Source organism: Oncorhynchus gorbuscha, linkage group LG06 (assembly GCF_021184085.1).
Source record: "Oncorhynchus gorbuscha isolate QuinsamMale2020 ecotype Even-year linkage group LG06, OgorEven_v1.0, whole genome shotgun sequence".
Lineage (NCBI taxonomy): Eukaryota > Metazoa > Chordata > Actinopteri > Salmoniformes > Salmonidae > Oncorhynchus > Oncorhynchus gorbuscha.
In genome coordinates this window covers 34,805,403-34,877,491 of record NC_060178.1, presented here as the reverse complement: position 1 = coordinate 34,877,491, position 72,089 = coordinate 34,805,403, and the positions used below count along the sequence as shown (strand labels likewise).

Below are 72,089 nucleotides of genomic sequence, written 5' to 3'. Positions count from 1 at the left end.
AACGCTTTGGTCCACAATGCTTTATACAGTGCCTTCCAAAACTATTTATCCCCCTTGGAATATTTCTTATTTTGTTGCATTACAACCTGTAATTTAAGTGGATTTTTCTTTGGATTTCATGTAATGGACATACGGAAAATAGTCCAAATTGGTGAAGTGAAATTTAAAAAAGGACTTGTTTCACAAAACTCTAATAATAAAAAACAGAAAACTGATGCTTGCATTTGTATTCACCCCCTTTGCTATGAAGCCCCTAAATAAGATCTGGTGCAGCCAATTACCTTCAGAAGTCACATAATTGGTTAAATAAAGTTCACTTGGGTGCAATCAAAGTGTCACATGATCTCAGTATATATACACCTGTTCTGAAAGGCCCCAGAGTCTGCAAAACCCCTAAGCAAGGGGAAACACCAAGCAAGCTGCAGCATGAAGACCAAGGAGATCTCCAACAGGTCAGGGACAAAAGTGTGGAGAACTACACCCCAGGGTTGGGTTCTAAAAAAAATGTCTGAAACTTTAAACATCCCATGGAGCACCATTAAATCCATTATTAAAAAATGGAAAGAATATGGCACCACAACAAACCTGCCAAGAGAGGGCCGTCCACCAAAACTCACAGACCAGGCAAGGAGGCCATTAATCAGAGAAGCAACAAAGAGACCAAAGATAACTCTGAAGGAGCTGCAAGAGTATCTGTACATAGGATGACTTTTAAACTGTACACTCCACAGAGCTAGGCTTTACGGAAGAGTGGCCAGAAAAAAAAGCCATTGCTTTCATCAAAAGGCATGTGAGAGACTCCCCAAGAAGGTACTCTGGTCAGATGAGACTAAAATTGAGCTTTTTGGCCATCAAGGAAAACACTATGTCTGGGGCAAACCCAACACCTCTCATCACCCGAGAACACCATCCACACAGTGAAACATGGTGGTGGCAGCATCATGTTGTGGGGATGTTTTTCATCGGCATGCACTGGGAAACTAGTCAGCATTGAAGGAATGATGGCTGGCGCGAAATACAGGGAAATTCTTGAGGGAAACCTGTTTCAGTCTTCCAGAGATTTGAGAATGGAACGGAGGTTCACCTTCCAGCAGGACAATGACCCTAAGCATACTGCTAAAGCAACACCCGAGTGGTTTAAGGGGAAACATTTAAATGTCTTGGAATGGCCTAGTCAAAGCCCAGACCTCAATCCAATTGAGAATATGTAGTATGACTTAAATATTGCTGTCCACCATCGGAACCCATCCAACTTGAAGGAGCTGGAGAAGTTTTGCCTTGAAGAATGGTAAAAAATCCCAGTGGCCAGATGTGCCAAGCTTTTGAGACATACCCCAAGAGACTTGCAGCTGTAATTGCTGCAAAAGGTGGCTCTACAAAGTCATGACTTTGGGGGGGGGGTGAATAGTAATGCACGCTCAAGTTCTGTTTTTTGTCTTATTTGTTTGTTTCGCAAAAAAAAACATATTTTTCATCTTCAAAGTGGTAGGCATGTTGTGTACATCAAATGAATCAAACCCCCAAAAAATCGATTTTAATTCCAGGTTGTAAGGCAACAAAATAGGAAAAATGCCAGGGGGGAATACTTTTGCAAGCCACTGTACTAGAAACAAGCTGTAAAAAAAACGGGAAAGACATGATGCATATGTGAATATCTTTCTTTTGTTTCTTTGTCATTTAGAGGCTGAGATACAATATTTTATAGCCGAGGAGACAACAAATTGACTTTGCTTGGGAAGTAGTCTAATTCTGTCACTATCAGTTGATTAAGACATGTAGTTAGCTTGCTTGCTAAGTAAGCAAGAGGTTAAGCTATTCACTTGTTGTACAATAGAATATGTTTAAACCCAGACAGCATATTATTAGTAGATTTGGATAGAAAACACTGAGGTTTCTAAAACTGTTTGAATCATGTCTGTGAGTATAACATAACTTATGTAGCAGGCAAAACCCAGAGGACTAACCGTTCAGAATTGTTTTTTTTAGTTCTCGTTGGCAAACAATATTTCTTAGGAACTGGTTTTCAGTTTGATCGATTATTAATGTTTAAAAATACCTAAAGTTGTATTACAAAAGTAGTTTGAAATATTTTGGCAAAGTTTATATGTAACTTTTGAAATATTTTGTAGTGACGTTGCGCATTTTGTAAGCTGTTTTTTTCTGGATCAAACGCACTTTATAAATTGACATTTGGATATATATGGACGGAATTAATCGAACAAAAGGACCAATTGTGATGTCTATGGGACATATTGGAGTGCTAACAAAAGAAGCTCGTCAAAGGTAATGCATGTTTTTCTTTGTTTACTGTTGTGCTATCATCAGACAATAGCTTCTTATGGTTTTGCCGGAAAGCCTTTTAAAAATCTGACAAGTAGGTTGGATTCACAATGAGTGTAGCTTTACTTGAGTATCTTACATGTGTGATTGAATGAAAGTTTTATGTAATTGTTTTGAATTTGCCGCGCTGCATTTTCCCTGTTTTTCACCCAAGTGGGACGCAACAGTCCCCTATACCATAAGAAGTTAAGATGAACACGTAGGCCTATCTCTGTCCATTTTTTGCCTGTAATTTCAGTAATTTGTGTGGTATCAAAAAATATATAATGATTTAGAATTGCATGACATTTTTATAAAAGGCTATTTTTTCCCGGACCTGCAAATATGATGTTAGATTAGGCTTTTACTATAAAGGAGATCTTTCCACCCCTACTCGTGTCCACGGTGGTCTGCGAACCCACATCCTTCTGGCCCTCAGCCCTGTGTGCTGTCAAGATTCCTGCATTGCCGTATAATGCTTACAGGACGAAGAACAGCTTCTAAAACTGCAAATCTAAGGCTCTGCTCTGTTCAGGAACTGAGGGTAAATGTTAGACATGTTCTCTGTTATCTACTTAGTTTCATTATTATTTTGGGTATAGGGGAAGGTTCCATAAAAAAATCTGGCTTTCAGGGAGGGTTTAGGTGTCACCGTCATCGAAAGAAGTAGAACACGGTGCAGCGTGTTGAGCGTACATTTCTCTTTTTATTTAAAATGTCGCCAACAAATCAGCAAACAAAAAACAACCGTGAAGCTTACAGGGCTATAGTGCCACTAAAAAAGATAATACCCACACTGAAAGGAGGAAAAAAGGGATACCTAAGTGTAACAGTATAACTTTAGACCGTCCCCTCGCCCATACCCGGGCGCGAACCAGGGACCCTCTGCACACATCAAAAACAGTCACAATCGAGGCATCGATACCCATCGCTCCACAAAAGCCGCGGCCCTTGTAGAGCAAGGGGAACTACTACTTCAAGGTCTCAGAGCAAGTGACGTCACCGATTGAAACGCTATTTAGCGCGCACCGCTAACTAAGCTAGCTGTTTCACATCCGTTACATAAGTATGATTCCCAATTAGAGACAACAATAGACAGCTGTCCCTGATTGAGAACCATGCCCGCCCAAAACATAGAAATAAAGAACAATACAAAAAATAGAATGCCCACCCTACATCACACCCTGACCTAACCAAATAGAGAAATAAAACGTCTTTTTAAGGTCAGGGCGTGGCATTAGGTCAAATATATTTTGCTGAAGGTAGGGCCATCCATTTGAATTTCAAACAGGTCTGACTTTCTCCATGTAACCTTTAATATAAATAACGTTCACTCCCTCAGGAAACGCACCTCCGAAACTGAAATCAAATTTTTCTGATGAGAAACAGTTGCCGTGTTCAGTGGCTCTTTAAACTATGAAATAATATAATAATAATATATGCCATTTAGCAGACGCTTTTATCCAAAGGGACTTACAGTCATGTGTGCATACATTCTACGTATGGGTGGTGCCGGGGATCGAACCCACTACCCTGGCGTTACAAGCGCCATGCTCTACCAACTGAGCTACAGAAGGACAAAAATCATTCTGAAAAGTACTAGTGTCAAAATATAAGATTGCTGTGAGTACAACATGCTCTTTGCCCAGCTGAGCATTATAATTATGATACGGTACTTTCTTAATTTACACTGTAAAAAACACATTACCACTGTGACAGCAGCCAAGCCTGCCCTACACAACAGCAATTAATTGAATAATATCTCAAACACTGTTCATTTGTTTTGCTGAGGAAGAATTTAAATAGTAATGAATTGGGTCCGCTCTAAGTGGAGAATCCACTGCATTTTTTATTCACTACAGTATTTTGTGGGTATTTTTTTTAAAGGAATTAGGTACGTTCCTAAATACTTTCCTAACTCTAAATAATCCACAAGGTTTTTCAATTTATCAAACGGAGACGGTTATGCATACCTTGATGCCTTTCTTTCATTGAACACTAATATTCAGAACCCGTTCCCGCTATATTCTACCATATTTTCCCTCTTACACTCATGGGAAATTGCCTATAGGGATAGGGTTAAATTTAAATGATTTTTACAGAAGAAATATGGAAAGCATATGCATAACCATGGTAGCAATTCAAAGGGAACAGTTTGGAGATTATGGGAAAATTATTGTGCACACATGTGCACACGTTTTGGGAAATTCACAGCCACAATGCATTGGAAGAGGAGGGCTGTGTGTTTTGATAACTAGATTTCTTCAAGTAAACAAAACCACTTGGCAAAGATTCTGCAGTGCTGTTCTCCTTAAAATTTTACAAATGTTACATCACAAAGATACATCTTCGAAAAAAGATCTGCAGCCTGCCGTGCCTTTTGCTAGGTACATGTTTTAGTAGAATAGCTAGCTAACTAAGCTAATGTCAAATATGACTGTTTGAACTGTAACGTTAGCTAGAGGACTACTTGTTTGCTGTTGCGCAACAACTTCATATTTGACATTAACTTAGTTAGCTAGCTATCTATTTGTTGTAAGCAGGGCTTGTGTTCAAACTGTTGTAGGGTCTGATGACAATACCAGGCATTTAATTCAGTGGAAACACGGCAGGCGAAATGTCGCACAAAATAGGTTGAGTAGTCATGTGGACATAGTTAGCGCTCTTGCCACTGCATTATGCGCTGCTACTAGCTATAGCTCACATCAGTAACACATTCCTATTTTCCACAGCGGTGCTGGTTCAACACTCTTTTCTTTTAGTTCTCCTGATTTGTCACGGTGGTTCATCTGTATTGAGCTGATTCTGATTGTAACGTTCATGTTATGCAGTACCCGATCTACCTGAACGTTTACAGCCTGAATGGGTCTAGCAGTCAAATGACAAAATTGCCTTCCAGTGGCCTCATTTCAGTCTTCTGTGATGTATATAAAGTGTAATATTGGGATGTAAACAAAAAATGTAATAAATGTCTCTATGTCTGACATGGTACAGGTGTCTTCTTTTTTAAGTCCATAACCATGTGTGTGAAGTGTATACTTGTTTTTCAAAGTAGATTGTGTGACCCTGATTCAGCCCACTGCAGTAAAAGGATAACCTGTTATGGTGAAAGTAATGGTAAGATACATTCACTACTTTTTCACCTTAGCACTCCAATTTGATAAATTATGTGGCACAACAACTCTACTTTGCTCATGTTTTGGTTAATGTCGTGCTTCATCTTATGCGTTTTCATGATCTATGTAAAGGAGTGTGAGCTGGAGAGGCAGCTGTTACCTGCATGGGTGAAAAAAGAAGTGGGAGAAACATGAGAAATAAATACACGGTACGGCACTGCATGTTATCTTGACATTTATAGCTGTGCTATAACAAAATATCCCTTTTCTCTGAGAGCAATAACACTTTTCCATCTATTTCCTATGCTTCACCGGCACATTCACATAAAAATGCCGATATACATGTTAGAAAGGTGCAAGTATTCCAGACAAATGTACTGCAATTGCCATTATCCTTTTTACAGGGCTTTACATGTAGTATGTTTGCTGCTGAAAGTGTCCTTTTCCATATTTTTCAGGAGTTTAAAGCTCCCTCCACCAGAGTCACCACAGAGGGAGGGGAAGCCACAGCCACATCCTGGGTGTGGCATGAGGCGGAGGCCACAGCCGTATCCTGGAACTGATATGCAGTGATGAAAGAGGCGCTCGGGGACTGACACTCTATTAATAATGATAATAATACATTAAATGTATATAGCTCTTTTCATAACTACCTCAAAGGACATTAAAAGAAAAAAACAAGCAATACATTGTCATGAGGAGCCTAGCTATAGTTGGCCAGGTCAACCAATAGAGGCCAAGTCTTTGAATCCTCCAAAGATGGAGAAGGACAGTTCATGACTTGATCAGAGGAAGGTGGTCAGAGAGATGGTTGGTGAAGATGAAGTCTGGTGACGATCTTGTAGAGGGCTAGCTGCTCTGGGAAACAGCCTAAGCCGTGTAGCCACTGGAGTTCTCCTTCACAATATATGGGACCTACTTGAGTGATGCCTCAGCAGCTCTGGGTGCCAGAAAGCTCACCACTCAGAGTTGTAGCTAGCCAGATGTCCTCATTATGAGCCATCTGCCTCAGCACCTGCATTCCTCTACTGCATCTACCATTCATTGCAAGCTTCAGGTGACTCTTCAATTGATACATGTTTAATCCTTCGGTTAACTCAAGTTCACTCCAAATAAGTCCGTCCAAATGCTAGCTACTTATCTAGCTAACGTTAGCCCAAAATAACAACACTATAGTGAAATGTCACTGGGTGGGGCTACGTTCGATCCCCCTGGTTCATTTGCAAAACCACAACTTGCAAAACCACAACTGATGAACTGCGTTCAAGACATCAGGAACTTGGAAAAAAATGTGCTTTGACTGGGATTTTTCTCTTGAACAGTCATCCAACTCGAAATTACGGAACTTGGAAGTTGGAAACTCAGGCATCATCCTAGAGCTCTGATTTCTTCAACCTGAAGATCACTCACATCACTAATTTTCCCAGTCTGAGCTTGTTTTGTTTCCAACTTCCCAGTTGTCGTGAACACATAAAAAGTAGTACATTGTGCAATGGCATAGTGTATACTTTTACTGAATAGTACGTGCTAAATAGTATGGGTTGATGAGTACATCCCATGCAGTTTAAGTATGTAGCATGCGAGTGTGGGTATTCAGACACAGTCAACAATTTACCTGATACAAGAATGAATCCAATCATTACACTTTTAATGTTCTGTGCATTTTACATTTACTACACTTTTCGCATTTGTGGATAACAAAATCTGAAAATAGTCAGTAAAATTCTAAGAATATTATTTGAAAATTTGGAGTTTGTACACCCTAAGACAAACAAATTACAAGGGTTTGAGTGAAAGGTCTAACTGCGTGGTTGGCCCTGTCTGGGGGCCACAGTGCCCCCCCCCCGTGTCTCTCTCTCTATTGCTGTTCTGCATGCGGCTGTTCAGCATGCAGCTATGGAACCCTGAACTGTTCACTACTGTGATTATTATTTGACCCTGCTGGTCATCAATGAACATTTGCACATCTTGAAGAACGATCTGGCCTTAATGGCCATGTACTCTTACCTCAACCAGGCACAGCCAGAAGAGGACTGGTCACCCCTCAGAGCCTGGTTCCTCTCTAGGTTTCTTCCTAGTTTCCTGCATTCTATGTCGTTGTTCCTAGCCACTGTGCTTCTGCATCTGCATTGCTTGCTGTTGGGGTTTTAGGCTGCGTTTCTGTAAAAGCACTTTGTGACATCTGCTGATGTAAAAAGGGCATTATTAATACATTTTATTTGAATTGGTGTTTCCAAGTGGCCACTCACCTCTCCAAGATGTGCACAGTTCCTAAGTAATTTCAATGCACTTTTATGACTCAAAGAAGAGTATTCAACTATAAGGTGCTTTTTGTAGCTCTTCTAGCTGTGCCATTGAGGAACTAGAGCAAGCATACTTGTTGTTGTTTTGCTAGGAACAACACCCTACATCCCTGCTTGTTTTAATGCTAACATGACTAGCTAAATTAGAAAATATCATTTTGCAGTGGTAGGCTTTCACAAGGCAATTCAGAGAAGCAGATCATAATTTTGGTGCGCATTGAATGGAGTCATGAGTTCATTCCAATGTTCTGCACAATACAACAGGCTGATTCTGCTCAGGAAAACCCAGGGTATAACGCCATGTCATCTTGTAACTGTACAACAAGCATAGTGATCATAAACATTGGCACTGTATATTATATGAGTTTTATGATATGGAATTGTGAAGTGCACATTTGGGCTCACGGCTGTTTGGCTTGCTTGTATGACATCAAAATGGTATTTATTTATAATCCCCAATGTCTCATCTTTTAAAATACATTGAGTCCTTGTAATTTACAGCATTTACCTCACTTAGACATCCAAAAATGTGCAAATGTTGCCCAATTAGCAGGTGGGATGGGGACAACTTCTTGTTGGGCACAAGGGTCAAGTTCAGAACATCTGTCAGTCAAAACTCACAAACATTTTATTTATTTTACTAGGCAAGTCAGTTAAGAAAAAAATATTGTTTACAATGACGGCATACCCCGGCCAAACTCTAAACCAACGACGATGGGCTAATTGTGTGCTGCCCTATGGGACTCCCAATCACAGACGGTTGTGACACAGCCTGAAATCAAACCAGGGTCAGATTTGATGCCTCTAACACTGAGCTGCAGTGCCTTAGACCGCTGTGCCACTTGGGAGCCCATTTTTTTTGTTAACAATTAAAAACTGCTATTGAATGCCAACTCCATGGGTCTGTTGGCCAGCAAGTGGGAGGGTTTTCAGTGGTTTAATTAAATGTATTCAGTGCACATAAGGGAGTCACACTGGTGAAATACAGCAGCAATAATACAACTCAATAGGTGCCTTGTTATGAGATTAAAGTAAGGGATTGTAAACCGTAAACATAATTCAGATAAGACACTGATGACCAATTATCAGATTTTCTAGTGCCTTGTTTTCAAGGCTGATAGACCTGCCAGGCTGCCTCAACACATGCACATGTTCAGTGTACACTAAGCTGGGATTGCAGCTCTGTGCGCTCAACCCAGTCCAAGCTATTTTCTGTCCTGGCACCCCAATGGAGGTATACCGGGTGCATGCGTCCGTGGGCGCCATTGCACACATGATGATTTTGTCCAGACGCAATCAGAAATATCAAAACGAACTCGGAACCAACAATATTCATTTGTGTCAGGTTGAAACACATGAAACATTCATGGCCATTTAGCTAGCTGTCTTGCCGTGGCATAAACACTGAGTTGTTATTTTCCCTGCCTACGCAGACACATGTGAGCAGCTTGGAAGAAATGATTGAATAACATGCATATTTATTTATTTAACCTTTTTTTAACTAGGCAAGTCAGTTAAGAACAAATTCTTATTTTCAATGAAAACCCCTAGGAACAGTGGGTTAACTGCCTTGTTCAGGGGCAGAACAACAGATTTTACCTTGTCAGCTCAGGGATTCAAGCCTGCAAGCTTGCGGTTACTAGCCCAACACTATCCACTAGGCTACCTGTACATTTATTTTTCAATGCGAGCAGTGTGGTCAGCATGTTATATATGCTGTTTTAGAAACTGTTCTTCTTCCTTGAAGTCTTAAATGGCAACGCAGGAATTTTAGCTCACATAGCTGCACTCCAAAAGGTTGTGGGTTTGCAGACCACCGTGGACATGAGTAGGAGTGGGAACATCTCCTTTATAGTAAAAGCATTGAGTGAATCTATCATAATATTTACAGGGCTGATAAAAAATTGCCTTTTATAAAAAATATCATGCAAATCTACACCATTATACATATTTTTTAATACCTCACAAATTACTGAAATTACAGGCTAAGAATGGACAGAGCGGTATGCCTATCTGTTCATCTTATCATATTTCTCCAATGCCAAATCAGTGTGTCTTGTTCACAAATAATTAAATCTGAGACTAATGAATACTCAGGGAGAAAAAGGTGTAGATTCACACGCAGAGCACGGCAGGTGTTTTTTTCACCTTCAAAGAAAGCAGGAATCGTGGTCACAGGCAGGCAATGGTCATACACAGGTAGGCAAACAGGCAGGTGAATGAAAAATAGGACTGAAGGCTATAAGTGGTTCTTACAAACGACCTGGGAAAGGCTAAATAAAAGGCTAAATAAGCTGATGAGACCAGGTGAGTAACAAACACAGGTTAAATCAATGAACAAAAATGAAAGACAGGGCTACGTTCAAGAACACAAAGAAATAGGGCTATGTTCATGAACACAAGGTTGACTAAGAAAATAAATACAGAACCTTACAGAGACGTCATTAGAAATCTGAGAATGTTACTTTCGAAACTTAGGCCTTCTTTTCCACCCCAGACAGAGTAGGCCTACCGACGCAGAAAAATGTACATTTTAACTGCTGGCTAGTCTTCTTCTTTGGCTTTTTTCTTTACCCAATGAGAGAAGGTCACACGTGTTTCCCTGTCTGGATGCAAACATCTTGTTTTGTACAGAAAGTCAATAGCTTAATCAATTGATAGTGACAGAATTCAATTACATTCCAAGCAAAGTAAAAAAAATGGTCTCCTCGGCTATAGAAGGTAGGAGCTCAGCCTCTGAATGTCAAAGAAAAGAAACAATGATATTCCCATATGCATCTGAGTCATGTCTTTCCTGGGTAATTTACAGGTTGTTTCTAGCATAAAGCATTGCGGGCCAAAGCGCTCTTATAGATCACTCGATATAATTGGTTCCGTTTTATTTTCTTCTGAAGCTTAAGCTAACAAGGCGTAGGCCTATGCTTTTTGCCATTTTCTTAAATAAAAGGTAGGCCTATGGCATAACCTCTCATAGCCCCTCAATAGAAGTCTTGGTTTGAATTTAAATAACCTACCTCAGTGTCAAAGAAGGGTTGTTAAAGAGTGCGTGGTGGGTGGATGAACTGAAAAATCTATGGATATAGCAACCTATACCCTAATTTAATCTGTCAAACAGGTAAGCCTACCTCTTATTTCTTAAAAAGGAAGAAATAGGCTCCAACACGAAGCCCTATTGTTGCTAGTCTAATTAATTTAAAGAAGTTGAAATTAATTTTGCCTGCTCGGATCCATTGCAGTGTAATGCAGCCTATAGTAGTTGTATATACACCATCCCAGCAGCTATCTTAGAAGAATAACTTTGCCCTGTGCTTCTACGAGCATGCTCTTTGTAGCCTATAGCCTATAGACTATGGATCATTTGACTGCTACCACACTTAATAGCCCACAGACGCACGTTATATTTTGTGTAAAGTGTAAAATCAGAGATGAGGGGCGGCATCAGGCACACATCAATATACAGTGCATTCGGAAAGTATTAGGACCCTTTGCCTTTTTCCACATTTTGTTGCATTACAGCGTTATTCTAAAATTGATTGAAAAAAAATCTGCATCAATATACACACAATACCCCTTATTAATGACCAAAACGAAATCAGGTATTTCAAAATACATAAGTATTTACATAAGTATTCAGACCCTTTGCTTTGAGACTTGAAATTGAGCTCAGGTACATTCTGTTTCCATTGATCATCCTTTCTACAACTTGAATGAAATCTATCTGTAATAAATTCAATTGATTGGACATGATTTGTAAAGGCACACACCTGTCTATATAAGGACGGAACCCGATCTGAGTCCACATCTGAAGGAACCTCCGGGAGAGAATCTCATCCTTAATCCACTGCGTGGAGTCCTCCAGAAAACGTGACAGAACATCTCAATGATCGCACAGTTGACCGTGCATGTCAGAGCAAAAACCAAGCCATGAGGTCGAAGGAATTGTCCATAGAGAAAATTTGTGGGCACAACTGAAAAAGCATGTGCAAGCAAGGAGGCCTACAAACCTGACTCAGTTACACCAGCTCTATCAGGTGGAATGGGCCAAAATTCACCCAAATTACTGTGGGAAGATTGTGGAAGGCTACCCGAAACATTTGACACAAGTTAAACTACTTAAAGGCAATGCTAGCAAATACAAATTGAGTGTATGTAAACTTCTGACCCACTGGGAATGTGATGAAACAAATAAAAGAGGAAATGAATCACTCTTGTCATGTTCTGACCTTTATTTCCTTTGTTTTGTCTTTATTTAGTATGGTCAGGGCGTGAGTTGGGGTGGGCAGTCTGTGTGTTTTTCTATATTGGGGTTTTGAGTTCAGCCTAGTATGGTTCTCAATCAGAGGCAAGTGTCATTAGTTGTCTCTGATTGAGAATCATACTTAAGTAGCCTGTGTTTCACTTTTGAGTTGTGGGTACAGTTTTGGTTTTGTTTGTGTCAAGTTTATTGTTTTGTAGTGTTCAGTTTATGTCTTTAAAACCTCTTGCGACGAGCAATCCCGTATCCGGGAGCGTAATCATAGCCTCAAATGCATTAGCATAACGCAGCGGACATAACTTTTCCTATTCATGAAAATCGCAAATGAAATAAAATAAATATATTCAAACACAAGCTTAGCCTTTTGTTAACAACACTGTTATCGCAGATTTTCAAAACATGCGTTACAGCTAACGCTAGACAAGCATTTGTGTAAGTTTATCATGGCATAATGCTATGCTAGGCTCTGCTGGCAGCAGGCAACATTTTCACAAAAATAAGAAAAGCAACCAAATTAAATAATTTACCTTTGAAGAACTTCAGATGCTTTCACTCAGGAGACTCCCAGTTAGATAGCAAATGTTCCTTTTTTCCCAAAATATTATTTTTGCCGGCGAAATAGCTCCCGTTTCTTCATCATGCATGGCTGAGAAATCGACCAGAAAATGCTATAATGCCAAACTTTTTTCAGAATTTGCTCCATAATATCGATAGAAACACGGCAAACGTTGTTTAGGATCCATCCTCAAGGTGTTTTTAACATATATATTCGATAATATATCCGTCGAGGCAATTGGTTTCTCATAAGCAGTGATTGGAAAAATGGCTACCTCAGTATTTTACGCAAGATTTTCCGCGGGAGACACCATGTGACCACATGTTATATATGGTCCCTTACAGCTATTCTTCAATGGAAATGCCTAAAAAGACGTCACAATGCTGTAGACACCTTGGGGAATATGTGGAAAACGTAAGCTCATTTGTAGCTCATTCACAGCCATATAGGGAGTCAATGGCATGAGGCGGTTTCAAAAAATGCGGCACTTCCTGGTTGGATTTTTATCTGGGTTTCGCCTGTAACATCAGTTCTGTGGCACTCACAGACAAAATCTTTGCAGTTTTGGAAACGTCAGAGTGTCTTCTTTCCAAAGCTGTCAATTATATCTTATCGTGACAAAATATGTTGTTTAAAACGGGAACGTTTTTCATCCAAAAATGTAAATAGCGCCCCCCTAAATCCAAGAGGTTAAATAAACGTTATGGACACTTACCACGCTGCGCATTGGTCCTCCGATCCTTCACGCTACTCCTCCTCAGAAGAGGAGGAAGAACGCCGTTACAACTCTCTACTATTATTCTCACATCTCACATTCTTAAAATAAAGTGGTGATCCTAACTGACCTAGGACAGGAAATTTGTATTAGGATTAAATGTCAGGAATCGTGAAAAGCTGAGGTGTATGTAAACTTCCGACTTCATCTCTAAATGTCATATTTCAGTTTTTTATTTTGTATAAATTTGCAAACATTGCTGGGGTAGATTGACAATGATTTAAAAATATATATTTTAGAATTAGGCTGTAACGTAACAAAATGTGGAAAAAGTAAAAGGGTCAGAATACTTTCCGAATGCACTGTATAGGCTTGTAAGCAACTAATTTTAAACACTAAGAAATATTGAAATTGAGTTAGTTACAAATGACATGACCCTGACACGCAAAACAACGCTTGATTCAAAACTTTGAGAATTTCTATTTAAATGTTTTGACAAAATTCTTGCCACTAACAGAATGTTATGTATATGGGGCATTTCTTTTATGAAGAGACACAGAATTTTATTAACAATTGGAGCTTTATGAGCAGGTCTGTCGCAGTATCTATGCTATTGGCTAGAGAGCAATCACTGCAGCTGTTCACCCCATGTTAGTGGGCAAATGGACATTGTCAAATCAAAACCCAACCTTCATTTACAGGTTGTGACTCATGGATGTTCCAAACTCCGTTTAAGTGGAGACTGACTTCATGACCGAAATTATCTTATTTATACTTTGTAGTCTAAAACTGTTTTTGACTCATATCGATGCCACACAGACCATTTTCAAAGGAAGTCATTGCAATGCGCTGACACGATTGAGAGGACTCAGGCTTTTTGAAAACTTTGGATACCCTATTATTAGTGTTGTTTTATCTCTCTGTATCTAGATATGACTCAACAGGGTAGAGACGGGAGAGAAACACTGTTTTGATTCATGATGTTATAAATTAATAATGCAATGGAGCATGTAAAATCTGCTGCTTACCATTACAGTGAGTGAGTATGTGATTTGATTGCTTATAATAGGGAAATGTAATTATTTGGGCATCACCACTCATTGGACATTGTATTTGTGACTAATTATATCAAGCACGTATTCTGAGTTGTTGCAATTATAAACGTACATCTTCTGTAATACAATATGTATACTTCTCCTACAGTGTACCATATAATGCTACATTAATTAATCCCTTGGCACAATCAATACACTATGCTGTCATCAGTGCAAAGACAATGGAGGTCATGTTCATATATACTTTTCATAAACAACTTCAAGTTACAACAGACAGGTTGAAAAACATCTTCATTATCCTGGTGGTGTGGAGGCTGTTGAATGAGTCAGATTGCACCACAGCATCTCTGTAGGCCAGACATTTTTCATTTTTTAAATCAGCAATAAACAACAGCCAGTTGCCACTTACCTTCCTTTCCCAAAAAATACATCCATTAAAAATGACATTGATGCCCACACATGATAGCATGCTAGAGGCTAGCACCACCACCAATGGTCTGGATGCAATGGAACCATTTGTTCTGCAGTCAGCGTATTGCTCTGCGGTGAGTTAAAAGGCAGGTTTGCATCCATGCATCTCTTCTCTTCTGAGGAAAAATGTGTTCCCTGGGGCCTTGAGGGACACCATTGTCAAACAGCACACTTACGATGAGTAATGGAGGAACAAGACCATAAACGCCTTCCCTGACCTTTATGTATGCATACACCAGAGGCGGAGAAAAGAGGCAAACAACAATCCAGCAATAATTGCTCCCAAGCAGACAGTGTTTTTGTGTTAGAGCGGGAAAGGAAAACCTGTAATAAGTGCCAGAGGATAAATAAAAATGAATAAGTTGTGTGAGGTTAGAGCTGAAACAGGAGGAAGTAGCCCAGAATGTGCAAGACGAGCTCTAATCTGCAATAAACTGTCATCCGGCCACCCGGCCCAGGCTGCCACATCTCCAGGCTTGGCCACTGGCCTGGTTTCTCTGTTGTCTTTCACTGCATACCTATTTACTCATATTTATTTAGATTATATTATGTAGGGGAGGTTGACTGTAACTATAATGTATTTTCAGCACTCTATATAACATGAATCAATTCCTGTGCACCTGTGCATCAATCTATTGAACATAATAAAACATCCCTATCAAAATCTGTCAGTATAATCCAGAGATATCAGTTTTCTTCCTATGTCAGCCTTCCACATCTGCAGTGGAAGGTGGCCGAGCTAAGGCAGTGTTTGTCAGACCATGAGACATCCTGAAAATTCAGGTCTTCTCACAAAAACATCTATAGTATAGGAAGTGTAGTAACGGTTTGGCCATCACCGGTAGTTGTGCCAATAAAAATAAGGGGTTAAATATCTGTCCAAAAAACGTTAATATTTCCGGTGTTCTTATATCTCCTAGATATAGGCCAGACGCTTCAAAACCTTATTCCTCATGATTTCTTTTTTTACCACTGTTTTTGCGATTTATGAATGTCTATTCAATGTTTCTATAGGCTATAGCAGTAAAGGCCAAATTCAATATATATTGTTTTTATACCTAAAGAGGTCCTAAAATTCAAAATAATAATGATTTTTAAATAATTCCATATGTTAGCTTAGTTGGTAGGGAGAACTATGTTGGGTTAGACTATGGATGTTAATTAAGGTCAAGAAGGAGTGGATTATCAGGCTCTTTCTAGTTTTGTGTCAATGCAATCAATTGGACACAGAAACCTCATCTGATTTCAATCTCAAATCTCTCAACTTACTTTTTTTGTTATTATCGTGACCTAATTGCCACAACCTGAAATGTAAACAACGTAACAATGCAGCACAGTAGCAGCAGTAACTATTTTTTTCAGTAGAGGCCAGACATGAGGCTCATCACCAACCACCCAGACACACATTTATCCATCACATGACCCACTTCTTGTTGTGGGGCTGGTGTGGCAGTCAGTCATGGTGATGGTTTAAATCATACTGGGACTTAGATCTGTGCTTGACTGATGGAGCCATCAGTCCAGCCCACTGTTGGCTAGCTTTGCCCTCGCCTTGTCATCTAGTCTATAATATTTCCAGTTTGCTCTCTGCTAATTGGCTCTTTCTAGTAAAAAAAAATCACCTAAAAAGTCTCTAGCTGCACGAAACGCACGGTCCCCTCTGAGGCCTAACCGTGTTCAGAATGAGCAGAACCACCTCATTAGTAAGGCAGGGACATCATCCACCGCACCGCTCTACTGGGGGAAATTAGAGCTGCTGCTGGTCACATTATTGGTTACATTCACAGGAGAGTGTGAGAATATGGATGTAGAAAGACTGATTTGGGTAAAGTAAATAAAGTAGACAGCCATAAAAGTTTTATTCATAATAACCGTCAATTGAGTTGAGGGGCATTGATTGCTAACAAGATTGGTCAATCAACTAGAGTGATCACCAATTCAAAGGGGTGAAATAATCAATCATCATTCGACAGCCAATTGTTGACAAACAAGACAGAGGTGACTGTGGTAGTCCATGCTAAGTTATGGGGTCAAAGAAATAACCTGTTACGGCATAATGGCTATTTTATGTATTGTCATCTTTAGAGAACACGTTCAGTAGGCCTTTGACATATCACACAGAGCTCAAGTATTAACGAAGAAGCAGCTACTTTAGATCTCTTATCAAGATTCTACCCTTTAATAGAATGAGTCATATCATTGTCCTATTCTGTTCTTAATTCAGCCATTGACATTAAAAGAGCACTTCAAGCAGTGACTGTAATGTATTTCTTAATATCAAGGACTGTCATGTGAGAAACTGTAATGACATCACTAACTCGTTAGTTGGCTATTATTGTGTAAGTGTCTTGAGACAAAATGGTTCAAAAGTTCATTTGTATTCGGTATAGGACCTCTGCACTGTGAATTATAATTTCCATCATAACATGATAGTATAGTTTGGCTTTTAATTGTCATCTTCCAGAGTGATTTGAAACGTTGTGCCCTGAGGGGCCATCTGAGCATTTGAGTGGGCTAAGCATTATTTCATTAGCAGTGATAATATTTCTTTAGTCTTTCAAATTCATGGCTGCATGCAGGACGACTCTGAGTGGGAAGGAATTAGAGATAGAGAGAGACCAGAAGTAAGATGCTACGTCCCTTTCTATAGTAAATAATAATCTCATTAAATGGATGAAATGTTTTAAAAGCTATTATCTGACCAATTTCACTTCAATTAGTCCGGTGTCTTTAGTCTAGTTTATACATGGCGCTAACAAGCATCTTTGGTCTTGATCTTGTCCACATTCTGATTGTGCCCCTCATTTTCAGATATGCTTGTCACGCCTTGGTCATTATATTTTGTGTTTTTGGTATATGTTTGGGTAAGCCAGGGTGTGACATGGGTTTATATGTTGTGTTTCGTATTGGGGTTTGTAGTAATTGGGATTGTGTATGATTAGGGGTGTGTCTAGTTAGGCTTGGCTGCCTGGGGCGATTCTCAATCAGAGTCAGGTGCTTGTCGTTGTCTCTGATTGAGAACCGTATTTAGACAGCCTGACTTTCGCGTTGTATTTTGTGGGTGTTTGTTCCTGTCTTAGTGTTGTAGTCACCAGATAGGCTGTAATAGGTTTCACGTTTTCACGTTTCGTTTGTTGTTTTCATATACAGTTATTTCATGTACCGCGATTATTTTCATTAAAGTCATGAGTAACCTACAAGCTGCATTTCGGTCTGAATCTCTTCATACAACAGACGAACGACGTTACAATGCTTCTACACATTATATTAAAATGTCTCTTACTCATCCACTGTGTCCATTTTGTGACCAGATTTTCTGGTCCATCCTTTTATTAAAATTATTTGACAGATATTCTTTCAAAATAATATTTTTTTTAAGACAGCATATTGATGTCATAAGTCAATGGTGCCCCCTGTCAATGATTTTAGAAGGTGGGATAATGATGATTTAAATGTTTCCACTGTCCAGATCCGTCTACATATGTCAGATGTCCAGACACAATGCGTGCCTGTCTACCTCCAGAGGTGGTCAGGAAGATCAATCACAATTAGATCACAATGTGTCTTTTGGTCTACTACACCTGCCTACAAATGTGGGCACAATCAGGATGTGAATGCAATCGGGAAAAAGGATGCTTGTTAGCACCAGATATAAACCAGGCTTATACAAGATTGACCTTTTTGTCAAATAGCAACACAATGCTGAATGAACTCAATGGTAATTGCAATGGTTTGACAGCTAAGATAAACCAGAGAATAATTCATCCTGACTAACACACTCAGAGAAGTGTGTGGTGATTAGAGACCTTGGATGGGGATGGACCTTGTATTTCACGCTTTTCACAGCTAATTGCTTTTAGCTGTGGCTACATAACCCATTTAAACTCTGTAGAAAGCGGATGCATTTATGAATCATTATTCAATTACATCTCTTTTGTAATCTACACTATATCTTAAAGATGCACTCCGGGATCTTAAGCACACCAAATTCGTAACATATTGCACAAATCTGATTCGTAACATATCATATGAAATGGATGACAGTACACAATTGGATTACATAGTACACAAAAAAAAGGGGATTACTTTTGGCTAGTGAGCACCACTTTCAAAACGACTTACTAAAGTGATACGAAAGCTTGAGAGTGCATCTTTAATACTTTGTCTCTAAATCCAGTTTTGTGTCTAAAGTGTAATTTACGCAATCATCAAACTGCAGAACTATGCCATACAAATCACATCTGCACAGTAGTTATCATCACTAAGTGGAAGATCTTTTGGAACATGCTGTTTAAAACCCCTTAGATTATTTTGTGACGTGTATAAAGTGTAATATGGGAATGAATACAGATACAGGCGTTTTCTTTTTTTAAAGCTCATAACCATGTGTGTGTCTACTTTGTTTCAAAGTGGATTTGTTTAAGACTACCAAGAAACACTGTATGACCCTGATTTATCCCACTGCAGTAAAAGGTTAATGTAGAAATATTCAGAAACATAAAATATTCTTATTTACAATTAAAAAGTGACTCCAAAATGACACAATAGATTATTTACCATTCATTTATATTGGATACAACATCATCTGAAACCCCACTAAAACAAATGGCAAATGCATTCATCAATTATGTAGAGTCACAAGCTTGATGTATTCATTGTGTGCTATAGGACCAAATACTACACTTTTGACTAAATGCACTATAAGTCTTCAAAATGGGGGGGACATAAAGTGCACTTTTAAATTATAAAACAAATATGTATTAAAAAATAGTTTAATAAAAGTTGACATTCTGTACTCTCTCCTCATATAAAGCCTTTCATCTCAAATCCATAATGCTGGACTATAGAGATAAATTAAAACTTTTATCTTCACTTTTCAAATAAATATTTAGGGGAGTATATTGACAGAGATTGAGTTCAGAGACATGCAACACACTGAGAAACCACCATCTCTGAAAATGAATGGAATCAATCAATTACTCTGGCAAGCAAGCGACATTGTGTACCCATTAAAAACCTTTATTGCATTGGAGATGGAAAACATTTGAAAGATAATCAGTCTATGCTATGTTTATCACTAGAAGTCAAATTAAAATCTAATTTCATCTGTCATTGCAATATCACATAAAGATCAGCATCCAAATCAAAATGATGAAAAGCGTTTGAATCATAACATGTTGTGTTCTCTCTTATGATAATCATCCACATTACATGACCAATGCTATTTCAAGTTCTTTTGAGAGAAATATTGTAATGATATGGATTAATGGTTGATTATAATGCAAAATGTCCTCATTAAACAAAGTACCTGAGGCAGTTTTGTGCGAAGGTGGGCATTTATTGGGATGACTCATGTTCTGGAGGCAGCTCATCAGTCATAAAATCTGATTTTAAACTAAAACCTAACCTAACCTGGTTTATATTCAAAATTGGGCTGGCTAGGCTGCCTATACGTTTTAAATCCAACATTATTAACTGGAATTAATCAATCAACATAATAGTGATGTGAGTTAAGGCATACAATTGCATAGAACTGTATGATGCAAAAATGCATAAAGCAAGCTCAGCCCTGTGAGTTATATTGTCTATCAGTTGTTGTCTCTGTGTCTGAGTAGAGGAACCCCTCTCCTAATCTAGTCTAAATATACACTTCTCAAAAAAATAAAGGGAACACTGAAACAACACAATGTAACTCCAAGTCAATCACACTTCTGTGAAATCAAACTGTCCACTTAGGAAGCAACACTGATTGACAATAAATGTCACATGCTGTTGTGCAAATGGAATAGACAACAGGTGGAAATTATAGGCAATTAGCAAGACACCCCCAATAAAGGAGTGCTTCTGCAGGTGGTGACCACAGACCACTTCTCAGTTCCTATGCTTCCTGGCTGATGTTTTGGTCACTTTTAAATGCTGGCGGTGCTTTCACTCCAGTGGTAGCATGAGACGGAGTCTACAACCCCACACAAGTGGCTCAGGGCCCAACGTCCACAGGTGGGGGATGTGCTTACAGCCCAACACCGTGCAGGATGTTTGGCATTTGCCAGAGAACACCAAGATTGGCAAAGTCACCCTGTGCTCTTCACAGATGAAAGCAGGTTCACACTGAGCACATGTGACAGACGTGACAGTCTGGAGACGCCGTGGAGAAAGTTCTGCTTCCTGCAACATCCTCCAGCATGACCCTTTTGGAGGTGGGTCAGTCATGGTTTTAGGGTTGCATTTCTTTGGGGGGCCGCACAGCCCTCCATGTGCTCGCCAGAGGTAGCCTGACTGCCATTATGTCCCGAGATGAGATCCTCAGACCCCGTGTGAGACCATCTGCTGCTGCGGTTGGCCCTGGGTTTCTCCTAATGCAAGACTATGCTAGACCTCATGTGGCTGGAGTGTGTCAGCAGTTCCTTCAAGAGGAAGGCATTGATGCTATGGACTGGCCCGCCCGTTCCACAGACCTGAATCCAATTGAGCACATCTGGGTCATCATGTCTCGCTCCATCCACCAACGCCACGTTGCACCACAGACTGTCCAGGAGTTGGCGGATGCTTTAGTCCAGGTCTGGGAGGAGATCCCTCAGGAGACCATCCGCCACCTCATCAGGAGCATGCCCAGGCATTGTAGGGAGGTCATACAGGCACGTGGAGGCCACACACACTACTGAGCCTCATTTTGACTTGTTTTAAGGACATTACAGCAAAGTTGGATCAGCCTGTGGTGTGATTTTCCACTTTAATTTTGAGTGTGACTCCAAATCCAGACCTCAATGGGTTGATAAATTTGATTTCCATTGATCATTTGTGTGATTTTGTTGTCAGCACATTCAACTATGTAAAGAAAAAATATTTAATAAGTATTTAATAATAAGAATATTTCATTCATTCAGATCTAGGATGTGTTATTTTAGTGTTCCCTTTATTTTTTTGAGCAGTGTATTTAATATGAACAAGTTTAAGGTTGCTGCAGTTTGACAGGGTTATCATCTCCAGGGCCAGGATTTTTTGTTCAGTGTTTTAAAACTATGTGACCTGATGAGGAAAACGGGTCCCATCATAGTCCTTATCTTCTTATGGATGGGGGCAGTATTGAGTAGCTTGGATGAATAAGGTGCCCAGAGTAAACTGCCTGCTACTCAGGCCGAGAAGCTAAGATATGCATATCAGTAGTATATTTGGATAGAAAACACTCTGAAGTTTCTAAAACTGTTTGAATGCGAGTATAACAGAACTCATATGGCAGGCAAGAACCTGAGAAAAAAAATCCAACCAGGAAGTAGGAAATCTGAGGTTTGTAGGTTTTCAGTGTAAATTTGGTTCGATTGCACTACCTAAGGCTTCCACTAGATGTCAACAGTCTTTAGAACCTTGTTACACGCTTCTACTGTGAAGGGGGAGCGAATAAGAGCTGTTTGACTAAGAGGTCTGGCAGAATGCCATGAGCTAAATCATGCGTGCGGCCGTGAGAGCGAGCTGCATTCCTTTTCATTTCTAAAGACAAAGGAATTGTTCGGTTGAAACATTATTGAAGATTTATGTTAAAAACATCCTAAAGATTGATTCTATACATCGTTTGACATGTTTCTACGAACTGTAATATAACTTTGACTTTGTCTGGACTAAGTGCCTGCGCCTCGTGAATTTGGATGTGTGAACTAAACGCGTGAACAAAAAGGAGGTATTTGGACATAAATGGACTTTATTGAACAAAACAAACATTTATTGTGGAACTGGGATTCCTGGGAGTGCATTCCGATGGAGATCAACAAAGGTAAGTTAATATTTATAATGCTATTTCTGTTATGCAGGTGAATGAGGACCCAAAAGCGACTTAACGAAAACAGAGTCTTTATTCCAGTATGACAAAAGTGATACTCCTGGATATATCAAGGTGAAAACAAAACAGGAAAACTGAAATCCACTCGTCAGTAGAGAGGACTGACTGGAGACTCGACCATAGACTGCAGGTTGCTTCAGGAAGGCACCGGCCGTAGCAGACCTAGACACCTGCTCACACGCAGCATCTGAAGAAGGTAAAACACGACAGGGCGAGACAAGGACACAGAACAGCGAACATCATACAAGGATCCGACAAGGACAGAAGCGGAAAACAGAGGGAGAAATAGGGGACAGGTGTGAAAAGAGTAAATGAGGTAGTTAGGAGAATGAGGAACAGCTGGGAGCAGGAACGGAACGATAGAGAGAGAGCGAGAGAGGGAGAGAGGGAGGGGAAGAGAGGGATAGAAAGAGGGAAAGAACCTAATAAGACCAGCAGAGGGAAACGAATAGAAGGGAAGCACAGAGACAAGACATGATAACCAATGACAAAACATGACAATTTCTGACTTCTATTGACTCCACAACATGGCGGGTATCTGTATGGCTTGTTTTGGTGCCTGAGCACTGTACTTAGATTATTGCACGGTGTGCTTTTTCCGTAAAGCTTTTTTGAAATCTGACACAGCGGCTGCATGAAGGAGAAGTATAACTGATTAATCACTGTCATACCTTATAGGGTCCGGAGTTTTCCTGGTTAGGTTAACCTGTTACTCCTACCCCCTACTTTTTTGAACATTCTGTTAAAAATCGTGAAACATTTCAGCGCCCTGCTACTCATGCCAGGAATATAGTATATGCATATCATTAGTATGTGTGGATAGAAAACACTCAGACGTTTATAAAACTGGTTAAATCATGGCTGTGACTATAACAGAACATGCGTTTCATCGAAAAGTGCAGGAAAATCTGGTCACTGAAAATGGAAAAATATATCCCTGCGCGACTTGAACCCATTGATAAAGGTGAACCACATTTAATGGGGCTGAGGTTGCAATACCTACAGCTTCCACACGATGTCTAGTGTCTTGTCATTTGCCTACTCTTTGTTTCTTGGTCAAACAGATGCAAGGCAGCGCAGTTCTTCAGGTCTCGGACCGGATATTTTGGTTGAGATTCTACCCGGACATTTTTTCCAGACGGACAGCTATAGAATATACTTAGTCTTGTGATTAATTTGATCGCTTATTAACATTTACTAATACCTACAATTGCATTACAAAAGTATTTCGAAGTGTTTTGTGAAAGTTTATCGTCGACTTTTTAAGACGCTATTTTTTTCGTTTATCACACAGTCTTCATAGATCGATATCTAGGCTATATATGGACCGATTTAATCGAAAAAAAGACCCAATAGTGATTATGGGACATCTAGGAGTGCCAACAAAGAAGATGGTCAAAGGTAATGAATGTTTTATATTTTATTGTGCAGTTTGTGTAGCGCCAACTATGCTAATTATTTTGTTTACGTCCCCTGCCTGCTACCAGTCTGCTATCATCAGGTATGTGGATGGTCAGGGCGTTATTCACAAATGTTTCTTGGGATATTTTGATGTGTATAGTGGGCGAGATGCCAACTCTGTGTTTAACTTCACAAAGAAACTTGTCCAAACCTATGGTGGCGCAGCTCAATGGAAAGTATCTGATATTTGTATTTCCAGCTAAGTCCCCTCCTGCTCCCTGATTACGAGGTGATGAGCACTCCATTCCACTACCATTGGCAACTCCGTCCTGACATGAACTGAAGCCACGTCGTATGTGCCCGCTCATCCACTGGCACATTGAATGTTTCCTCTGTTAGCACTGTTAGTACCCCTTTCAATTTTCTCCCTTTACTCTATGTAGAGTCAATCACAATTACATTACTACACATAAATGATTTCTCCTTGCTTGGACTAACTCATTCTTAGCTCTTTGGTCAAACTGCATAGTGTGTTATTGTTTTTTGTCTTCCCAGACAAATCCTGTCCTGCACTGAAGTCAAGCCTTTGAACACCTCAACTCATGCCTCATACCCTCATTCAGTCACTGCTGTGATCCCTGCCATACACTGTAAGTAGCCCTCTCACTCCCATTCCCCATAATATTGTACTAGACATGTCTTTATTAAATGATTTAGGTTAAAGTAATTACTATTTGACGATTTTTGAAACACACTTTGACATCTCTGTGCGTTCAGCGCCTATACCGTGGGTCTCACATCCTCCTACATTTTTCAAGTCATCAGCCCCCTCCGCTCCCTACCTGTTCATGCATGCCATCGCTGATACCATTGTCAGTTCTGACCAACACAAGATTGCCCGACAAAAACAGGGGGAAGCGCCTGAGTGCCAAATACTCCGGGTAATTGACATGCAGTGCCCTCCGCACCAGTGCCCATACCCGCTGAATTGCATGATACAACTCAGCCAATGGGAGCCCCATCACAATAGCATAGGGCCATTGGGTCATGGCTCGTAGGCTTTGCTAAACATAAATAGTTAATTGAAACAGGTCTATATATAATCTCAGTTATGATGACTCCATATCCTTCAACATGCATGACCATCCACCAGAGATGATTAAAAACAGGTCCCAACGACCAAAGACAGGGGAATTAACTAAAAGTCTTTAATTACATTTCATGGACATTAATCACACTGAGAGATGAGGTTAGTTTCATGGCCTTCTTAATCATTGTCATTGAGTGACCAAGAACATCGTGAATATACTTTACTCTACAGGTCTATACTGTATGGTGCCTTTCTCGATAGACAGGGTCCCAGCAGAACACCAGCCATGTACCAGACCCATCAATGTCTACACAACAGACCTTTAAGGGATATTCTTTACAGAGTTACAAAGATGCTTTAGGTCATAACACAATTCAAGACAGTGAAACTCAAGTTGTCTTTCTACAGAGAGTTGTTTTGTCTACACATTGTAATAACCAGCCCTTCACATTGTCCTCAGGAGATAGCTATGGCTGAATGTATCTTTTTGAGCTGCATGTTTTATCGGAATATTCTGAATAATGTGTTTTACAATGTAATGTGTTTGGCTTTGGGTATGCTTTAGGAAAGAAATTGATTCCACCTTGAGATCTTTGTCCTTACAAATTTGATTGTGTAATTGCAGGAGCTTTGTTCCTATTCATAGAACAGAGTTGTATGAATGTCTCTGATATTGTGAGCCAACCAATTTCAGTGTGGTAGTTTGAAAGGTGTTTATGAAATCCTTTCAAAGATCATATACTGTAATAGCAAATACTCAGAGGTTTCATCAAGTTAGATCTCTGCTGTCAATATACAACATACAAACAACTGTAAAAACTTGTTTTGGCTTGAAATAGGTTTTTCTAGGTGCTCTCTCAGCATGAGTTCCATACAGTATTGTCACTCTGATGAATACATGTATGAACTTCTTTCCTCATGTACTCCAGTCTCTAATTAGTCCTGATGAACTTATATTGGAGTCAATTAATGCGCCTCTCCTATTCCCAGCTGAATGTATTTCCCCCCTAACCAGCAGTGACACACAGGCATATCCTCCGCCTCAAGGCATAACCATCTCATTACCTCAACTGGCATACACACCGTCACCAGGATTAATCCTCTCTGGCATCAGCAAAGCGCTGCTGAGGGACACTGCCGTGGACTCCCTTCACTCTTTTTAGCACGCATATATCATTACTGATGTGCTGTAAATTACAAGGCAAGTTCCTCTAGGTCTAACTCTAGATATATCACGTTTGCAAGTAAAAAGCTACCTGTTATCAGATCAGAGGATGTTATTGATGAATGATTAGTTTAGTTGTCATTAATAAGTGAAAGGGAGTGGGTGTAAGAGTAGATGCTTTAACAATTTTAAGAATGTTTTCCTTTTTTCTTCTCTGCCTAGATGGCCAGCATCCCTGAGTCGGCTCTTCACTGTTGGTGTGGAGGCTGGTGTTTTGCGGGTACTATTTAATGAAGCTGCCAGTTGAGGACTTGAGGCATCTGTTTCTCAAACTAGACACTAATGTACTTGTCCTCTTGCTCAGTTGTGCACCAGGGCCTCCCACTCCTCTTTCTATTCTGGTTAGAGCCGGTTTACGCTGTTCTGTGAAGGGAATAGGACACAGCCTTGTACGAGATTTCTCACATGGAATAGCATCATTTCTCAAAATAAGAATAGACTGACGAGTTTCAGGAGAACGTTCTTTGTGTCTTGCAATTTTGAGCCTGTAATCGAACCCACAAATGGTGATGCTCCAGATTCTCAACTAGTCTAAAGAAGGCCAGTTTAATTGCTTCTTTAATCAGGACTACAGTTCTCAGCTGTGTTAACATAATTAAAAAGGGTTTTATAATGATCAATTATCCTTTTAAAATGACACTTGGAAAAGCCCAACGTGCCATTAGAACACAGGAGTGATGGTTGCTGACAATGTGGCTTCTGTACGCCTATGTAGATATTCCATTAACAATTAGCCGTTTCCAGCTACAATAGTCATTTACAATATTAACAATGTCTACACTCTATTTACGATCAATTTTGTTATTTTAACGGCCAAAAAAACTGCCTTTCTTTCAAAAACAAGGGCATTTCTAAGTGACCCCAAACTTTTGAACGGTAGTGTAGATATCTGAGGACTAATACGGTACTGGTCATCTTCAAACTATATTGGGTTAAATAGTGAGCTATAATAGTTCACCAATATTAGTTGTAAATATTCAGATGAATTCACAGATTCTCCCTATAGTTATTAAATCCCACCTGAACTCCATTAACATTAATCACATTATCCTCTCTCCTTCTCCACCCAATGTTCTGTCTTTCTCTCATGCTTTGTTATAAAAAAACACACCTGAAACACCTGAAGCCATAATCATAATGCCTAATTCTCAAAAAAACATATGTATATTTTTCTGGATAGGTTATCTAAGCATACCTTCACCATCATCGGCAGCTAATATAACGGTACTGGACACACTAGAGTATCTAGTGTCCTGCCTAGGCATCTCTTTCCTCCATGCACCTTTTGAAGGAACCACTTACGATCACGACTCAGGATATGACCCAGTTGCAGACACGGGAGGCACAGTTCTCAGATGATTTATCAGAAACATGGGTCAGGCAAAGGGCAGGTCGAGGGCAGGCAGAGGTTCGTGATCAGGTCAGAGTCAGGCAAGTACAGGACAGCAGGCAGGCTCGGGGTCAGGGAAGGCAGAATGATCAGAACTGGGAAGAACTAGGAAACAGAACTAGAGAAACAGGAGGGTGGGAAAGAACGCTGGTACGACCTGACAAAACGAATTGACAACAGACAAACCGAGAACACGTGTATAAATACACAGATGGTATGTTGGGTGACATGGGAAGTTGGGTGACACCTGGAGGGGGGTGGAGAGGTGGAGACAAGCACACAGGTGAAACAGACTAGGGTGTGACACTTACTAGGGAGAATGGGGGCGTAGGCTCTTTGCCTGGTCTAGTTAGTTTTCCCCCTCCGCAAAATACAGCTGACGGATATTTTTATAAATAAATGTGATGTAATGTGAGCTTTAAAACAACAGGACAAATCTAGGAAGGGCACGTGCCTCGTGACACCTGTGTGTGTGTGTGTGTAGGATAATCCATTACGCTAACAAAAGTTAAAATGTACGTGCGCACCTCCATATTCAAATAATCATGCAAGAACAACTACAGTAAAACATTTGAACAGCTACAATATTTTTCTTCAGTCAGCCATTTTCAACGTGGCAGATTTCCTCCATCTCCATGACTGATAGAGTGTTATGGCAGACTGAAATTGGAGATCAAAATGAGCGCTGGAGACCAAAACTGTAAGTCATCCTCAGTAGTGAGATCTATAATAGCGTGGCTCATCAGTAAAAAGCTCTAATCACCTCCCTCATCAGAGCTGCTCCACCCGTTACGGAGGCTGCTGCTGCCACCGCCGCAGTTCAATTTAATTTGGGTCATTGCAAATGACACAAACTCATCCATGTCAGAGAACTTTTTAATGTCTTGAATTTCATTTCAAACAGAAGTTAATATCGCTGTTTTAATGAACAGACTGGGCTGGGCCGGTGGTGAGTCGCAGTGGGGGCAAGGCTAATTTTGAGTAAATCGAACATCCTGTGTGTTAAGAACTGACTTATGTGATAAATGCAGCATTTCTTACTGTAGCATAGTGCCATTTTAATGTCATATGTTTTTTCAAGGGCCCTAGGACCAGTGGAAGCAAAATAGCCCCATAACATCAAACATCCACTACCATATTTTACAGTTGGTATGGGGTTATTGTCTGCTTATGCATTCTTATTTTGACAATAGAGCTCTTTGGGCACGCATATCAGTGGTGGTTTTGGAGTTGAAATAAGGATGCATAAGCAGAAAATATACTTATTATACTTATACTTATTATATGGTGGTGGATCTTTGATGTTATGGGGCTTTTTTGCTTCCACTAGTCCTCGGGCCCTTGTTAAGGCCATCAACATCATGAACCTTACCCAATGCCAGGACAGGTTAGCCAAAAACCTGGTTGCCATTGCTGAAACTTGGCTGCAAGTGGATCTTCCAGCAAGACAATAACCCCAAGCACATCCCCAATCTACATTTTCCGGACAGGAACCCCATTGAAAACCTGTGATTTGGGTCTGGGAAGATTCTTTATGGATAATGCATGGTCTAATATCCCTCCCAATTTATTCTCCAATTTCATAAAGTGAGGATATCAAGTCATAGTCACACAAGTAATAAACTGTTCTCTCTGTTGTCACAAGGCAAGTGGTACAAGAGTGACAAGTCAAGGTCCAAAAGGCTCCTTAACAGCTACCTGCAAGCCATAAGACTGCTGAACAATTAATCACATGGCCACCCGGACTGTTTGCATAGTTTTTACTTCAGTTTATTTTGTAAATATTTTCTCAACTACATTTTCTTAAAACTCCATTGTTGGTTAAGGGCTTGTAAGTAAACATTTCACGGTAAGGTCTAGACCTGTTTTATTCGGCTCATGTGACATACCAGTTTTCAAATACCTCTCAAAGGTTGCCTATAATTCGAGATAAATAAATATCACTTGTTAAACATATTTTTCTCTGAACAATTGTTTTAGCATAAACTAGACTAAATATATATTTTTTAAGAATACTATGTGGCTCAGTATTTATATTATATGTTTTATATAGTATTTTTCACTTCAAGGGTGCCAATAATTTTGGACATGACCATTTCCTCTTTGGGGATCTAGTGATTCGCATGGAACATCCTGGGCCCAGGCCTGGACTCCAATAAGCCCCCCATTCCCATGACCTCACATCAACTACACACTAGTTTAGAAGTGGAACAGTAGAGGTAACCCCTAGTACCACCCCTTGTACCACGGTGAAATTACAATCAGGCCCACACCGCTTGTTCGATCCAAGCTTGTTCCCTATTTTATACACAGAAAACCCACACACACACACAAACAAACACCATTCAAACATCCTTTAGTCACCACAGTGGTTCCTTAATTCAACATGAAGCTTGTTTTTGTTTACATTACTCTGAAGACACAGACCTAGTAAGAAGAAAATACCAATTCATCTGTGGTGTGATATCCCTCTGATTGACCTCCAAAGTAAATATTTGTACTGTAGGACTACGCTTTTCCTATCAAACAAGTACTTCACGATAAACAACATGGGGGGGACAATTTTGCCCCAATCACTGGGTTTCCCTAATTCAACTTAAAGGTGTAATCATCTGGAGTGTATCAACACTGTGTGTTCTCTCCATGGTGCTCAGCAGGAAGGTGAAAATGAACGAGCACAGAGCAGAAAAAGCCTCTCGAGTTCTTTGATTAGACAGGCTGTAATTGCGTGATAAGTTTTCTGCGGCTCATAGATAAGACGTGGCGTCACAGCTGGAGGATCGTTGTATTTTTTAAATTAGATTTTTGGTTTATAGAAGTGTTGGTAAAATGTGGTTTTTATGTTGAGTTTTGTGTTTTACCTGGTAGCACAGGCTGATCTCCGATATGTGCTTATAGAAGCAGAGGGTTTTCTGGAGCTCTGGTATTAACTTGAAATTAGAAAATGCTGCCATGCATCACCTTGACGGCCTTATTTGTGGAGGATGCTTCAGATTGGTGGTCAGGCACTAAATAACAACACATTTTTGTTGATTAAAAGTTTTCACATTTTCAGTGTTGTCGATGATAAATATAATTACACATGGTTCTGCAGATGAGGAACAGTTTAATTTGCTGAAGATAGTTTGCCTGTTCCAGAGCTGAGAAACAATCAGGCCAAGGTGGACAGCGAGAACAGGGAACAGGGTAGCCTTTAAGAAAAATGTCTCAAGCTCAATAAAGCATGTAAAGCAGAAAACTAATTGTTAAATAACCACATTGTGGACAGTCTCTAGTGGCTGGTGATCTCATGCATTTGTAAGAAATATTTCAATAAAATTAAGAAATGGAGGTTCAGAAAGCTAAATTCAACTTGAAAACAATGTCACATTTTGGGTTTAGTTGTCACCCAAATATCTATCACAGTGCGTTCAAACGTTTAAAAGCACAGTAAAGTTCAAATGGGAATACAATGTCAGATTTTGTTAATTTATACAACAGATTAAGGTGTTACTTATCACTGTACTTCATCTAAATAGTAGAATAAATTATCTGGATTGCAGTTGAGATTACATTGAAACCACATGGTGCAAGTGATCAATGCAGTTTGGTCTCTCCACAGACCTGCAACAACCTATTCATGCTATCTTGAACATGCACACTTTATATGATTACATAAGAACACATGTATAGTTATATTAACCTCAAAATGTGGCCATGGATGTTTTACTCAAGTTAAGGTTGAATGCTAAATTAGTTTGTAAGATAGCCTTAAGTTTAGGCTATTTACTGTATTACAAAATAACAAAATGATCGTGAAGCTAATAATAACAACGAGTGCTGACATGCAACTACACATAGACAATAACCCACAAAATACCCAATGAATATAGCCACCTAAATATGGTCCCCAATTAGAGACAAAGATAAACCAATCTAGGCAACCATAGACATATAAACCCCTAGACATACAACAACCCCTAGACAATACAAAAACTAAACAAACCACACTTGTCACCCTGACCTACCCGAAATAATAAAGAAAACAAAGATAACTAAGGTCAGGGCGTGACAGTACCACCCCCCCCCCAAAGGTGCGGACTCCCGGCCGCAAACCTAAACATATATGAGGGGGTCTGGGTGGGCATCTAACTTTCGTGGCGGCTCTGGCTTTGGATGCCGCCCCCCTTCTTTACATTGAGCCCTCCGCCCTTGTAGCACTGACTCGTGGATCATCGCCGGAGGCTCATTCTCATTACTGCGGATCATCGGTGGTATCCCCGGACTGGGTACCATCACTGCATGGATCATCACCGGAGGCCCCGGGCTGGGGACCGTCGCTGGAGACCCAGGGCTGGGGACCGTCGCTGGAAACCCCGGACTGGGGACCGTCGCCTGGAGGTTCCGGACTGTGGCCCAACGTTTGAGGATCTGGACTGTGGCCCGTCGTTGGAGGTCACGGGTTGTGATCTTTTGCCGGATGCTCTGGACTGGGTACTGTCGCCGGATGCTCTGGACTGGGTACTGTCGCCGGACGCTCTGGACTGGGTACTGTCGCTGGACGCTCTGGACTGGGTACTGTCGCCGGACGCACTGGACTGCAGAGGCGCACTGTAGGCCTGGTGCGTGGTGCCGGCACTGGTGGTACCGGGCTGGCGACACGCACCTCAGGGCGAGTGCGAGGAGCAGGAACAGGGCGTACTGGACCCTGGAGGTGCACTGGAGGCCTGGTGCATGGTGCCGGCACTGGTGGTACCGCGCTGGGAACACACACCTTAAGGCGAGTGTGGGGAGAAAAGGAACAGCGTGTACTGGACTACTGAGGCGCACTATAGGCCTGGTGCATCCTCAGAGCATGCGCACACCAGCTGGCTAGTGTGTTTACGGACATATTCAATCAAACCTTATCTCAGTCTGCTGTTCCCAAATGCTTCAAGAGGGCCACCATTGTTCCTGTTCCCAAGAAAGCTAAGGTAACTGAGCTAAATGACTATCGCCCTGTAGCACTCACTTCTGTCATCATGAAGTGCTTTGAGATACTAGTCAAGGATCATATCACCTCCACCTTACCTGACACCGTAGACCATCTCCAATTTGCTTACCGCCCCTATAGGTCCACAGACGACGCAATCGCAATCTCACTGCACACTGCCCTAACCCATCTGGACAAGAGGAATACCTATGTAAGAATGCTGTTCATCGATTACAGCTCAGCATTTAACACCATAGTACCCTCCAAACTCGTCAGTAAGCTCGAGACACTAGGTCTCGACCCCGCCCTGTGCAACTGGCTCCTGGACTTTCTGACGGGCCGCCCCCAGGTGGTGAGGGTAGGAAATAAGATCTACACCCCACTAATCCTCTACACTGGGGCCACACAAGGGTGTGTTCTCAGCCCTCTCCTGTGCTCCCTGTTCTCATATGACTGTGTGGCCATGCACGCATCCAACTCAATCATCAAGTTTGCAGACAACACTACAGTGGTAGGCTTGATTACCAACAACGACGAGATGGCCTACAGGGAGGAGGTGAGAGCCTCAGAGTGTGGTGTCAGGACAATAACCTCACTCTCAACGTCAACAAAACAAAGGACATGATCATGGACTTCTGGATACAGTAGAGGGAGCACCCCCCATCCACATCAATGGGACAGTAGTGGAGAAGGTGAAAAGTTCCTCGGCATACACATAATGGAGAAACTGAAATGGTCCACCCACACAGACAGCGTGTGGAAGAAGGCGCAACAGTGCCTCTTCAACATCAGGAGGCTGAAGAAATTTTGCTTGTCAACAAAAGCATTCACAAACTTTTACCGATGCACAATCGAGAGCATCCTGTCAGGCCGTATCACCGCCTGGTACGGCAACTGCTCCGCCCACAACTGTAAGGCTCTTCAGAGAGTAGTGAGGTCTGCATAACGCATCACTGGGGCAAACTACCTGCCCTCCGGGATACCTACACCACCCGAAGGAAGGCCAAAAAGATAATCAAGGACAACAACCACCCGTGCCACTGCCTGATCACGCTTTCATCCAGAAGACGAGGTCAGTTTAGGTGCATCAAAGCTGGGACCGAGAGACTGAAAAACAGCTTATATCTCAAGGCCATCAAACTGTTAAACAGCCATCACTAACATTGAGTGGCTGCTGCCAACATACTGACTCAAATCTCTAGCCACTTTAGGATATGTGGGACGCCAACATCAAGTGAAATTGCAGTGCGCCAAATTAAATTACAGAAATACTCATTATAACATTTTTGAAAATATACAACTATTTTACATCGGTTTAAAGATTAACTTCCTGTGAATCCAACCATGGTGTCAGATTTCAAAAATTAGTTACGGCGAAAGCATACCTTACAATTATTTGAGAACATAGCCCAGCAGACAAATCATTACAAACAGTAACCAGCCAAGTAGAAGATAAAATTCATCACTTACCTTTGATGATCTTCATATGGTTGCACTCAGAAGACATTCATTTATTGTTCGATAAAGTCTCTCTTTATATCCAAAAACCTGTGTGCAACCAAAACTCTGACAATAGAAACTTTAGAAAATGTGATTTGTGTATCTGTCAGGGATTTCCTCCTCTTCCGAAGAGGAGAGGCAAAAAGGATCAGAGGACCAATATGCGGCGTGGTAAGTGTCCATGGTTCTTTTAATACGTAAATGTACACATGCACACTACAAAACAATAAACATGAGAAACCTAAACAGTCCTATCTGGTGCAGAGACAGGAACAATCACCCACAAACCCACAGTGAAACCCAGGCTACCTAAGTATGATTCTCAATCAGAGACAACTAATGACACCTGCCTCTGATTTAGAACCATACTAGGCCGAAACATAGAAATACCCCAAAACATAGAAAAAACAAACAGACTGCCCACCCAACTCACGCCCTGACCATACTAAATAATGACAAAACAAAGGAAATAAAGGTCAGAATGTGACAGTATCCTTTAAGTTGCATAATGTCTTCCATGTGATAAACCCACTAAAATTAAAATAAAAAGACCCCAAACATTAAAACAAACAGTATTAACCACAAAAAAATGATTCATTAACATGTGGGCTGTGTGTGGGTGCTGGCGTGTGTGTGGTAAAAATCATAGGGTAAAAACAATCAAAATGGCCAGGCCATACCCGTCAAGCTGAAAAGGCACCTTCTAAAGTAAACAATTCCAGAGCTCTCCTGTAGTCATTGTTATTTTGACCTGTTGCACTGACATACAGTTTTGTACAAACAATCCCTGGGACATAAACTAGTCAAAATATGAACATCTGTTGTTTAACAAATCTGCTAGGACTTTCAGAAAGATGGTGCTGGCTAATTAGCTCAATTCTCACTACTAAAAACATTTACTTGTATCTACTTAATTCTGGACACAGTTCCGCGTAATGGAAACTGATTATTGTTTTAGAGGACATTACTGGGCACAGTTCCCCGTAATGGAAACAGATCATTGTTTTAGATGACGTTACCTTCTTACTTAAATCACTGGTGCTACCCAAACTATAGAATTGAGTAATAAATTGTCAAAAGCATGTTTTATTCAATTATTCAAACCTTTGTTCCAAATTTCCCCACAGCCTGTTAGAGTTCAGTGTGTACTGGCGGCTATCTATTGTTCCAAAGGAAGCTTAGCTCTAACCCAATCACCAGATGGGGTCCTTTAATTTAATATCAATCCTAATGCTCAATCCCTCTGTTTGTAATGTGACCTTGTATTGAAACATTTACTTCTTCAAATTACTAAGATTGTAAGGATCGGTGCTGGTAGACGAGAAGGAGGTACAGGGAGAACATTTAATGAACAACTGACATGCAACAGAACAGGAACAGCATATGGACAGTGGACAAATAATGACATCAATGCTGACACAGGGAGCAAAGTGAGGAGCAGACAGATGTAGAGAAGGAAATCAATAAAGTCATAGACTACAGGTGAGTCCCATATTGCACAGGTGTGCATAATGATGGTGACAGGTGTGCGTAATATAGAGCTGCCTGGCGCCCTCAAGTGCCAGAGAGGGTGAGCAGGAGCAGGCGTGACAAAGATATTACATTATTAGAGTGCTATCTGAAAGGCAACTACCATTCACTTATTGCATTTCTATTATTTTAAGATTGATATGTAATGCTTTGGAGGAATCAATATGCATTAACTGGGCTGGCACTCTCTATCAGTCCCCTGTAGATGGCATGTTCTGTCCATAATAAGACTCCACCTAGCAAGTTAAACTGTTGAGTAGGTGAATACAGAAAATCATTGGTTCTATTTAACAGGGTATGGGGTTTATTTCAAAATGTATTACCAGGGTGGAGGAAATCATATAAGGCTTCATAATTTTATTGGTTAGGGGTAAGTCAAGTCCCATACTATGTTTTAATTAACCTTATCTTTATCAGGATACTTTTAACACTACTTACGTACATCTACGTGTGTGTGTGCAAGTTGTCTATTATTATTGTTTCTATTATTACTTGATCAGATCGCTACTTACCCATTATACTCAATATTATGTTAATTGATCTCTAGTAACCCATCTAGTAACCTCCTCTACACCAGCGTTGAGCAAAAGACGACGAGACCTGCCCATATCAGACCCTTACTGTGAGCTGCCCAGGAGACACATCATCAGAGAACAAAAGAGGTACATGTCTTCTGATTTTCAGTAAGTTAATTTAAATTCATCTGTATAAATTTTTTAAAAATGATTAACAAAATGTAATTAAGATGAGTAACGCATAAAAAGGTACCCATAGTCTTATAGAGAGAAGGCTATTCATTAGTAAGAAGAGGAGTCTAGAATGAGGACGTAACAATACCATGGAAAGCCTAGCTGACGGTAGGCATTTATAAGAGAAGTGTCTACGTGGTCAGACAACCACTGGAACCATTGAAGATACATATGGTGAATAACTAAGAATTGTCTACGTGTATCTGCAGCCTCTACTAATAGCATGTGTGTAACGATCGCGTACATGGTCTGAGAACTACTGATAAGTGGCAATATCAGTTCTTTTTAAGTCTTTGTTCCAATAATTTCATATTTTTTCAAAGATATTGTCAGTTGGATAGGCTCTTACCTATATCAAATAGAATTCCCTCAAGATTTCCCTGATGCCCAAATATTTCAAATCGAAGTGTTGTGATAGAACATTTTTAAGTTCGATGTATTTTAAAATATCCACATTGGTCAGTTCAAAATAACTTTTTAATTCTATCATGGAAATAAATGTAGTTCCTACTACCAATTCTAGTATTTCTGCACAGGGACACTCGAAGTCATTGTTTATTTTCAGTGCCTCCTTTAGACTAGTGTTCTATTCATAAAGGATTTCGATATTTACACTAGTTGTTCTATTTAATAGCACTTTCTCCTTTCATATCTCCATACAGAATCCCTTCATAACGATATAGAGCATAAATGTCTAAAGACATCCATATCACTCATGTGCATCAACAACACCTAACACCTGCTACACAAGATGGATGGAATGTTGGAACATAAGTAAAGAAATTACAGTTAACAATAATGTACACTTAATTCAGTATAAACTAATGTATAGAATTTATGCGACAAAATTAAGCGACAAAATTCACAAATTCTACAGCACAATGGCAGAGTCATGTCTTCAATGTAAAACTAAAAATAACCCAGTAGTCCATGCATTCTGGGAATGCTCTAAAGTCCAAAAGTTATGTGCGGAGTTGGAAAGTTGGCTGGCAGAAGAATTACATTGTGAATTTAATTTGAATCCATCTGTCTGCATATTTCAAGGCATATCATATGAGGGTGAAGTGAGATACCCTATGGGTTGGACAAAACTTTTATCGTCAATCATATGAAAAACACATATACTTAGACTGGATATCAACCAATCCTCCCTCGTTAACAAAATGGAAAGGTAAAATGCTTTATTATCTAAATGTTGAAAGTGCATGGGGATGACGGAGAGAAACAAAATGGTGCAGTTTGAGGCCATATGGCTGAGAGTGACGCGGGTGCGGGAAATGGGGTGGGGGGGGGTGATACTCAAGCTTGCTTTGATTATGTGGACACTGGATTAGTTCTCCCCTTTGTAATCATAGCTACTTGTATTCGTGTCCCCTTAAGCTGATTCAATTTAGACTGTTCTTGTAAAATACTGCTAATTTAGCTCTCACACAGAAATTGGACCATAGAAAAGAGTCTTATTGCATTCTTTGTTTTCTTGGAAATTAAAGCAGATTAATATTCAAACACATCACAGATGAACCAAGCAATGTATTTGAAATCAGAGGATAAATGCAACAACTTTATCCTAGAAGCTATGGAATGTTGTGCCTCAGATTCATTCATCATAAAGGCTAAATGAGAATGCCTAGTGGGATCTGATTGATTTTCACCAGTGGTGGAAAAAGTAACCACATTTCATAGTTGAGTAAAAGTAAAGATACCTTAATAGAAAAAAAAGTAAAAGTCACCCAGTAAAATTATATTTGAGTAAAAGTCTAAAAGTAGTTGGTTTATAATATACTTAAGTATCAAAAGTTAAAGTATAAATAATTTCAAATTCCTCATATTAAGCAAACCAGATGGAAACATTTTCTTGTTTTTAAAATGTACAGATAGCCAGGGGCGCACTCCAACATTCAGACATTATTTATAAATGAAACCTGTGTGTTTGGTGAGTCCACCAGATCAGAGGCAGTAGGTATGAGCAGGGATGTTCTGTTGATAATTGCGTGAATTGGACCATTTTCCTGTCCTGCTAAGCTTTCAAAATGTAACAAGTACTTTGGCTATCAAGGTAAATGTACGGAGTAAAAAGTACAATATTTTCTTAAAGAGTGTAGTAAAGTAAAAAAAAATATATATATATAAATAGTAATGTACAGATACGCTAAAAAACGACTTACGTAGTACTTTCAAGTATTTTTAGTTAAGTACCACTGATCTTCACCCAAGGGATTATTCAATTCAATTTAAGTGGTTGATATTGTAGAGTAAAATCCCCCTCACTGTATTCCATATCTATGCAAAGTAGAGTAATTGACTTGGGCTGGGGTAGATGCAGCACTTTTTCACAGTCTTTAAAGTATATATTCTAATTACCCTTCACGAGGCAGCCTCTGATTAGTAACATGACGGTGCGCTGCGGAAATTAAGGGTCAGTTCCTATCACCAACGTAGCTGCAGCTAGCGTCTCATGTGTCTCTAATGACATGAGTCCCTGAGCAAAAACTGGGTGATCCACACATAAATCATATCATTACAAAAACATTAAGATTTGGGGGACAGCGAAACTATGGATATGGAAAGTATAAATCAAATCAAATTTTATTTGAGACATGGTTAGCAGATGTTAATGAGAGTGTAGCGAAATGCTTGTGCTTCTAGTTCCGACAATGCAGTAATAACCAACGAGTAATCTAACCTAACAATTCCACAACTACAACCTTATACCCACAAGTGTAAGGGGATAAAGAATATGTAAATAAAGATACATGAATGAGTGATGGTACAGAACGGCATAGGCAAGATGCAGTAGATGGTATCGAGTACAGTATATACATATGAGCTGAGTAATGTAGGGTATGTAAACAAAGTGGCATAGTTTAAAGTGGCTAGTGATACATGTATTACATAAAGATGCAGTAGATGATATAGAGTACAGTATATACATACACATATGAGATGAGTAATCTAAGGTATGTAAACATTATATTAAGTGGCATTGTTTAAAGTGGCTAGTGATACATTTTTACATCAATTTCCATTATTAAAGTGGCTGGAGTTGAGTCAGTATGTTGGCAGCAGCCACTCAATGTTAGTGGCGGCTGTTTACCAGTCTGATGGCCTTGAGAAATAAGCTGTTTTTCAGTCTCTCGGTCCCTGCTTTGATGCACCTGTACTGACCTCGTCTTCTGGTTGATAGCGGGGTGAACAGGCAGTGGCTCGGGTGGTTGTTGTCCTTGATGATCTTTATGGCCTTCCTGTGACATCAGGTGGTGTAGGTGTCCAGGAGGGCAGGTAGTTTGCCCCCGGTGATGCCTTGTGCAGACCTCACTATCCTCTGGAGAGTCTTATGGTTGTGGGCGGAGCAGTTGCCGTACCAAGCGGTGATACAGCCCGACAGGATGCTCTCGATTGTGCATCTGTAGAAGTTTGTGAGTGCTTTTGGTGACAAGCCAAATTTTCTGCTGCGCCTTCTTCACAACGCTGTCTGTGTGGGTGGACCAATTCAGTTTGCCCGTGATGTGTACGCCAAGGAACTTAAAACTTACTACCCTCTCCACTACTGTCCCGTCGATGTGGATAGGGGGGCACTCCCTCTGCTGTTTCCTGAAGTCGACAATCATCTCATTTGTTTTGTTGAAGTTGAGTGTGAGGTTATTTTCCTGACACCACACTCCGAGGGTCCTCACCTCCTCCCTGTAGGCCGTTTCGTCGTTGTTGGTAATCAGGCCTACCACTGTACCCTCACCACCTGAGGGCGGCCCATCAGGAAGTCCAGTACCCAGTTGCACAGGGCGGGGTCGAGACCCTGGGTCTCGAGCTAGATGACGAGTTTGGAGGGTACTATGGTGTTAAATGCTGAGCTGTAGTCAATGAACAGCATTCTCACATAGGTATTCCTCTTTTCCAGATGGGTTAGGGCAGTGTGCAGTGTGGTTGCAATTGCGTCGTCTGTGGACCTATTGGGGCGGTAAGCATATTGGAGTGTGTCTAGGGTGTCAGGTAGGGTGGAGGTGATATGGTCCTTGACTAGTCTCTCAAAGCACTCCATGATGACGGAAGTAAGTGCTACGGGGCGGTAGTGGTTTAGCTCAGTTACCTTAGCTTTCTTGTGAACAGGAACAATGGTGGCCCTCTTGAAGCATGTGGGAACAGCAGACTGGGATAAGGATTGATTGAATATGTCCGTAAACACACCAGCCAGCTGGTCTGCGCAAGCTCTGAGGACGCGGCTGGGGATGCCGTCTTGGCCTGCAGCCTTGCGAGGGTTAACAATTTTAAATGTTTTACTCACATCGGCTGCAGTGAAGGAGAGTCTGCAGGTTGTGGTAGCGGGCCTTGTCAGTGGCACTGTATTGTCCTCAAAGCGAGCAAAACATTTATTTAGTCTGTCTGGGAGCAAGACATCCTGGTCCGCGACGGGGCTGGTTTTCTTTTTGTAATCCGTGATTGACTGTAGACCCTGCCACATACCTCTTGTGTCTGAGCCGTTGAATTGCGACTCTACTTTGTCTCTATACTGACGCTTAGCTTGTTTGATTTCCTTGCGGAGGGAATAGCTACACTGTTTGTATTCGGTCATGTTTCCGGTCACCTTGCTTTGGTTAAAAGCAGTGGTTCGCACTTTCAGTTTTGCGCCAGTGCTGCCATCAATCCACGGATTCTGGTTTGGGAATGTTTTAATCGTTGTTGTTTGTATAACATTGTCCATGCACTTTCAAATGAACTCGCTCACCGAAACAGCGTATTCGTCAATGTTGTCGTTGGAAAAATGCGGAACATATCGCAATTCACGTGATCGAAGCATGGAATCAGATTGGTCGGACCAGCTTTGAACAGACCTGAGCGCGGGAGGTTCTTGTTTTAGTCTCTGTCTGTAGGCTGGAAGCAACAAAATGGGGTCGTGGTCAGCTTTTCCGAAAGGAGGGCGGGGGAGGGCCTTATATGCGTCACGGAAGTTAGAATAACAATGATCCAGTATTTTACCAGCCCTGGTTGCACAATCGATATGCTGAAGAATTTAGGGAGTCTTGTTTTCAGATTAGCCTTGTTAAAATTCCCAGCTACAATGAATGCAATCTTATGATATGTGGTTTCCAGTTTACATAGAGTCAAATAAAGTTAGTTCGGGGCCATCGATGTGTCTAATTGGGGGGGAATATATATGACTGTGATTATAATCGAAGATAATTCCCTTGGTAGATAATGCGGTCGACATTTGATTGTGAGGAATTCTAAGTCAGGTGAATAGAAGGACTTGAGTTCCTGTATGTTGTTATGATCACACCACGTCTCATTAATGTTAAGGGAATTTTAATCAATGATGACTAATTATGTATACATTTCAATCAGGACTGACTAATCAGAATACTATTATATTACTGTATATGTACTAATCAGAATACTATTATATTACTATATATGTATGAATTTTCTTTTTAATCCTAGTATTGAATATAATGTGTATATAATCAAGAATTAGAACAATGACGGTCTGTTCCTTGGTAGAAATGAATTAACTATATCACCAGAAGGCTTATCTTCAGAAGCATGTCCTTGGCTCGGTCGTATATTATCTTAATAGGGAGAGACATGTGAGAACCATGCAGCCTTTGTATTAGAACGGAGATGGCACGGGTTGGTACTGGAACTAATGACGTCATTTTAATTTTATAACCTGTGGTAAAATGTGTAAGGTGTAGTACTCTCGTGAATAAAATCTGCTGTTTGACTTTAAGACTGGGCTCTGTCCATTACTATAAAATAAGGGTCTTCCAAATCCTTATGAATTGACAGAGTGTTTCATTTGAATTGGGTGTTAAAACATAGAGCAATTTAATTCCTGCAACAATTAATCATAAGGCATACCCCCCCTGCCCCTCTTCTTTCCAGAAGGATGCTTGTTTTTGTCAGCGCGATGCGTGAAGAAATCAGCTGGCTGCACAGACTCTGATAGTCTCTCTAGTGAGCCATGTTTCCGTGAAGCAAATACCGTTACAGTCTCTGATGTCTCTCTGGAAGGCTACCCTTGTTTGGATTTCATTAACCTTGTTGTCAAGAGACTGGACATTGGCGAGTAGTATGCTAGGGAGTGGTGCACGATGTGCCCGTCTCCGGAGCCAGACCAGAAGAACACTTCGTTTGCCCCTTTTACGACATCATTGTTTTGGGTCGCCTGCTGGGATCCGATCCATTGCAAGGCAGAAGGCAGAACAGAACACAGGATCCGGGAAAGTCATATTCCTGGTCGTAATGATGGTGAGTTATATTCAGTAGTTTCATATGTAATGAAACCTAAGATTACCTGGTGTACCAATGTAAGAAATAACACGTACAAAAACAAAATACTGCATGGTTTCCTAGGAACGCGAAGCGAGGCGCCATAACTGTCGGCGCCAGAAGTCTGAAATCTACCAGGAACCTATATCTGGGGGCACTGATGGGACCACAGATGACAAATGATGGCTACTATAGTCTTATCTACCCATAAACACCATGTAGGGGGAATTAATTGCTGTAGCTCATGACATTTGAAAGCAAGGTAGAAGGAAAAACAGCTCATTATGAAAGGATACCCAGCTAGCCCATTTGGTTCCGTGGAAGTTGTGGGAACGTAGATTTTTTGTTGACATTGGTTGTGGAAACGATGCAATAAGTTTACTGACCAGTAAAACAATATTTTTTAAACGTTATGGGAACATTTCTTTTTAGGTTGCTGAGAGGTTCTGAGAACATTTTACTCTGGTTTCCTGGGAGGTTTTATTAATGCTCTAAGAATGAAAATTATTGATTATTTTGAGGTTTTTGAATAACTTCCAATTAATGTTTTATTTAGACTTTTAATAACATGTCTAGCTTATTTTGGTTTAACTTCATTATACTACAAGCACAGATACTGTAGGACACATGTCAATTATTTTCCTTAGGTATTAATCATGTGAACATCAGTGAGGTTCAAACCTATGATTTTCTGTTCTCTATCCATGGGATTATCCCAGTGCGCCACCAGGATGAAGCTAGTATGACATGTTTTTTACGTATACGAAGCTGTTAATTTTTGTCTAATAAAACAGAACCTATTGCAAAGGAAACAAGCTCTCATTAAGATGAGTTATGTGCAATTAGGGCGCAGCTAACTCAACTGAACACATTTAAATCAAATCAAATAAAAAATAAATGTTTTTTTATGTGTCATCAGGTGTGTTGGCTGCGATAGACGATAAAGACTTATGTTGATGCTGAAAACAGAATGTCTTTGTTTTTAAATACAATTCTTAGAATGTTCTCAGAAAATGATTAAAGTTTTCTTGTTTTTTATGGAATGTTTTTTTGTTCTGAGAATGGAAATGATAGCATATTGATGTTAATGTGTACAATTCCATTGTTTTGAACCTTTACATAATTTTGCAAAATCTGTCATAAAAAAATAATTGGCTACATGGTCTATCTTAGTTAACCCTTGTATTTTTGGTAATTCACTGTCTCTATGCACACTGACAGGGCCCTACACATTCACACATACTGACACTCCAACTCACAAAAAAGACTCACTCCATCATTTGCTCACACACACATAATATGCACACACACATTTACAGTGCCTTGCGAAAGTATTCGGCCCCCTTGAACTTTGCGACCTTTTGCCACATTTCAGGCTTCAAACATAAAGATATTAAACTGTATTTTTTTTGAAGAATCAACAACAAGTGGGACACAATCATGAAGTGGAACGACATTTATTGGATATTTCAAACTTTTTTAACAAATCAAAAACTGAAAAATTGGGCGTGCAAAATTATTCACCCCCCTTAAGTTAATACTTTGTAGCGCCACCTTTTGCTGCGATTACAGCTGTAAGTCGCTTGGGGTATGTCTCTATCAGTTTTGCACATCGAGAGACTGGAATTTTTTCCCATTCCTCCTTGCAAAACAGCTCGAGCTCAGTGAGGTTGGATGGAGAGCATTTGTGAACAGCGGTGTTCAGTTCTTTCCACAGATTCTCGATTGGATTCAGGTCTGGACTTTGACTTGGCCATTCTAACACCTGGATATGTTTATTTTTGAACCATTCCATTGTACATTTTGCTTTATGTTTTGCATCATTGTCTTGTTGGAAGACAAATCTCCGTCCCAGTCTCAGGTCTTTTGCAGACTACTCTGGTTTTCTTCCAGATTGGTCCTGTATTTGGCTCCATCCATCTTCCCATCAATTTTAACCATCTTCCCTGTCCCTGCTGAAGAAAAGCAGGCCCAAACCATGATGCTGCCACCACCATGTTTGACAGTGGGGATGTTGTGTTCAGGTTGATGAGCTGTGTTGCTTTTACGCCAAACATAACATTTTGCATTGTTGCCAAAAAGTTCAATTTTGGTTTCATCTGACCAGAGCACCTTCTTCCACATGTTTGGTGTGTCTCCCAGGTGGCTTGTGGCAAACTTTAAACAACACTTTTTATGGATATTTTTAAGAAATGGCTTTCTTCTTGCCACTAATCCATAAAGGCCAGATTTGTGCAATATACGACTGATTGTTTTCCTATGGACAGAGTCTCCCACCTCAGCTGTAGATCTCTGCAGTTCATCCAGAGTGATCATGGGCCTCTTGGCTGCATCTCTGATCAGTCTTCTCCTTGTATGAGCTGAAAGTTTAGAGGGACGGCCAGGTCTTGATAGATTTGCAGTGGTCTGATACTCCTTCCATTTCAATATTATCGCTTGCACAGTGCTCCTTGGGATGTTTAAAGCTTGGGAAATCTTTTTGTATCCAAATCCGGCCTTAAACTTATTCACAACCGTATATCGGACCTGCCTGGTGTGTTCCTTGTTCTTCATGATGCTCTCTGCGCTTTTAACGGACCTCTGAGACTATCACAGTGCAGGTGCATTTATACGGAGACTTGATTACACACACGTGGATTGTATTTATCATCATTAGTAATTTAGGTCAACATTGGATCATTCAGAGATCCTCACTGAACTTCTGGAGAGAGTTTGCTGCACTGAAAGTAAAAGGGCTGAATAATTTTGCACGCCCAATGTTTCAGTTTTTGGTTTGTTCAAAAAGTTTGAAATATCCAATAAATGTCGTTCCACTTCATGATTATGTCCCACGTGTTGTTGATTCTTCACAAAAAAATACAGTTTTATATCTTTATGTTTGAAGCCTGAAATGTGGCAATAGGTCGCAAAGTTCAAGGGGGGCAAATACTTTCACAAGGCACTGTACACACAATACTCTATAATGACAAAGAAAAACAGATTTTTAGAAATTGTCGCAAATGTATAAATACAAAAATGAAATATCACAGTGATATACTATAAGTATTCAGACCATTTACGCAGTAATTTGTTGAAGCACCTTTGATCATGTATGCTGAGCACTGGTTGGCTGCTTTTCCCAAACCATCTCAATTGGGTTGAGGCCAAGTGATTGTGGAGGCCAGGTCATCTGATGTCGAAAAACAAATTATCGTCTCGCTAAGCGCCAAACAGATGGGATGGCGTATCACTGCAGAATGCAGTGGTAGCCATGATGGTTAAGTGTGCCTTGAAATCTAAAAACATCACCAACAGTGTCACCAGCAAAGCACCCCCACACCATCACACCCCTTCCTCCATTCTTCAAGGTGGGCACCACAGATGCGGAGATCATCCGTTCACCTTCTCCGCATCTCACAAAGACATTCCACCGGTCGAATGTCCATTGCTCATGGTTCTTGGCCCAAGCAAGTCTCTTCTTGTTATTGATATCCTTTAGTAGTGGTTTCTTTGCAGCAATTCAACCACAAAGGCCTGGTTCACACGGTCTCCACTGAACAGTTGATGTTGAGATGTGTCTATTACTTGAACTCTGTGAAGCATTTATTTACCACAACTACCTTGTCACAACACAACTGATTGGCTCAAACGCAGTAAGAATTACCACACCTGTTAAATGAAATGCATTCCAGGTGACTACCTCATGAAGCTGGTTGAGAGAGTGCCACGATTGTGGAAAGCTGTCATCAAGGCAAAGGGTGGCTACTTTGAAGAATCTCAAACAGAAAATATACATTTGTTTAACACTTTTTTACTTACTACATGATGCCATATGTGTTATTTCATAGTTTAAAAAAATAAAAACCTTGGAATGAGTAGGTGTGTCCAAACTTTTGACTGGTACTGTACTTGCAGTCTGGGAAAAACAATGATATTGTACTGCCATCAAACATAAACTATAATATATGACTTGGTAGGCTTTCATTCACGCAGAATGAGATTAGACGTTTACAGAAGGATATCTGTGTCTCTGTCTCATGTGTCTCTCCATCTTACAGAAACATAGAATACAGAATGTAGTATGGGAGACGGCTGTGTCAAAATATTTACAGTGTTGTCCCAGAGAGGGGCACTGGATTGGGATTATGCTTTTGCAGCATGAAAACACGCACAGCACAGTTTACGACAATATAGGCAGCATATCAATTATATGGGGATATCCACAAATATATTATTTTAACATAATAAAAGAAGCCCAGTTGATTGTCATCCATAGTAATATAATAAATAATAATATAATAATTATAATATATGCCATTTAGCAGACGCTTTTATCCAAAGCGACTTACAGTCATGTGTGCATACATTCTACGTATGGGTGGTCCCGGGGATCGAACCCACTACCCTGGCATTACAAGCGCCATGCTCTACCAACTGAGCTACACAGGACCATCCATAGTTTAGGAAAAGTAACAATAAGCAATAAGTCTAAAGTGTTGATCTCTTCACTATTTTTCAACATTGTAAAAATAAAGGAAAACCCTGGAATGAGTAGGTCTGTCCAAACTTTTGACTGGTACTGTATGGTTCTCAAACATTATGCGCTAACTGGGTTGTGTTTATTGCGTGACGTGATACATATTCAAAAGAAACTGGCTGTGGCGGCTGTGGTGGAAGAGTGTCTGGAATGTAAAACAGGCTCTAATGGGCCATTATGTTAGAACATTAAACCTTAGGAATGGATCCACCTGCCAAGTGGCCTGCCAAGTGCCTGCCAAGTGCCTGCCAAGGAATCACATTTATAACTGGAACTGGAACTGTGCCGGAAGAATATTATATGATTCAATGCATATCATTTTGACTAAGAATAGTGCTTTATTCCAATCAAAATAAGTCACACCAGGGTTCTTCCAAAGCCTTGGCAACAGAATGTCATGTTTTGCCTGTTGTTTTTCAGCGGATAATCTCTTTCCCCAATCTTCTGTCTGGATGCCTCTGAAGTACCAGCAGCACATCCATATGCTTTACCACATACCAGACAACTCTCTCTGTTCTGACTTTGCGAGCATTCACTAACTTGTGATTGAACCTGCGGCCGTCACATTGCATTCAGGGGGAGGAGGTAGAAGCGGAAGCGTCCCGCAAGGCATGTCTCCTGCTCCTACAGCAGGGAGATGCAGCTCGCTGCTCACTTTGATGGACCCATGCAGTGAAGCCCGATGTTAAGGTTGCACACAATGAACACTGATAGAAACACATCGGAGGATGTAATTGACAATGATTCATCTTCTTGTATTGGGACAGAGTAATGTGTTTGAAAGTTTGCATGCAAAGAGCTGAGCTATCTTCATTTAGTGGCAAAGACTTGAGTTCTCTCAGCAGTATAATATAACACTCCCCCAAAAGGACCCAGACTTGGTGATGAGAGGTGAGAATGTATTTTGCTGACCCAAAGCCTGCTAACAAGTTCACAGCCTATCGTCTGCTGCCAGGACTCCATTTGGACAGTGAGGATATGAAGAGGAATAAAGTGAAATAACACTAATGTGTTTCTCACTGTGCTAATGGGGCCTTTGAGGTGACATGTGTATGATGGGGAGCCACTTTCTTTCAAATCCAATTTATACATCTTCAAACCTAAATATACAGTATATACTTGAAGAATACTTTGAATTTATGTACAGTAGAGTTCACAGACTTTGTTTTTTATTTCACCTTTATTTAAGTAGGGCGTCGCATTAAGAACAATGTATATTTTACAAGGGAGTCCTGCATATACACAATTCAAAAATACAACATAATACAAATACACAAAAACACAATCAAGAGAAACAATCATATTCCTCAGCAAATAGCTCCCCAATAAAAAAAATTGAACTGCCCGAGAGGCACCAATACAACTAGTTGTTGGGAAATCTGTAGAAGTTTCCACACATGGAGTGCAAAGAAACAAAAATAAGATTTACCTAACTTTGTGAAGACCGAAGGTGTCGAGTTAGCCATCCCTGAGACCGGGTATGGTAACTCGTGCGTCTAAAGGTTAATAATGATATTAGGTAGAGCGTAAGTTTTTGTAAGGGAGGTTTATAAATAAAAAGAGAGCAAATGAATCGACCTACGTGTCTTCAAAGATAAATACAAATTCGGATAAATAATGCAGTGATGTGTGCTGAACCTGTCACCTGAAATAAACCGTAGTGCGCTGTAATAAACTGATCATCAAGCTCACAACATATCATCATATTATTTTACCTTTGGATGTTGCTGTTATGCAAATAGCTCACAATCCTCTTTTCCAAACTTGAATAAATAAGTCCTTGATTCCAAGGACAGGATGTGTCAATTTTAAGACCTTTAAAAAGCAGACCTATAGTAGAAATATGGTCATACATTTACTTTTCAATTCGATGTGGTAATTTTAATAAGCTTGGGTCCAGTTCCTGGGATCTAAGTAGTTAATGAATAGCGAACTGGAGCAGTTCACAGCGGTGATGGCCTCTCTGAACCTTTCTCTGCTAATCAAGCTATTGGCTAAGGTACTTGTCGCATTAGCTAGCACTTCCCGCAGTTCTAATTATCCAGCGTGGGAGCAGAGGAACTTTAAACTTTACTCTGAAATGTTACTCGTGGGCTTAAAAACAGGATGCTACTTACTAAGGGGTCAGTGGGGTGCTGTGTGTGGCTGAAATGTAAATTGATATAATGCACGTTGTATTGCCAATCATCCTACTTCTGTGACCAAGAGATGAAGAGCTTAGATGTCAGAGAAAAGTATTTTTATCTCCTGAAATAAAGTAATCGTCCTCTGGCATAAGATTGCCCATTAAGAGGCAGTAGGATTCTGCTCAGCTATAAACGCATCACTAAATCAAATCACATCAAATTGTATTTGTCACATGTATTGTATTTGTTAGCATCTGCTTCATCTGACCAATTTTTTATTGCCCGTATCACTGGTGCTTCCTGCTTTAATTTGTGCTTGTAAGCAGGAATCAGGAGGATAGAATTATGGTCAGATTTGCCAAATGGAGGGCAAGGGAGAGCTTTGCACGTGTCTCTCTGTGTTGAGTAAAGATGGTCTAGAGTTGTTTTCCCTCTGGGTGCACATTTAACATGCTGGTAGAAATAGGGTGAAACGGATTTAAGTTTCCCTGCATTAAAGTCCCCAGCCACTAGGAGCGCTGCCTCTGGATGAGAGTTTTAGATTAAAAGTCTCTATGACCTAAAGGCAGTCTTTGGAGACTACTGTCCATTCTACTCTTCATTATACACCCCAAACACGGAGATCTACACTCCCTTGATAACATCAAATAGCAATGTTAGCTACAAGCTATCTTTTGTAACACCATTACCTTGAGTATGTCATTGTTCATACATTGTGGTATTCCTCGAAATAATTTACCATGACATCATAATTAGACCATTCTCATTATGATGTGTTGTGTAAACAAGTACACGAAACAATCATTCAATTTGGTTGATTTAATAGTCAATCAAAATTGAACAAAACTGATTGATTAATTGACACTGTGTTGTAATGATGATCTTCATCAGATGACACTCATAGGACTTCAATACAGGTATGTTTTGTTCGATAAAGTGCATATTTATATCGGAAAAACTCAGTTTACATTGGCACGTTACGTTCAGTAATGTTTTGCTTCCAAAACATCCTGTGATTTTGCAGAGAGCCATATTAATGTACAGAAATAGTCTTCATAAACTTTAATATAAGATACACGTGTTATGCACAGAATTAGAGATATGCTTCTCCTTCATGCAACCGCTGTGTCAGATTTTTAAAAAAAAACTTTATGGAAAAAGCAGACCATAATCTGAGTACAGCGCTCAGACAACAAACCAAGCCATACAGATATCCGCCATGTTGGAGTCAACAGAAGTCAGAAATTGCGTTGTAAATGTTCACTTAATTTTGCTGACCTTCACCAGAATGCACTCCCAGGAATCCCATTTCCACAATAAATGTTTGATTTATTCGATAAAGTCCATCATTACATCCAAATACCTCCTTTTGTTAGCGCGTTCAGTTCACAAATCCAAATGCACGACGCACGGGCAGGTCCAGGTGAAAGTTCAGAAGAAAAGTCGGAGAAACATGTCAAACGATGAATAGAATCAATCTTTAGGATGTTTTTGTCATAAAAGCTAAAATATGTCTATTTTTCTGCAAATGTATTAAAAATAAAAACAGAAAAACCTTATTTACATAGGTAGTCATACCCTTTGCTATGAGACTTGAAATCGAGCTCAGTTGCATCATGTTTCCATTGATCATCATTGGGATGTTTCTACAACTTGGAGTCCACCTGTGGAAAATTCAAAAGTTCATTGTGCATGTCTGAACAAAACCAAGCTATGAGATCGAAGGAATTGTCCGTAGAGCACCGAGACAGGATTGTGTCGAGGCACAGATCTGGGGAAGGGTAACAAAACATTTCTGCAGCATTGAAGGTCCCCAAGAACACAGTGGCCTCCATCATTGTTAAATAGAAGAAGTTTGAGACCAACAAGACTCTTCCTAGAGCTGGTCGCCCAGCCAAACTGAGCAATTGGGGGAGAAGGGTCTTGGTCAGGGAGGTGACCAAGAACACAATGGTCACTCTGACAGAGCTCCAGAGTTTCTCTGTGGAGATGGGAGAACCTTCCAGCAGGAAAACCATCTTTGCAGCACTCCACCAGTCAGGCCTTTATGGTAGAATGGCCAGATGCCAGCCATTCCACAGTAAAAGGCACATGACCACCCGGTTGGAGTTAGCCAAAAGGCACCTAAAGGACTCTGAGACCATGAGAAACAAGATTCTCTGGTCTGATGAAACCAAGATTGAACTCTTCGGCCTGAATGACAAAGCTTCACGCCTGGAAGAAACGGTGGTGTTGGCAGCATCATGCTATAGCTATGTTTTTCAGTGGCAGGGACGGGGAGACTAGTCAGGATCGAGGGAAAGATGAATGGAGCAAAGTACAGAGAGATCCTTGATGAAAACCTGCTCCAGAGCACTCAGGACCTCAGACTGAGGTGATGGTTTACCTTCCAACAGGACAACGACTCTAAGCACACAGCCAAGACAACGCAGGAGTGACTTTGGGACAAGTCTCTGAATGTCTTTGAGTGGCCCAGCCAGAGCCCAGACTTGAACCCTATCGAACATCTCTGGAGAGACCTGAAAATAGCTATGCAGCGAAGATCTGCAGAGAAGAATGGGAGAAACTCCCCAAATACAGGTGTGCCAAGCTCGTAGCGTCATACCCAAGAATACTCAAGGCTGCAATCACTGCCAAAGCTATTTCAACATAGTACTGAGCAAATGGTCTGAATACATATGTAAATGTAATATTTCTTTTTTTTCTAAGCTAAATGTTTTTGTTTTGTCATTATGGGGTATTGTGTGTTGATTGATGAGGGGAAAAAATGTAAGCTGTTTTAGAATTAGGCTGTAACATAACATAACATAATGTGGAAAAAGTCAAGGGGTCTGATACTTTCCGAATGCACTGTACATGTCCTGCTACACCACCAGATGATAGGACAGGGCATTGTTTGGCCGAAAGAATATAGCATAAAATATACTTATTGGAAGGAACACATTCTTACACTTTGCTAGAAGCTGCCCAGAATCAAATAAATAATTGTCCATCTATTACCACCAACGTAAAACTGTTAGTTCTCAAGGACACTTGATATAAAAAACACTTGAATGTTGCAGGGATATAAACGCGCAACCTCTTGGTTGAGTGCGTAAATGTTTCTGTATTACCACCAGGTTCATACCTATTGCTTGGAACATGTATTAACACACTCTCAAAAAAGAACAGTATGGTATTAGCATATTTGGGGACATGGTCAAATATACAGTGCCTGTCAAAAATTTGGACACCTACTCATTCAATGGGTTTTCTTATTTTTTAAAAACTATTTTATACATTGTAGAATAATACTGAAGACATCAATACTATGAAATTACATATATGGATATATGGACTATATATCATTTATATTTGAGATTCTTCAAAGTACCCACCCTTTGCCTTGATGACAGCTTTGCACACACTTCACATTCTCTCAACCAGTTTTTCTATAATCAGATTACATGTAACTTGTTACATGTAATCAGTTACTCCCCAAAACAGGTAGTGATGGAGGAATGCAAATCACTAGAGGAAAACTGTCTGGTCGGGCCAGTTGTTGTGTGTAGGCTACATCTCCCTGTTTTATAATTAGTTCACACATTTGCATTATAATTCTTCGTCATATTCTTGGAACAGTTATTTTACAACAGTTTTATTTGATTAAAATTATCAATATATTTCCTTAAATATCCTGTGTTGTGTGCTTATTATTTTATCATTGGTATGTTCTAGGCTATTTTGAGATCTTAGCATGTTACTGTACAGCCATTGCATTCCAATTTAGGTGCTAATCAATTGCAAAATATGCCGTTTTCAACCCATATATGGGAAAACTGGGGCTCTGAGTGCAAAGTTTTTTGTAAGATGTGTACACTTAGGCTATTCGTTGTAAAGATGGAGCACTCTCGATGTTCAGCAGAACAGAGTGAAAGCTCTTGGTCATTTTGAACTACCTTTTAAAATGTTGAATTTGCTGCAGATCTATATGACATGCCTGTCAAATCATTCACACATAATGGCGGTCATACCAGAGAGGACAACACTTTTCACGGTCTCCTCTCTTCACTCCCTCTTCTCTCCCTCCTCTCTCTCTTCTCTTCTTTATGTCTGAAACCTCAGGCGATCTTCAACTCTGTGTTTCCATAGCTCACATTGTGACCGTTGGAGCGTATAATGTAACACACTATTCTTAATACCTTGCATCAATACAGCATGTACTACATTCTCTCTGGTCTATTATTACAGTGTTTGAAGAATAAGAGATAACAATAATGAAAGCCATTGATTTCCAGGCGTGTCTAAGTATGACTGTTCAATGATCACCAAGGGACTGAGTTCAATGACCTCTGTAACAGCTATGATGGTCTGAAAAGACATCAAAGCAGTGATGTTTTTTCTCCCTCCTCTCTGCATCTTGATTTATTTAACAACCATAATTGTCTCATCATTGGTGTATCTTGTTTAATGAACTGATCTAAATGATATTGTCAACTTAATGACACGCCTAAATAAATATTTAATTTCACCACAGCATGCTCTGTCACCTTGAGAGGTCCAAGACATAAATGAGAATTTATTCAATTAAGGCTGGCTTGGATGTACTTGATTCTGTTGGTGTAATTGATTCTGTTGTATAGTAATTAGCCATACTTTTGTAATATAGCCAGGACTTGTTGATGACTGTGTAGGTTGGAATCGGAGGGATAGGCATGCATTGTTAGCTCTTAATGGCCACATTAGCACTTTGGCAATAATAGCTTCCTTATATAATCACAGTCATTACGCTGGTTCATTGTTGCATCGTGATCTCAAGGTCAGCCAGTAACGAGGCCATGGACCAGTCACATCACACTTGTACACAACTAAACTTTATCTAAAACAACGCTAATTTGATTACCGGTACTTTATATTAGTATCTAGACTTTTTTTGTTGTTGTTGCAATTATACAAACCTTTTGTACTATCACTTAACATGAAAGACCAAATAAACCTGGTCGGTTCTGTTTTAATGACCTAGGGGGTAATGAGATGCTTTTCTGACATTTATTAAATGGTACGATGTTGAACATACCACATGGATTAGATCATTGCTCAACAACATGACCTCTAACCTTTGGCTTTCACCCAGCTGTGGGATGATTGGCTGAAACACTTTTAATTATGCCTATGTGCTGGCAGGGTAGCCTACCGGTTAGAGCGTGTGACTAGTAACTGGAAAGTTGCGAGTTCAAACCCCCGAGAGGAAAAGGTACAAATCGGTTGTTCTGCCCCTGAACATGCAGTTAACCCACTGTTCCTAGGCTGTCATTGAAAATAAGAATTTGTTCTTAACTGACTTGCCTGGTTAAATAAAGGTAAAATACAAAAATTAGACTGCTGCTTGGTATTTATGTGAGCCTAGGATACACAAGAAATGTGACAAAATTGCAAAAATTTGCCTCACCCAAGATAAATGACGATCTTTATGCTCTATGAACTGTGAGACAAAGCGTAATTAACATTTTTACTTTGCTCAGCAGTCTAAAAATGTAATATATAATTCGGGCAGAAACATCCCTATTACATTATTATCTACACACTTAGCAGCTTTTTTTTTCTAAATCCTAAAAAGGTTATTTGGCTGTCCCCAAAGGAGAACAATTTGAAGAACTCTTTTTGGTTCCAAGTTTAACCCTTTTGGGGGTTATACATGGAGGGTTATACATGGAACCCAAACATGTTCTACGTGGAACCAAAAAGGGTTTTCCCTGGAACCAAAATGAGTTCTCCTATGGGAACAGCAACCTTTATTCTAAGAGTGTATGCACCTTTGCTCTGAGAAATAACTTATTCTGAGAAGAGGTGTCTATACATAATCCTCTTTTGAACTCTGAACCTTATTTATTTCAATCCATTATGAGTGTCCATAAAACACCCCCAACACTGTCAAACACTTTCTGTTGCATGTCTTGCCTTTTATGACTTTTATGCCCTATTTGGACCATAATTCTTTGAGTATTTTTGGTGAGATGCTTGAAGGCAGGCAGTCTCTGAAGTTCAGCCAAGCCCGGGCTGTCCACATGGTCGGCATGACTCAAGACCCCCACAGGAGAGTGTTGATCGATAATGTGCTGAATCTCAACTGCTCGGAAAAGATTCATCATCTGGTGCCAGTATTATTTTCTCTGGACTTTCCCATGCTTTGTGATGCTGTGCCGGCCTGTGAAATGTGCGAGGGTAAGCAGATATGAATGTAAATTTCTCATCACTCATCAGTGGTTTGACATGAAAAATCTGAATTTCAGTTAACCTTTGAGCAGCCTTTTCAGAATTATTCAGTATTCCATGCATGTGCTAAGTTGAGAATGAGGCAAAAGTGCTGAAATGAGTCAGACACTTAATTTACTTGGAATGAGTCAGACACTTAATTTACTGGAACACAGTTTTACTATTATAACATCTGACTGAAGAAATAGTCTGTCCCAACTACAGAAGTACCACAGTTGATAACAGTGAATGTGGCTTTAAATCCTATATATTCCACAGTGGTGCAGTGGTCTAACGTACTGCATCTCAGTGCCAGAGTCATCACTACAGTCCCTGTATCACATCCAGTTGTGATTGGGAGTCCCGTAGGGTGGTGCACAATTGGCCCAGTATTGTGTGGGTTTGGCTGTGGGTTAGGCCAACATTTTAAATAAGAATTTGTTCTTAACTGACTTCCCTAGTTAAATATTATGCATTTTTAAATACAGTCCTATAACTCAGCTATCAGTCATTTTGGAGTACAATCAACTTATTTGAAGTGTAATACGATTCAGTTGAATATCAATGGAGAATAACTAAAGTATAATCACTTTCCTCACATCATATTCTAAGAGATCAACAAGAAGGCTTTGTTTCACTGCTTGGTGATGACTATGATTGGTCAGTTTATCCTTTCAACAACGCATCAGCTACCTTGATCAGTATGGGGTTGAGGCCAGGATCCAATCTGATCACGCTTTGTACCTTTTAAAGGCAATGTTCCCTCATTTGTGGAGACTGCATTCATGGTAAACTCTGCATATGTATTCATCTTTAAATGTCAATCACGCTATAACATGGATCTAACACTGATTGGACTGAATACTTAATGTAAACTTGCTGTATTTGTGAGGTGTTTTAAGCTTAATCTTATTATATCAAGGGAATAGATTAAGATACAAAATATATTTGTAATGAACAACTTTGAGAATATGAATGCAAGGGAAACATTTTAAAGTTGAATAATAGATGTTGGCACATCAAATACAAGTAAAACCAATAGCTTTTGAATTAGTGTGTGTGTAGGGGGGGGGGGGGGTTGTTTTATCATTCTTCAACAACAAGACTCCTTTTTCATGGAGGGGAATGACATGGTATTAGATTTTCAAAGGCAACATTAATCAGAAGAGTATTTCTCTTTAATGATTTACTCAGATGTCAGTAGGTTACATGAAGAGTGTGTGCTTGTAACCTTTATAGACACAGCATTTTGTTTTAAAATTAGCATGTACAGTGGGGATGATGCCCTAGGCCACAATCAAAGCTGTTCAGCCCAATGATCAGCACATTTTTTTTCTGTAGTTAGAAATGCGTACAACTTTAGAAAACACTCTAGAGATAAGTACTTTGAAAAAAAAGAAGATAATGAAATTCATATCAGACACTTGTTTTATTGGCAAACAGGATATGTAGACTTGGGAAACAATGATGTGCTTGTGATGGTTAATACGTTATTCTATTAATATGAATTTGGCTTTTTTGAGCTGCATTTTTAGCAGCACAGAAAGTAATAGCTGATAAGTACTGTATACAGTTATTTCTATATGAGTTTCAAATTGTATGTTTTATTACTAAAGCTAAATCCGGTATTCAATCCGATTGCTGGTTATAGGCATAGCAGCTTTTAAAGGCAATGTTCGAGAAGATCACATTCACAGTAAATGCTGCATATGTCAGCTCAATCGGAAATATCCTTTAAAAGCTATCATGCCTATAACCCACAATCAGAGTGAATCCCAGCCTAACTCCCTTTGTATGTGGTGTTTAGGCAAAGCATTAATCCAAACATTTACAGAGATAGTAAATTACTGGACATGAAGACTGTTGAATAACGGTTGTCATTTACAGTACTCTAAATGCAAAGGACAGCATGCCATGCATGTTTTGCTCCACTTGATATTCAAGCCAATCCGGAACCCACCTTGTAGCATTACAAGAACCCACTCCTCCTGATTACAAGCATTACTTGATACCGTTGAAAAGCGTTTACTGTCAAGCAATCACTAGAAATGTGAAAGATTGCAGATAACAAGGAATACAAATAGTAACCAGATGCATAGGAAGTCAGACGTCTGTTACAAAGCTGGGAAATGGAAAGGTTGTGACATCTGGTTGTGAATTTCATGGAGGGATTAACTTTGATGAGTCCAGTCCTTGCATGGACGCCTTGCCACTCAGTGATAGGTATTAACCAACACACTGGAACTGTGATGTGGCCGTCAGATCAATGATTTAGACGTATTGCTTATTGTTACTTTTTCTAAACTATGGATAACAATCAACTGGGCTTCTTTTATTTTGTTAAAATAATGTATGTGTGGATATCCCCATATAATTGATATGCTGCCTATATTGTCATGAACTGTGCTGTGTGTGTTTGCGTGCCGCAAAAGCATAATCCCAATCACAGAGCTGTATGCATCTCTCCAGTGCCCCTCTCTGGGACAACACTGTAAATATTTTGACACAGACATCTCCCATACTACATTCTGCATTCTACTTTTCTGTAAGATGTTGAGACACATGAGACACAGATATCCTTCTGTAATCATCTAGTCTCATTCAGTGTGAATGAAAGCCTACCTGTCACGCCTTGGTCATAGTATTTTGTGTTTTCGTTATATATTTGGTTAGGCCAGGGTGTGACATGGGTTTAAAATGTTGTGTTTCGTATTGGGGTTTTGTAGGCATTGGGATTGTGGCTGAGTAGGGATGTAGCATAGGTTTGGCTGCCTGAGGCGGTTCTCAATCAGAGTCAGGTGATTCTCATTGTCTCTGATTGGGAACCATATTTAGGTAGCCGGGGTTTCACTGTGCATTTCGTGGGTGATTGTTCCTGTCTCTGTGTTAGTGTTCACCAGACAGGCTGTATAGGTTTTCACGTTCCGTTTGTTGTTTTTGTATATATACAGTTATTTCATGTAACGTTGTTTTTTCATTAAAGAACATGAGTAACTACCACGCCACATTTTGGTCCGACTCTCTTTCGACAGAAGAACGCCGTTACACTACCAAGTCATATATTGTAGTTTATGTTTGATGGCAGTACAATATCATTGTTTTTTTCCCAGACTGCAAGTACAGTAATCAAAAGTTTGGACACACCTACTCATTCCAAGGTTTTTCTTTATTTTTACTATTATCTACATTATAGAATAATAGTGAAGACATCAAACTATGAAATAACACATATGGAATCATGTAGTAACCAAAGAAGTGTTAAACAAATCAAAATATATTTGGGTGTTATGGTTTTCTTCTATCTCCTCCTCTGAAGAGAAGGTGTAGCAACGATCGGACCAAAATGCAGCGTGGTAATTTTCATACATATTTAACTTCTTCGAGATAGGGGGCGCTCTTTTCATTTTTGGATAAAAAACGTTCCCGTTTTAAACAAGATATTTCGTCACAAAAAGATGCTCGACTATGCATGTAATTGACAGCTTTGGAAAGAAAAAACTCTGACGTTTCCAAAACTGCAAAGATATTATCTGTGAGTGCCCCAGAACTAATGCTACAGGCGAAACCAAGATGAAGTTTCATACAGGAAATGCCCCAGATTCTGAAGGCGCTGTGTTCCAATGTCTCCTTATATGGCTGTGAATGCGCCAGGAATGAGCCTGCCCTTTGTTTCATTTCTCCAAGGTGTCTGCAGCATTGTGACGTATTTGTAGGCATATCATTGGAAGATTGACCATAAGAGACTACATTTACCAGGTGTCCGCCCGGTGTCCTGTGTCGAAATTATTGCGTAATCTTTAGGTCCATGCGCGTTCCATTTCTTCAGAAGAGAAAGTCAACTGCCACGATGGATTCATCATCGATAGATATGTGAAAAACACCTTGAGGATTGATTCTAAACATCGGTTTGCCATGTTTCTGTCAATATTATGGAGTTAATTTGGAAAAAGGTTCGCGTTTTAATGACTTCATTTTCGTTTTTTTTCTTACCCAAACGTGATGAAGAAAACGGAGCGATTTGTCAACACAAATAATCTTTTTGTAAAAACTGAACATTTGCTATCTAACTGAGAGTCTCCTCATTGAAAACATCTGAAGTTCTTCAAAGGTAAATTATTTTATTTGAATGCTTTTCTGGTTTTTGTGAAAATGTTGCCTGCTGAATGCTAACGCTAAATGCTACGCTAAATTCTACGCTAGCTATCAATACTGTTACACAAATGCTTGTTTTGCTATGGTTATGGTAATGGCCTTGAGGCTGTAGTCACGATCCCGGATCCGGGATGGCTCGACACAAGAAGTTAACAATGAATAAACACTAACAATACAAAAACAAGAAACAAAACATGAAAACCGAAACAGCCTATACTGGTGCAAACTAACACAGGAACAGGAACAAACACCCACAAAACACTCAAAGAATATGGCTGCCTAAATATGGTTCCCAATCAGAGACAACGATAAACATGTAACGGCGTTCGTCTGTTGAAAGAAGAGAGTCGGACCGAAATGCAGCGTGTTGGTTACTCATGACTTTTAATGAATGAAAATGCGGTACATGAAATAACTGAAACTAAATACAAAAAAACAACCCAAACATATAAAAAAAACACAAAATACAATGACCAAGGCGTGACAAAACACCTGTCTCTGATTGAGAACCACTTCAGGCAACCATAGACTTTTCTAGATAACCCCACTATACCACAATCCCAATATCTACAAAAACCCCAAGACAAAACCCACCACATAATTAACCCATGTCACACCCTGGCCTAACCAAAATAATAAAGAAAACACAAAATACTAAGACCAGGAAGTGACACACAGTCAAATAATATTACTAGAAAAGTGCAATATTGCAAAACACAGTTTAGCCTTTTGTTAATCCACCTGTCGTCTCAGATTTTGAAATTATGCCTTACATCGAAAGCAATACAAGCGTGTGTGTAAGTTTATCAATCACTCAACAAAACAATAAGTACACTTAGCATCAGCTAACTTGGTCACGAAAATCAGAAAAGCAATCAAATTAATCTTTTACCTTTGATGATCTTCGGATGTTTTCACTCACGAGACTCCCAGTTAGACAACAAATGTTCCTCTTTTTCCATAAATATATTTTTATACCCAAATACCTCCGTTAGTTTGGTGGGTTATGCCCAGAAATCCACTGGAAAGAGCGGTCACAACAACGCAGACAAAGATTCCAAATTATATCCATAATGTCCACAGAAACATGTCAGACAGTTTTTATAATCAATCCTCAGGGTGTTTTCAAATATCTATTCAATAATATATAAACCGGGACAGTTGGCTTTTCACTAGGACCGGGAGTAACAATGGCCGCCTTTCTTTTTTGCACACAATTCACTCTGAGAGCCCCCACCTATCCACTTACGCAATGTGGTCTTCACGCTCATTCTTCAAAATAAAAGCCTGAAACTATGTATGAAGACTGTTGACACCTTGAGGAAGCGATAGGAAAAGGAATCTGTGTTACGGTAAATGAGTGATTAGGTGTGGAGTCAGGCGCAGAGAGCAAAAGATGTGGGGGAAAAAACATGCTTAAATGTCCCGGAAACATAACATGAACAAAAGTGGAAACACAAATGAACAGAAATATAAACGGACAGCGTGAAACCCAAATGCAAACAAAAATACACTCATACAACAAAACAGATGAACAAGCCTGCACGAAACAGAAGCGGGCTGAACAGACTATATATAACCCTACCCTAACAACCAAACAAGAAACAGGTGCTACCAATTAGACAGAACTAAAGGAACACAGAACAACGGATCGGGTGGCGCCGAGCGCAAGAAGTGGAGTCACCTTCGGTAATATTTGTGACAATCTGGTTGATATCCCTTTAAATGGAGCAATGGGAGGCTATGGAACATGGAGTTTTCAAAATAGAAGCCACTTCCTGGTTTGATATTTCTCAGGGTTTCGCCTGCAATATATGTTATACTCACAGACAATATTTTGACCGTTTTGGAAACTTTAGAGTGTTTTCTATCCTAATCTGTCAATTATATGCATATTCTAGCATCTGGTCCTGAGAAATAGGCCGTTTACTTTGGGAACGTTGTTTTTACAAACATAAAAATAGTGGCCCCTAGCTTCAAGAGGTTAATGTGTTTGAGCCAATCAGTTGTGTTGCGACAAGGTAGGGGTGGTATATTGAAGATTGCCTTATTTGTTAATAGACCAAGTCCATATTATGGCAAGAACAGCTCAAATAAGCAAAGAGAAATGCCAGTCCATCATTACTTTAAGACATGAAGGTCAGTCAATGCGTAACATTTCAAGAACTTTGACAGTTTCTAAAAGTGAAATCGCAAAAACCATCAAGAGCTATGATGAAACTGACTCTCATGAGGACCGTCACAGGAAAGGAATACCCTGCTCAAGAGGATAAGTTCATCAGAGTTACCAGCCTCAGAAATTGCATCCCAAATAAATGCTTCACAAAGTTCAAGTAACAGACACATCTCAACATCAACTGAAGACTGCGTGAATCAGGCCTTCATGGTCAAATTGTTGCAAAGAAACCACTACTAAAGGACACCAATAATAAGAAGAGACATGCTTGGGCCAAGAACCACGAGCTATGGACATTAGACCGATGGAAATCTGTCCTTTGGTCTGATGAGTCCAAATGTGAGATTTTTGGTTCTAACCGCCGTGTCTTTGTGAGATGCAGAGTAGGTGAATGGATGATCTCTGCATGTGTAGTTCCCACCGTTTAGTACAGAGGAGGTGCTCCTCTGGTGTGATGGTGTGATGGTGTTGGGTGTGCTTCGCTGGTGATGCTGTCAGTGATTTATTTAGAATTCAAGGCACAATTAACCAGCATGGCTACCACTGCATTCTGCAGCGGAGTCAGATGAACTCGTGGATACCATTTTTATGTCTCTGCGTGCAGTTTGAAGGATCTTGCGAAAGAGCATCATCGCAATTGCTAACTAGTGAGTAGAAGCCTATGGGAACAGCTAGCATACTAGCTTCCAGTCACTATTAGCTGTTCCTGTAGACTTCCAGTCATTGTGCTAACTCTAGTTAGCAATGGCTCATGAAACTACCTCCAGCATCCTTCATACTGAACACAGAGACATAAAAATGTTATCTACAGTTCATCTGACTCTGGGGAAATAGATAGAGCTTCATTGATAAAAATCCCGAACTCTCCCTTTAAGCTCATACAACACATTTTGAAGGCATTTGTTTGGTATTTTGTTGTTATAACATTGTAATGACATATTGTTTTACATGTAAGATGGTGAAACAGCAATATTTATATCATTTTCTTTTACTACACTACAATCAGAATCGCCAAAACCTCTGCAGTTTTTCCCAGCTTCTGTATGTGGTTATTGTACTAGCTATTTATTTGTAATGTACTACTACCACAACAGCTGGCTACATCAATGCATATAATTTATCTGCACAATGATTAGGGGAGTGCTAACTAATGCCAGCAAGCTAGCAGGCAAATTTTAAGAAGAGCATACTGTTTGATACAGTGAAACAATGTTAAACAATTAATTAACGATGAACAAACAGGTGTTTGTTGATAAAAACACTTAGGGTGTCTAAGGAACACCACACCAACAGGCTGGGTACATACACAACTAAACACGCATGCACACCTGCTCCTTATACGTTAGGGTAAAGGTACCATCATGTGCCTTCACACAATGAAATCCATTGATAACAGTAAACAAATATCCAAAACAATATTCAATGTAGCACAACAGAACAAAACACATGCCATTCCGATAAACAATTTCACAAAGTCATCATCCACATCATTCAGAGCATCTTTGAACATAGAGTGTATGACGATGTCTCTGTCATGTAAAGGATGACAAAGAAAAACCCTCATCAAGCTTGAGTCAATGAGAAAACAAACTGGACATAAAAGGGCTGTCACGTATACAGTACCTGAGCCTAAATTCTACATAATGAGTAGGAAAGCAGTGATGAGACAGGCCTTGTGCTGAGTCTCTGGCGTTGTGCATGCAACTAGACAACTTGCAACTCGGCAAACCGAAGCTGTTTTCAGCGCTAGTCTCTGTTCCAGAACAAAGGACAGAGTTTGATGGAATATGACAAAACGGCCAGCGAGGAGCCCTGTATCCTCAAAAACTGCTTGTAATTAAAGACAAAAAATCTATTATTAGCTCAGCCTTGACTCCAAATCACTTCTGACAAGGAAAGGCTGCAGACAAAAGGATAATTTGTAGTATTTTTACCCCATTTACTTCTCTCTGTGTATTTTTTCTATACATCTGTCCCCTTCTATCTTTATCTCTCTTTCATCATGTTCCCTCTCTCCTTCTCCATTCTCCATCGCTCTCTCTCTCTTTCTGTTGGGTCAGTATAATGGTGCAAAACAAACACATGTTTGGCATGGCTGCTCCTCTCGATCCCTCCCTGGTCCATCCATCTCTGCAGCCTGCAGGTTGACTCTTTCCTCCTTCTTGGCTGTCCTTGAACCCACCATCAGGTAAGGTCAGTCCTGCAGTGCGGCCCGACTCTTGCAGTGTTTATTATTAACTTTGATTGTGTATGCAGGTTAATCTTCAGGGTCTTTAGATGTGTGATAAAAGCCTGCCTGCAGGGGGCTCAGATGTGAGAAGGTTAATAAAAGAATAAACAAACTACTTTATGATGTTCTGGGTGATAGTTAATGAGTTTTGTGCTGACAGCTCACCTTCAGAAGATGATAGAAAGAGGGAGGGGGGCTATGGAGCTCCACAGGAAACTGTACAGAAAACCTACTCCAACCAAATCCAAATAAAATGATTCAGACTTGTGATTGCCATGACAAGTATCAAAACCAAGCAGTTTCCTCTCCCTAAAATATACTCTTAGATACAGTGTAAAACATTGCCCTTTAAATGTACAGCATTAAACTCGCACCAGAGTTGCCAGCTTAATACTGTAATTTTGCTTAACAGCAGAGATGCTGTAATATATTTGACAGTACTATTTTTCTTACTGTAAAATATTACATCAGTCCTGTATTAAGCTGGCAACTCCGGTGCCAGCTTAATATACAGTGAAATGCTTCCTAAAATCTAAATGTAAGAAAATCTATACATTTGTACATAAAATACATTTCTTAAAATTGGTAACATTAACAACAAATTAACATAATTGAGGACAGAAGGAACAAGAGTAAATACAGATAACCAAATAATCATACTATTTTAAAAACAATATTATGTGTGACGCCCTGATCTGTTTCACCTCTCCTTGTGATTGTCTCCACCTGTTTCCTGTCTCTCTGTGCCAGTTCGTCTTGTATGTCTCCAAGTCAACCAGCGTTTTTCCCGTTCTCCTGCTTTTTGCATTCTCCTTTTTCTAGTCCTCCTGGTTTTGACCCTTGCCTGTTTCTGGACTATGTACCCGCCTGCCTGACCATTCTGCCTGCCTTGACCACGAGCCTGTCTGCCACTCTGTACCTCTTGGACTCTGATTTGGTTTTGACCTTTTGCCTGTCCACAAGCATTCTCTTGCCTACCCCTTTGGATTAAAAAACATTGTAAGACTCCAACCATCTGCCTCCTGTGTCTGCATCTGGGTCTCGCCTTGTGCCTTGATAATGATGTGCCTGTGTGTGGGCGTGTGGCAGAGAGAGAAAGACAAAGAAAGAGAAGGAGATTGAGTTACAATTGGGATTGAGTTTGAATACAATCATAGGTCTATGATCAGCGGCAACTCTATTCAGGGTGAAAGGGGTTCAGAGGCAGTGAGGAACACAATGGGACAGTTTGGGCAGGAGAGCATCCAGGAGAGAGAACTCAGAGCAGCATTCTTCATGGGGCTCCGTAACAACCACCCTCAGTTCATCTCACCCCTAGGACAAGCATAGAAAAATAAAGAATATAATGACAGACAGAGAGCACCAGGACTGTTACTCAGTGGCTAAAAAGATAGATGACAAGGGACATATCAAGCTTGTGTAGTGTGTGTGCTGCTCATTCCGTTCACCAGCTCCGGAGGTCTACGTCACCGGACTGTCTTGTCTCATGACGCACACCTGGTTCCCATTCCCCTTGATTAGTATGTGCATATATGTGCCCTCTGTTCCCCATTAATGTTGACTAGCTAACGTTGAACCTATCAAAATAAAGAAAGTCACACACTCCATGTATAATCTCCCAGAAATTTAATGGGTAACAGGTAAATACCCATTACATTGCTGGGAGATTGCTGGGAGATTATACATGGAGTGTGCGACTTTCTTTATTTTGATAGTTTATCAAAATAGTCAGTGTCTCCACACAACTATCATTCTGGGTGTGCGGCAGCTCATGTCTTTTTTAGCTAGTTATCATTAGCCTAACACTAGTGGCTCTGAGATACACATAGCATTAGTTTGCAGGCCAGCCAGCTAACATGAGCTAGCTAGCTTTCAGTCCACTTTAATTAACTTGAAATGAAAATACTTTGTAAAAATTAGAAACATGTAATATCTGAAAATGAAGCTAACTAGACTATCTTAACCGTGGTCTGATATCAGAGTAGATGGACAGAGCGAATTTACCAGTGAGTACACCTATCAATATCGTTGTTGCAGTGACATTCTCTCGAAATGGATAGTTGTATAGTGGAGTCTTTTGATAAGACATATAGCTAGCTAGCGAAACAATTAACCATAATCCCAACTCATGACATTACTAACCTGCATGAATCTGCAGGTGGCTAAACAACCAGGTTCAATGTTAGCTAGCTAACATTAGTCTATAACTAGTCAAGCAAATGTGTTTGAGAAATTAAGAATATGATCGTACATTTTAACTTGAAATTAAACCACTTTCTGTCAAAATTAGAAATGTGTAATATCTGAAAAGATCGCTAGCTAGACTACCATACCCGTAAACCTCATGGTTGGACGAATCTCCTGTGAGATGTCCTGGTTGCCCTTAGTTTGAAGATGTAATCTGGAGACAGGCGTTTTCACCATCTCCTTCCTTAGCGAGCCAGCCAGCTAACATTAGCTAGCTAACAGTACACTTTAAGTTGATATTAGGTCTATGCAGTTTTACTATGTGATACATTTTTTTTAAATCCACTTTAGACAGGATTACCTAGAAATTATGACCAGCTCAAATAGACAGAAGCGCGCTATATGGTAGACCAATCCAAACTCATCTCTCGGCATGTCCAGCCCACTCATTATCTTAGCCAATCATGGCTAGCCTGAAGGTTACTGGCTTTTCTGTGACTAAACCAACTAGGCTCGAAATTTCAAAATGTTTATTTGCATTTGCAGATGACATAGACATTTTTTATTAAGGCAAATGAAAGTTCACATGTTCGAGAAGGCATTTTTGCCACAAAAACGCATTTGATTTAAAAAACAAACTTGTTAGGGAGTTATATTCCTGTGCGGGTAGCATGACTACAGCTCAAGCTCATTACCATAACGCACAATGCGCAAAAATATTCCTAAAAATATTTAACCTCCACACATTAACAAGTAAAATAGCTCAAATGAAAGATAAACAAGTTGTTTATCTAGCCAGCAAGTCAGATTTCTAAAATGTTTTACGGCGAAAACATAGCACATATTTATGTCAAACCACCACCGCAGACATAGCTCATTAGCATAGCCAAGTAGGAAAAAATATGCAATCAACAAACGCAGGATTAAAAGAAAAATAATTTCACTAACCTTTTGAAATCTTCATCAGATGACAGTAATATAACATGTTACACAGTACATTAATTTTTTTTCAATAATATGCTATATATATCCATAAATCTCTGTTTACAATGATGCATCATTCAAAAAATGCTACTAAAATGTCCGGAGAAATTAAATAGCTCCGGCAGATAACGTCAGCTAACAAGGAATACACATCATAAACTTTGACTAAATATGCATGTTTTACATATGTATAGGAAGATACACTTCTTCTAAATGCAAACACTGTGTCCTTCTGTAGCTCAGTTGGTAGAGCATGGCGCTTGTAACGCCAGGGTAGTGGGTTCGATCCCTGGGACCACCCATACGTAGAATGTATGCACACATTACTGTAAGTCGCTTTGGATAAAAGCGTCTGCTAAATAGCATATATTATTATTATTATATTATATTATTTATAACATTACATTTTGCGTTTACTAGGCTATAATAGGGAGTCGGCGCTCCCACATTAGCATAATGACTCCTCTATCTTGGAGTCGACAGAAACCCAAAATTAATACATAAATATTCCCTTACCTTTGCTGTTCTTCCATCAGAAGACCTGTAAGGGATTATACTCACCAAATTAGCGTTCAGTTTTCAAGTCTGCGTCTTTCGGTTCTCAAAATAGCCTGATTTTGGTAAAAATGTAGGCAAAATTGATGTGGGTGCGCACCAAAACGTCGAAAGTATATATAATATGTCGAGTAAACTTGTCAAACTATGTTCATAATTAAGCTTTAACCTGTTATAAAGGTGTACAGCAATTTTGAGGACGAAGCTAAACACACACGTCTTGTCATTGATCCTGAAGAAAAGAGAGAGCGGGAGCAGAGCGCGCATACAGGGCACTATTTTTTTGGCGTGACCGAGACCTTTCGGCACGCTCAACGTCTCGTGAGCGCGCGATTCACACACTGACAAGCCCCATAGAAGGCAGCCTTCACGCTGAACACGTAGAAACTGTTCCCAGAGCGGTAGCCTTTTGGGAAGTGCGTTAAAGATGACGTCAAAGTAGGGGCAACTTTTTCCATTACAAGAGAGATTTTGGGAGAATGCATGCCCTGACACTTCTGCTTTACATAGAGACAAAATTAAAACGGTTTTAGAAGTGTTAGAGTGTTTTCTATTCGATAATATTTTTTATATGCAAATATTAGCAACTTTTGAAAAAAATGTATCATGTTTTATATGGGTACCCAAATCCTCCAGAAGGGGCAGTAAACCGTGGTATCCTGAACAGGTTAAGTTCAAATGGCTATACTGTGATGTAGTCACTCGCGACATACACCTAGTTTCCTGAAACTGTTACGGTTTTCTTGCGGTGAAGGAGAGTTGGACCAAAATGCAGCGTGGTATTCTTGATACATGTTTAATGATGATGAAAAAACGAACAATACAAAAACGTGAAAGCCTATCTGGTGCAAACAAACACAGAGACAGGAACAATCACCCACGAAACACTCAAAGAATATGGCTGCCTAAATATGGTTCCCAATCAGAGACAACGATAAACACCTGCCTCTGATTGAAAACCACTCCAGACAGCCATAGATTATGCTAGAAAACCCCACTAAGCCACAATCCCAATACCTAACAAAACCCCAAGACAAATCACACCACAATAAACCCATGTCACACCCTGGCCTGACCAAAATAATAAAGAAAACACAAAATACTAAGACCAGGGCGTGACAGAAACGGGTCACAAATTTGGAAAAAGTCAAGGTCTGAATACTTTCTGAATGCACTGTATATCCAATGTAGTTTCTGAAATCATTTGAGGCATTGAACAAATACAAACAAAAACTAGATACACCGACTTACCCTAGCTAACCAATAAAACATTGCTATACACTACACAATAACACAAAAATTGTCCTTTCTGTGATACCAAATGTTTGCATACTGGTAAAGTGAACAGGTTTAGCGAATGTAACAAACAATGTTGTTGAGAGGTTATACAGACATGGACGTATGCTGTGCAGCTGAGAGCCGAGTGAACTGGGGTTAGCTCACAGGGTTAGCTAACCCCAGTGTGCCGGTGTTGTTGCCGTTCAAGCTTTCCCTAGTGAGTAGACTGTATCACGGTGACTTATAGATGGCTACCAATATTAGTTACTTATTGTGTAAACTGACATCCTACTTGAATTATAATCCTGGGAGGGAAACGATTTGTCCACTTTACAAGCTACTGCCAGCGACACTGTGATAGAGCTGCCCAGTGGAAACACCTTAGGTCAGCAGTTAAATCGATACAACACCAGTGCACTGGTCATTCACATCGGCTTTAGTAGCTGAAGCTTGTGAGTAGTTTAACCCCTTATTTTACCGTCTCCATATATACTTCCATAAATCTTTTCAGCTGTTATACGGGGACCTTCAGACGAGTTGTGAGGCCTGTGGGAGTCCTAAAGCAAAACATATGATTTGTACATGTTCGTGAAAGTCTCACCTTTCCACAGATGGTATTAGTGTGTAGCCCAAACTGTAGATGACAGATCCGAAGATGACAGATCCGCTTTACAGACTTCAGATGAGAACCAAAATGGAGAACACCATCGTGTTCGTGAGAGTCTCATCTTTCTATAGAAGGGTCATAATAGTTTGTAAGCTAAACCGTTCGGATGTTAGACGATTTTGTTAGAAGACCAATTTTTGGGATGTCTCATGGTCTGACAAACACCTCTCTAGATCTATCACCTTCACTAGAGATGTGTAAATGTGACATATGTGGATGTGGTGGATTGAGACGCATCCAATGCAAACATATCTCTAGCTTAAGGTACCAACCTCGTGATGTCTTGTGAGACACAAAGCTCAGACTATTTTAGTAAATATCTTCTTGCAGCTGCTGTGAAGTGGAAGGATGTGTTCTAGGTACCTTGGCTTGTTTATAAGTAACTTTATTGCTATTGTTGAATTACTGCACATTTTCTTAGCTAACCATCAATATGTAGCTAGCTAGCTAACCTTTGCTAGTTAATTAGCTAGCTAGTTAGTTAGCTAGCTCAAGTTGACACCAACATTTCGGTCTGTTCTAAATTGCTCGTAAAAATATCTTGCTGTGCAACCTAGAAAAAAATCACCCAGATAATAATTGTTTTGCTATAGAGAATAAACTGAGTGCAGATTCGTGACCGTTATGTTTTCAACTTTACTACAGAAAAAATTACTGGTTTCTAGCAGTTCAAAAGATATGACCCATATTACCAGTGGCACATTTTTTCCTTGGATTGACGGGCCACGTTTTAAACATAAATCACATTGTTGGCATAAATACATGTAAAAAATATGTATAATAATGTTTCCTTATCTTTCTTATATCTCAGATATAGGACTGACACTTCAGAACAAACATCCTTCAGATGTTTTGGGGGGAGCTATATGTTGTTCCATGTAGTGAATTTTTTATTCAATGCATTTGTATGGGCTAATCAAATGTTTCATCAAATACATTTTCTATATTTTTTGATACTTCAAAAATTCTTCTTAAAATTCAAAATTAAATAGAACATTTCCTTGGTATGACCTTAAAACAATTTCATATACTGTAGCTTAGTGGATTTACGGAATTCTACAGTGTTTTAATTACAGAAAAGTCTAACAGTTTAGGCAAAGTATCATGCTGTGTTTAAGCACTGTAAATTGTATAGGAATTGATTGTAGGTTGCACACAGCTGAGCTCCCACTAAAGCACAGTGAAAGCATCTCAAAAGAGCGTTAAACTCATATTTATTCAACAGTCCATTACCATGACCACTTAAAGCAAAGCCATCTTTCCAAACAAATACACACACACATATCTTCTCTCTGTGGCAAGTTTTCCTGGCATACTCAGAAGTGTTACGTGCATATTTCATCACAATAATGAACAAATAGAGCCAGGGAGTGGTAACGATGTCTCTCCTCACCCTCCCAATGCCGAGGCACTTTGTGCCAAAGAGCAGCTAAGTTAGAAGCAATTCTTTATCTGCTGGCTCCCGTCTTGAAGAAAATTAGAGTTTAGGCCGAGTACTTGCATTCTTTATGAATGATTATCCATGGTAAATATTTCAAGTACATGCCTATCGACTGACTGACTGACTGCTGGAATTGGGGTGGCTGAGACTGGAGCTAAGAGTGATGGGAGCTGCCAGGATGGACCTAGTTTCTCCTCCAAACAGGCTGCCACTACACACTTCAATGCCAGGAGATGACGCTGCTCTTTGGGGAAGGATTTGCAAGAATGGCTGGGTGTGTGAAAAGATGGAAATTGGGAGAAGGCCTGCATTTGACAGCTACTTCCCTGAGTCAAAGGCTTGTTTGTATTGTGCTGCACTTTGCTAGCAAGTGGGGATGGACACGGGTCGGGGTGGGAATACCTGGGTATATAGATTTTGTGGACAATCTGTGAGGAGAGGAGCTTTGTAGAGTTGAGGGCAGTCAAAGGCACATATCTCTCTCTCTGGTCTCAGATTGAAACGCCTCAGAGGGACTCCGAGATGTGCTTGTATCATTTATAACAACCTTTCACAGATTGGACCTAGGTCAGTCACCTCCTCCTCTGCAGACTGGGATCTCTCTTTTTAATACATTGGCCCCAGACCCCAGTGGATTGTCAGCTGCATTCAGAAAGAGAAGGAACTCACCCTCTCATATTTCAAACAAATACTCTGACCCATTGGTGCCTAGCTACTACACAGTGACATGCAGACAGGGTAGGCACAATATTAATCTAATAAAAAGCTCTTATGAAAAGCCAAAACAGTGACCTCCATTCACTTGCTATTTTCACAGGTTGTCAG

The 72,089-nt window shown here is 40.0% G+C and overlaps 1 long non-coding RNA gene across 1 annotated transcript; it reads left to right on the top strand.

Annotated features, from left to right (window-relative positions):
* The first annotated feature begins 35,828 nt into the window (after window positions 1-35,828).
* LOC124037108 lies at window positions 35,829-43,462 on the top strand. The gene is made up of 4 exons (XR_006839119.1): window positions 35,829-36,078; window positions 36,256-36,370; window positions 42,335-42,700; window positions 42,806-43,462. It is a non-coding gene; the product is annotated as an uncharacterized LOC124037108 (long non-coding RNA).
* The last annotated feature ends 28,627 nt before the right edge of the window (window positions 43,463-72,089 follow it).